Consider the following 72,089-nt stretch of genomic DNA (forward strand, 5'->3'; position numbering starts at 1 on the left):
ATTCTCATCGTATGAGGGCGTTTCACATAAACTTTATCTCTCCTTACTCAGGTTTAAGACAGGCCCGCAGGCACAGCGCAGTGTTTACATGGAGCACACAGAGCTCCAGCGCTGGCACCGGGCGGGGAGAGGGCTCCATGTCCCAAACTACAGCTTCTGTTCAGCCGCTCCCGCTGCTTTCTGTTGCTCACCTCCTGCTGCAAAGGCCTTTGTGCTAGAAATTACTCAGACCCAGCACCTTTTCCAGTCCCGCTCACACTCTACGATGAGAAACCCCACACCTCGACGCACTTCGCTATCTCCCACGCACACGGGCTACCCCGGGGCCGAGGCTGCCACCGCAGCCAGGTCTCTGAGCAGGGGCCCGCGACAGCAAAGCTGCTTTCTACGACACTCGCCCCAGGCGCGGCCGCTCCGAGCTCGAAGCCTCACAAGCGCCGGCCAAGCCCCATTCGCCCTCAGGCTCCCCGACCAGGCCCGGCCGGGGGTGGCAGCGCCGCGCCGCCACCACTGCGCATGCGCGGCTGCAGCACCGCCACAACCGCCTGGGAGGGGGAGCGCTCCCGGCCCGGGCGCGGCGGCATGGCGACTGTGGTCCCCGCCGCCGCCTCATCTCCCGCCGGCGCCGCATCCCGCAGCAAGAAGCGCCCGGCGAGCCCAGGCACCGGCGGCGGCCCCGCCAAGAAAAAGAAGGCGACGGCGCCGGGCGGTTCGCAGGTAATGGTGAGAGGCGGGCGGCCAGCGCGCATGCGCGGTAGCGACCTTCCTTTCCCCGCCCATTCCCGCCGTGGTGGAGCGTGGTCCACAGCCCCCTCCTGCTGGGATTGTCCCCGCTCCCGGTACCCGCGGGTATCCCGGGACACGCCGCCACTCCCAACCGCCTCCTCATCCTCTCCCGTCCCGCCCGCGGCCGCGCCAGAAGCTGCTGAGCCCGCTGTGGTGTCCCTCGGGCCGGCGGGGCCCTTCAGAGGTCGGGACGCCGACTCTCGGGCCTTCCTTCATCCCGCTGTAGCGTGGAGGTTGTGTCCCCTCCCCTCCATGTGCACAGCTGGACCGGTGCTGTCATTCTGCCCCCTTCCCCGGCCGGGTGTGCGGCCGGATGAGGCAGATCTTAACCGGGAAGTTGCATTTGTGATATCCAGATACCGTGTGTGGTGACACAGGTGTGTGGTGACATTTCCTGACCAAGCCGTCCCGCAGCTCACTGTTCCCTGCGCCCGCCTCCAGTAGCAGGTCTGTACTTGAGGTTGTGCCGCGCCTGAGCTCCCTGTGTACCCCCAGATTCACAAATCTGAGCCTGCGTGATGCTGATTTTAGTGTGAGGCAGCTGGGCTATGGAGGAGGAGGGGCTATTGCTGGACAGGTCACAATTCGGCAGCTGCTGGATCTGCTGTGTGCAGTGCACATGGCCTTCTCTCAGTTGGACTTGGTGGATAAAAGATTTACATGTGAAATGAAGATGTAACATCAGAGCCTGAGTTTTGGGGAACAGGTTCAATCAGGGAGGGAAAAGTGCTATTAATGTCACTTTATCCTGAACTCCAACCCTCAATCCCAGTGGGTTTTGCAGCCTCATTTTCTGCATTGTGTGACACCAGCACTCATCCCCAATTGATGTTATATGCCTCTTGATGATGAGGTATATATCACCATTATAGAAATAAGCAATCACTCAAACCATTCTGTTTTTCCTCTGCCTCTCAATGATGAGGTGGAATCTCATGCTTCAAAATTAAGTCCTAGAAGATGTTCAGAGTCAGTGTGTATATGACATCTGTATAGACTATAAGATGCTATTATGTCTTGGATTATTCTAGAAAGATTTTGGTAGCTACAGGGGTCAAAAAAGGGTTGGAAAAAATGGCGGGCTCCTTTCTTCCCTCTAGAAATTATTTTCCTCAATAATATTTAATGAGCTATTTCATGAGCCATAGCATACCTACGAAGTCTGCCCTACTGCCAGTTAGGTTGCTTGTTTTCACAGGAGCCACCAGATCAGGGGAGTGCTTATGCATTTTTCAGCAATCTTCTCTCCAGGCAAATAAAAGCCATTGTGCAAGCAGGAGAGCACAGACATAAAGTCTTCCTTGTTTGAATGATGCTCTTGTTTTCACCCCATGGCAGTTACATGGGGTTTTTTTTGGTGGGCCTATCCTAGGACAGGAACACACCATAGTGCTTAATGTCGCTAACACACACTGCTAACAAACTGCACCACTGTGAAAGATTACTGCCTGACGTGATCATATTTGACAACTTTTTCAAGTTGTGATAAAGATCATGATCTGAATTGTCTAGTGTGGAGCGATCTGCTGTGTGTGTCTGTGTATACAGATATAAAACATTATATATTGATATATAACTTAAATGTGTATAAAATAATTTATGCTTAAAAGACTTCCCTACACCTTTCAGCTTCTACAACTGTTTTCCAAAGTTCACACCAAACTTAAGCTTGTGGACAGCTTCCAGTGTTATGAGACAATCCATGATTTCTTACTCAAACAGGGTTTCAACAGTGTGTGATAAACAGTTTTTGTAGTTTATCTTACAAATCATTTCAGTGGAGAAAGAAGTAATTTCTCAACACTACATCTAAGTCATCATACACATTCATTGACTTCAACAGTGCAGATCAATCCCACAAGGAAAAGGAAAAAAATGCCTCAGAAAATGTGTAACCTCAGGAATGGGACAAGAAACAGCTCATTCTAGCAATCTCAATGTTGCTGGCTAGCTCTGGAGCAAGCCAGTTCAAAGAGAAATTAAATGGGGCCTCTGCGTGTTTTGAGTTAAAAATGTTGATTATGCCATGCCTCACCGAAACGTATCATGCCCATAGCTCAGCATTAAATAGTTTTAAGTAAATTGACATTATTTCCTTGGTTAACTAGCAAACTTCAGGTAAGAGAATCCCTGCTGGGAGGTTTAAAACTACCTGCAGGGTCAACTTAGATCTGGAGACCCCCCCTGTTGTATTAAGTAGTAACTTCTGCTGAGAGCCTTGTACTGGCCTATGTGAAAATACACCTCACATTATGCCAGCTGTGAACATCCCTACATCTCTTATTCCATCTTTGTGAAATTAAACAAAAAGGGATTTTTGTTAGTTCTGCAAATCTCATTCTTAGTTTTTCTCTTATGTCACAAGTAGCTCTCACAATGCTCTCCCTGAAAGACATGCTAATCTGGTAAAACTGTAAATTTCAAGAATGTGTTCATTTTTTTTATATAACGCATTTGCTTAAGCGTAGCAATGTAATCAACTAGTTTGAGTAACTGTGTATATCCTACAAGAAGGCACAATTATCACACAGCATATAGATTTTTATAAACCCCGTTTTGATTTTTCTTTCTCCAACATGTGAATTGTTACTTTCTCTAAAATACTCCTTGGGAACATTAGCAAAAACCATTCTTCATCTTTTCTTTAGAGCGTTGTGGTAATAACACCAAGGTCGTGGGTTTAATTCCCATATGGGCCATTCACTTGAGAGCTGGAATTGACGGATCCTTGTCGGTCCCTTCCAACTCAGAACATTCAGTGTGATTTGTGTGAGTTACTGACCCAAAGGTGTTGAGTCATACTTGTTTTGGAAGCACATTGCTCATAGGGCTTGTCAGTCATGTCTACAGAAAGAGACACATACTTTTTGGACATAATGCCTGTATTTACCAAATGTAATATTAAAAGTGAGTTTACAGGAAAGCATGATTACAAATTGATTACTTCACTTTCATCAGCATTACACAATTATTCCTCCCATGCTGTTGTGCCATTGCAAAATACCTCAGTATTTGCTGCAGCCATGTTTAGGATTATTATGTATATTAAATGGTAACATTAATGTGTCAAAACCAGTGCTGTGTAGTGATTTACACAGCACCATTCCCTTAGATATCCCTGCCCAATGGTTCCCAGTAGCTGCTGATTCAGCTCCATACTTGGCTTTTGTGCAGACTTGTTTCCAGGTCTCCTGTCTCATTAATTTCTATCACTTAACCTGGGATAGAATCTTTGGTACTGATCTTAAAATGCCACCAGTTGATCTATCTTAATGTTCACACCATTATTTTTATAAATTGTACTGCAACAGGAAGCTTTTAAAAGAATATATTCGAGACCAAGGTGTAAGTAATGAAGTAAAATGCATTTCTGTGACAGCTAACAATCTTTAAGGACAGAATTTGCAGTAAGATAGCAGAATGATTTGGAAAAAAAAGTTTCTGATTTTATAATGGGAAAAATTAAAGAGAGAAAATGTGCTAAATAATATAGTAAATCTAAATTTGCTTACATTATTTGTGAAATAACTTCAGACTTAAACTGGTGAAGTATTTATATTGATTTTATCTATAATTATTATTATTCCAGCTGTACTACTGGTATGTCTACTTAATGCTTTCTTTATTTCTTATTCTGTGCTTAAAAGCAAAAACTATACAACAGTGTTAGAAAATAAAATAAGAATGGTTTAGTTACTATCCTGTTAAATAAACTCCTGTAATGCACTGCACAAAAATAGATGGAGTGACTGATACAATGAGAACTCAGTTTTTATTTTAGATGTATCTGTATTGTCATGTTTTTATCTCATAAACTGAAGATCATCAGATATTACAGTTCTAATAGACAGCTGTAAGCTCAACAGGTGGACTTAAATATATACATATTAACATGGTTACTGTTATGTACTAAAAAGCTGCCCACTAAAGGCAGGGAGCTTATCCTAGTACATAAACAGCAACAGAATTGGACCCTAAACATCAGTAAATTTAATCAATTCTCTGGTTATGCTGTTTTATCAAGCCTAGCACTCTTAGTAGAAAACCATCAAATCAATTTAAAAATAACTTTTCTTTAAAGAGTCCATTTGATCTGGGTGTTAGTTCCTGAAAATCGAGGTTAGGGTGAAAGGGTTTAACTACACAAATGACATATACCGCTACAGCCACTGAGCTGAGCTGCTACTCAGTTCTGGGACAACCTCTTAGAGGACCTCCTTCAGCGTGGCACAGTATGACAACTTTATGAGTGAAAATTACCTACTTACCACTTCAGACTTTGTTTACTGCAATCAGTATCATACAAAACTTATTCTAATTTTTTTAGTATTACTCCATATTAGACTTTCTGCTACAGAAAAGCATGATTCTCCTTTGTAGTTGGAAATTTAATAAACAAGGAGTATTTCTCACCAATCCACCTGCCCCAAAAGACAGAAGGAATCTGGCACAGCATACTAGTAGGGAGATATAAGTACATACCTATGCCAATTTATTAAAAACCTATCATGTCATTATGCTTTACAGACTACACTTTTTATTTTAAAACCTCTCTCATCCTGTAAGATTATAATAGTAACCAAAAATACATTAATTTAACCAGTGAAGCAGTTCTGGTCTGAAGCTACTGCTTGCCTGGAATGATATCTTTAAAAGATATGTGTTCCCACGGGATGTTAATTCCAACCTAATTAAATTGATTTAAATGACACTTCCATTGGATAAAATACAGATACCATGATACATTGCAGGTGTTTGCTAGTTACTGATAAAAACTGCTAAGGGGAGCTCTTCAAGTTTATCCACTTGCACAATTATACCAAATCCTACCCAGGAGTTTTGGCTCTTACAAAACTAGCAGCCAGTTCAAAACAAATTGCCACGTCTTAACAAGAGTTTTAGCAGGTAGCATGTCAATTGGCAGAGCTATCCCACACATATTAATGTACTCTGGCATCACAGTGCATGTCACCAGACCACAGAGCACTGAAAATCCCCCAGACCTGCAGTTCTCAGAATGAAGCTCTCAGAGGGTCACCGCCTATGTCTAATCCTTTCAGACTCTGCACCACAAAGATACTTTCTGCAACAAAGCTGATAGTGAATAGCTGGAATACTTTTCCCAAAATACGTCTTATTTTCAGACAGTCCACTAAGGAGAAACAGGATTATCCCAAAGCACCAGTTTTTGTCACTTGCACATTTGAAGTTATATCTGTTAAAGAACCAGAATCCCTCCAGTCCCTGATGGGGAAAAATGGTAATTAAAAGACAAAAAGCAGATTTTCTACAGAAATCTGGCAAAATTTATGTGTGTTTTAAGCTCATCTTTATTATAAAAAGGGAATTGCTTTTATAGAGCAATCTAGGTTAAAATGGAAACTGTCAAAACAGAGCTAAGAATTAACTTTGCTTGACATTTATCAGATTTTGAAGGCTTCAGATGATCTGTAATCATAAAAGTATATGAATTTCTAAACCAGACTATGCCAATCTCAGAGAATTACCTCCCTCCCCCAACCAAATGTGAATAGATTTTAGAGTAAGTGCAGATGTGTTTATTTTTTTTATGGGCATCAGTGCGCTGGTGTCATGGGTTTTTTACCTTTCTTCACTTGCCCTAGCAGACAATTTTAATCTCTCCTTTAGTTAACAGAAAATGGAGTTTTACTATGATCACACCTAGTTTCAAGATTCATAATAAACCTACCAGAAATTTAGGAGACTTAATAAAGATGGTTCACCCCTTCTATCATAAGGAGATAAAGTAGGATAGGTTATTTTTTTGAAGGAGGAAGAACAATCTAAAACACCTCATATACGTACTTTACCATAAAATATTCTATAAAAGGTAGTACCCCTAAAAAGTGATCTCAGAATCCAGTTAATGCTGTAAAAGATCCAGATTAACGAAAGAAAATTTACAATAATTTAACTGTCTAGATATTGCAGATTTGAAGAGGTGTTAGACTGTTTTTCACATTTTTCTGAAGTCTAATAATTATGTTTGGAAGTAACTTCAATTCTTGCTGTAGCAAGGCATTGGTAGTTATATCAATTATATCCATTTATTCAAAGTGTTCATTTTGGTTTAGAAAGGCTAATATAAATATTAATTTATTAGCCAGGGAGGGTTGTGAACACACTTTTCAAACATTCCAAGAAAACAGAATGGAGAGATTGTCTGTTTATTTAAACCTGCAGGAAGCGATAAAAGCTGTGACACACTGTGTTGAGAAGTATCCCTGGCCCTGACACAAGAATTCATATCTATAAACAGTGTGCCTTGCCTCACTGTAAAGCACACCTGCAACTTTAAGAGGCTCAATTAGGCGAGTGAATTAGTTTCTCATTATTGAAGTCCCATGTCCTATCTTTTTCCTTCTTACCCACCTCCACAAGTCTCAGCTGCATGGTTCTACTGCCTGCATCATGCCAGCTTTGGCTCTCCCCAGACCTGTTCCCACTGATAGAGGTCAGCAATCAAGACTTGCCAAACATTCTTCCTCTCCTGGAAGCTGCATTGCCTCCTGCTGTACTGGTGAACTGGACTTACAGGGAGCTATAACAGCTGTGGGGTGTAGCACAAGGAAGAGGCACAACCAAGTGGCAAGGAAAACCACTTTTCCACTACAAGCAATCTACTTCATGAGCTTACATACTCTTAATTCCAGATTTCATTAGTTGACTGTAACTGACTAAATGAAATGCTCCAACCAGTATTCCTGCCTGCAGGAAGGTCTGGAAAGTAACAGCTTCAGCTGTCATATTGCTTGTCTGTCAGCCTCCAAGTCCCTCAGCTGATTCTACTAACTGTGAGATGCCACCTAAATAAGCTATCAAGAAATATGTACTAGTCCTAATTATACTTCTCCCTGAAGATTTAGGCAACTTGTTCTACTTGGGATTCAGAACCATGAACATCTGCCTTTTTGAAAGCAGGTATTAAATCCTTTCTTTCAAAAGTAGAAGCACACTTATGCACTGATACTTGCTTTTTATATCTGTCCTTACAGCTGCTTAATCTGTCCTCCACTTGAAGTTACCTTTTCCTGCCACTGCCTGGAGGGATTCAAACCCTCTTTTTCCCAAGCACACCCTAACCACTGAGCTAGAAACAGGTCTGGTGTGGGAGTGTGGAAAGGTGTTCTCTTCCACAGCCAGGGATGGAGTTTTCTCTCTGTTCCAAAGAGAACAAAGCCATAGTTTGGTAATGAACATGGTTATCAGAATGGTCTGCTTATGTGTTTTAGGTCTTTATTTTTGTTACATATTTTGTCTTATGATAATTTTAATACAAAAAACACAGTTGTGCAAACAGGGATCAGAAATAATTTATTTCCTAAATTCTAGACAAAAAGTGAAATAATGATGCCATCCATCTAATAAGAGGTGTTTATGTTGTAGTAAAAATGCAATACTGTTAATTCAAGAAGCAAATTTGAAATGGATTGGAGGAAACTCTTTTGTAATACATATTTACGCTGTAGCAGAGTGTCGCATCATTTTGGGAGGGGTGAATGGATATATGTGGGTACATGTCTTGTAATTATTGTCCTGCCCCAGGATGTAAGTACTGGCTGACTCAGGAAGAAAAAATGCCCTTGCTGTTTAAAAGACCCTGCTGTGGATAAGGAGCATTCTTGAGAATTAAAAGACAAAATTCCTTTTATAAAGCATTCTAGGCCATTGCTGGGATTTACCACATGAAAAGAGAGTCTTAGGTCATATTTGCCTTTTTGTCATTTATTTAACAGAGAAATATGATTTGTTGTATCATATGCCCCTAATTTTCAGTAAACACCTAAAATTCCATGCTTCTGTGTACAACCTACCCAATATGTGTACTACATAAAATCTGATGTAATTAAAAAACATAGCTCATTTTGTAAACATCCACAGGCCTAGAGTTGAAACCTTCTACACAGTTTTAAGCAATTTAGGTATTTGAGTTTTTGCCCTTGAAGTGTTGACATGCTTATAGCTTTACTTACCCTGGTGTTCATAAGGATGCAGTGTGCTTATCATGACAGCCTTATTTATTACTTCCTCAGATTTTTACTTTTCTGAGTTAATGAAAGAACAAGAAGAAAGGCAGGAAAGGCTAAGACACCTATGATAGTTTCTGCATAAATTAGATAAGGTTTATAGGTATGGCTAGTGTCACTTAAGTAGTACAGTTGGAAAACTCAAATCAAATTCCAGGATTTAAGTCTTTTTTCATATTTGAAAGTGAAACAGCAACTTGCCAAGCTAAATACAGAACTACTGCTTAGAGTTTGGTTAGATATGAATCAAGGAGAAAATGTTGGCATCTCAGAAGTATAGGGGATGTTCATCAGGCAAGGGGGAAAGTATTGTAAAACACTCATCATTTAGGATAAAGGTGGAGGGAGTTAAAACCCTCTAGGAAATTGTATGAAAGCTTTGTGGCGTACGAAGTCTTTCTGTTGAGTCTGTGGTGTATGCAGTCTATCCAGAAGCTTGTCTTAATATTTCAGATAAACAGGTACATTTAATAAAAGATGATTCCTCTGCCTGAAAACTTTGTTACATTTATGCCCTGAAACCATCAGGACTACAGCAAAATCCTGCTGAATTGGAATATGCAGAAATTAGGGCAGTAATTAATGTGAGTTATATGACTGGTTATGACCAAAAGAGCTTTTTTTTTTTTTTTTTTTTTACTAAAACCATTATTATCTATTTTATAAGATATTGATTTCTAGCCAGGGAGACAGAGAGCTCCGTGGAGAGTTGTGCAATCTCTGTGCTTGGAAGTGTTCGGGGGCTGCTGGGGAAAAGCCCAAAGAATCTAGTCTGAGGTCAGTTTTGACTCTGCTTTGAGCAGTTGCCTCCTGAGACCCCTTCCAGCCTCAGTGATTCAGTGTTACTGTGTCGACTTCCAGATGTTTGATTATGTGACTAAGATGGGTGTGTCCTCTCCCTAAACAAACAGTCCTACACTCCTGCCACAGGCAGGTGCAAACATGAAAATTACCACAAAAATCAACTACTGCATTTAGACAGTATTAAGTCTCCGTATACTGTAACAATGGTAGAGCTGCTTTTCCCTTGAAAGGAGAGGACAATGTTCTGACAGCAAAATTAACTGTTAAAGTCAACAAACTTGAATAGAAGAAGGCCATTTTTCCTTGGTGTATGCACAGTGTGTTCAGGCTCCTCAAACCAAAGTAGTAATCTGGAAAGGCCTTATTCTTTAAGTTGATTATCTTTATTTACATAGTCTAGGACTAGAAGTGCTAGTTTGAGTCTCATATTAATGACCTTGAATTTTCTCAAGTCAGAAATTCCACTTTCACCTGCATTTTTGTTAAACCTATTTGTTGCAGCCAGAATTGCCTTTTTTTACAGATACAGACTTGCCCTTCTTATCCTTGTCCTTTTTTTTATCTGCCCAAAAGGTATTTTTTTATTTGCTGAATATATATTGTGAGAAATGTCTTAAAATGGGATCCTGTTAAACCTACCACAAAATGTTAAGTACTGTGCTTCCCTCTCACCTGCAATTGTGGATGTGATACCAAAACTCCACTAATTCTAATGTAGTGGCAAGTCAAGCCTTTTAATAGTTCTGTTCTATTTCAAGCAAAAAAAAGCAGTTGGGATAGAAGTTTATTGGAAAACACTGAACTGTCTGGCACTTTTCAGATCTGCTGCAGTTCCTCAATTTCAGTATATGGTATCAGGGTGAAGTGCCACAGAACTTGCATAGCTGAGTAAACAACCACCTACTTGTACAAATGTTTCTGCAGAAATATGTCAGAAATTTGCTTTCAAATTAGCTCTACCATACAACTCTCTCTTCCCTTTTCCTCCTGAGCTGCCTCAAAATAGCCTACAAGAGATTCTTATATTACCTTATTTTCATCTAAATTAGAATTTTCCATATGTTTATTTTGGTTCAGTTGTCAGGGTTTTTTTGGGGGGTTTGTTTTTTTTTTTTTTTCATTATCCAGTTAAATGTAGGTATCCATAGGATAATGCACCTACAGTTTTGCTGAGTACAGGAGACTGGTGTACTATTCAAAGTTGGAATGGTTGGTGGTGAGTTTACTAGATAAAGGAAAGTGAATGAAGTATTCAGGGCATGTGCAATCAGGTTTTTTTTGTCCCATAACATGAGACAAACAATAAAGATCACCGATTTAGGTTGAAGAATTTTAAAATCTAAGGTACAGTTTCTTTTCTTGTCTTCTTTAAAAGACCTTTAGAGCATCTGATAAAATTACTGCTCTCTGATACATTATGCCTTTGATAACTTTTTGAAGGTTCAGAGAAATGATGTTTTTATTCTCAGTTTTTTATAGCATTGCAGTGTTTCATAGATCAGTGTACCCAACCTTTGTCTTTCTGACACAGTGTTTTAGTATGGCAGTCAGTCTTAAGTACCTCTGCATAAATGGAAAAACATTCTAAATAACTTTAGACTGCAATGGGCCATGGCAGAAGTAGTGTGGTTAGCAGAAATAAAATAAAACTACAATTTTTATATTTAAAGTGTATAAAAATTTTGGTTTTATTTCATTTAAAATCATAAAGAATCAAGTGCTAAAATGTGCAAAAAATAGAGAAAATGCAAAAGTAACAATTTGTTTTCTGTGTTGGTTTATCCAGTAGTCCATAACATTTTGAAGGTAAGATTTAAATCTTCTAATTCAGGTGTGGTTTTTACTAAGAAAAATGTATAGAGTAGGAGCTCTGAAAGATACACTCTGCTTTCAGATGAAACTATTTAATTGCCTTTCCTTGAAGAAATGTAGTTTTGTTTTTCTTTGTTACTCAATTGTTACTTCCCATCAGAATAGATAATGTTCTACAGAATAAACTACAATCAAGAAATTAAGGATTTTTTTGGGGTTTTTTTCAGAATGAAATTACTCTCCTATCAATCATAGGAGCCAATAACTTTTTGCTTTCCTTGTCCTTGATTCAGTCACGTGTAGATGAATGGACTTGGATCCTTCTCCTGCCTTGGCTGAAGGCAAGAGGATTCTTGCACAGGGATTCTGGTATGCTCCCTGAGCGCAGCTTTACAGTGTTAATGGCACATGAGCATATTGTAATCCTCCACACTTTTCTCAGAAGTACTTTGACCTTAACTGTTCTGTATCAAATGATGTATTTTAACTTTAAGCAGTTTAGCCAAAGTCCTTGACTGATTTTTTTCTGATAGAGAAAGGAACATACTGGCAGCTTTTTTATAAAAATTCAATTGTGATTTACTGTAGTCTTTTTTGCTAGTATGCTTCCATCTGTTTTCGGTCTTAAAGCCCATCAGTTTAGGAGACTTTTTTTATTTAGAGGAATCAAAATATTCTGTTAGCTGAGCTCACTTTTAGCCTTGATGGAAGTATGACCAAACATGTGCTTTTGGATTCTAAATATACTGAAAGTTTTAGCTCTGGGGCCACTTTGGCAATATCATTCAGCTTATGCTTATGAATTTGTTAAAGTTACAATTTTCTTAATAAAGAAAACTGTCAAACTTTATAAACAAGGAGTAGTCCCAATCCACCAAATGAAATCTAAAAGTTAGAGATCCCTTGCAATTATTTAAACCGAAGGGAGCTTTGTGGCAAATGCAAATTAAACCAAGCTTTTCTGGGATAGTGTGAAGCTATTCACAGTTGTGTCCCAATTACATTTTATTTGAGGCTTTTCCCCACAGGAAATACCAATTTTTTTTCCTTTAAATATCTGTAAGTTATAAAACTTTGCCTATCACAGTACTTAAAAGTCTTTAAATGGGAAAGCATGTTTGGCATTTGAAATCTCCTGAGAATAAATCCAAGCTTTTCACGAAACTCGTTCATCTTTTTCTTTGTTTGACTATTTAATAATTTTGAAGAGAAGAAAGTGAACTTGAGTTTTTCTTGCCTTTTATTTTTTTGTTTTGTTTTTGTGGTTTTTTTTTTAAGTAGGCATTACCATTATGAAAGGAGATCTTATGTAATGAAATTGCTATGTCTTTTCCCCCCAGGTTTTTAAGAAATACTTGAGAGGTGGGGAATGTAATTAAAATCTTAGACTCCCTTTGGTTGCATTTTTAATTTTGAATTCTAACCCTCACACATCATAATAGAGCTTTGCATTAGGGTGTTTTATACCACTACCAAAGTGACTAAAATAATTAGTATTTTATACATTTTGGTAAGTATTTTGTCACTGAAACCACCAGTGCAGGTGAATGATAATGGTTTGAAGCTCAGACACTGACAGGACCCTAAATGAGAATGTCGCCTTTTAATCAAGAGCACTTGGAGTCTATGGTATTGAAATGCCCTACAGAGAGCATAGAAAAGCCATCCATCACTTTGTGACAGTCCAATCTTTTAGTGCATGAGTAAAATTTTATTCAGCCTTTCTGAGGCAGTTGGAATGTGAGGTGTTTAACTCTCCTCAGAACAGCAGAAGTTCGAAAGCATAATGTCAAGATTGCTATCTGGGAAGTTTATGTGTCTTTATCTATTTATTTATTTAAATTGCAATTGAAGCGTTTTCCATGTCTTGCTTCAAACACCTTCCCCCATACTCATATATCCAACAGCAGAGATTATATCTAAATTTTAGTCATATGTTTGGAGTTAATTTGCACAGCTGGTTAACTCTTGATGCTTGGTGGAAATACTCAGCAAATCAAAGGGAAAGAACTGCTGCTTTAGGAAAGGCAGCTTTTGTAAGTCTCCTACAGGTAAGTAGTTTGACACATGACTCAGAAACCCTCTGGAGAATGGTTAGAAGAAGTGCATTTAGTGATACATATACTTGGAATTGTAAACTATTATTGTAATAGTCCAAAAATCTAATTTCAAGCTTTGTGTTGTTATGTTTGTTTTTAACAACCCTCTTTCATCTTTCTTTATAAGTCAAAACAGCAGTAGCATCTGAGGACAATGTGGTAATTTAAGCAAAAATATTTTTGTTGTCAGGCCTTTGGGATATTTACTTGTGATGTCAGTGGAAGCAGAAACCTATATGAGGACGCTTATCTTTTAAGATGAGTTGACAGTGAAACCCAATGACTTTGATAGATTTACTCCCAATTTAAACTGTATACACAAATGACTTGCCAACCCTTGTGGGTGCTTGAAATCAAGGACAATAATCTGCACTGTACTTAATAGCTGGGTACTACTCAAGATTTTGGGTTTTTTAAGTAAATTCAGTTTTTCAGTGCCCTGTGGAACAAAATGCTGTGAATGTGCAAGATTAGGTTTTTTTTGTTTTTTTTTTTTCTTCCTTGGTGTGTGAACATTTTCAAGCTGAATTCCAGATGAGGAAGACATATTTATACATCTTACTGAAAAAGTCTTTCCAACAAACCCTTCTGTCACAGACATGGGTAGAGTTAATTTTGTTCTAGACAGTGCTGTTTCTTCAGTCCTGCATTGTTACTGAGTATTCAGTAAGTTTGCTTTCAGAAATATACCATGGTTATAATGTTGGTGATGAGAAATTTTTTAACCATCATTTTAACTTGAGCTTAAGCACATCTAATTCTGACACCTTTCTCAGTGAATTATTTCCAGCAATGTAAAGAGCTGCATTTTTGTCTGCCAGAGGGTACATGTTCAAGTTTTAATGGCCCCTGTCATGTCATCATGCAAAGTTAAATGATTTAAATATTCAGAATGTGCAAGAGCCTGGGCCAGCCTTGTTATAGTGAGAGCTAATATATTAATCAAACAGCTTAATATATGTTCCAGTATGAGCAGTATTAGCTGGCACTCAGTTAAATAGCTGACATTCAGGATCTACTCCCAGTTTTAAAAAGTCTACTCATATCATCGCTGCTGTCATCTAGTGACATTTGTGCTCTGTTTCCACATGGCATTCTCACTCACTGTAATTGTCTGCTAGTGAAAATACAGGTATTATCCATCGATTTTATAAATTACCATTTTCTTCCCTGGCTGCATGCCACAGCTCTGTCAGGATTTCACAGAACTTACACACAACTAAAATCCAAGTAAGTTGCTACAAGTTGGATATTGCTGCTTTAAAAGTAACCCACTACAGGAATAATTAGACATGCACCATTATTGAAGCTGAGTTAAAGCAATGTTGTAGTAGTATTGTGATTATGAAAATCAGCTGCCAAAAGAAAGTAAAAGTAATTTAAATTATTTATTGAATTTCACATTGAGAGGTTGAAATCAAGTGGGTTCCTCAGTAAACTGGGTGCTTAGAGGGGCCAGACCCCTCTAATTACTTCTTTTTCTATAGTTACATACAACACCTTCATCATCACTATAAGACAAAACCAGCATTTCAAAAATACTGAATGCAGAAACAAAAGCAGAACAAAACCCAACATGTAAAATCATCATCTACGATTTCTGTACTCAATATATAGTCAAATATATATATATTGACTATATATAGTCAATATATAGTCAAAACTAACAAATTAATGGTTTGCAGAAAACAGAATCAATGTTTTCAGTATTGTTTTTGCATCCTTAAATGAGAAACTTCCTTTCCAATTCTCACAGAATTTATTTATGCATTTAAGTTTTGATTTACCAACACACTGTTCAGTTACCTTCTGGTTTTAAATTTTGTTTTAGCATGTAAAACTGTTAACACCTAGTGAAACTGGCCACCGATGTTCATAGTATACCTTCAGTGATGTGCAAATCTATTTTTTTTCTAAGCCATGGCATGCGTGGTGTGCAGTGATAGGATGCCAGAAAAGCATGTATTTACATCTTTGACTATATGTTTCATATTTTCATGGTTTTTTTGTATATATAGTAAAATCCCATTAGTCTAAAATAATAAAAAAAAGTTATATAATTGGAAAGTAAATAGGTAAGAAATTTTACTTCAGTATATATCTGCTATTCTGATATATCCTGAGGTGGCACAGTTTTAATCCTTGCTGGGGGAATTAAAAAAAAAAAAAAAAAAAAAAAAGAAATTATGAGTGAAACAAACACTTTTATAATAAGCTAATTTCACCTGGTATTTAGTGCCATTGCAGACACCCATCCCAAACCCCACCATGCTGATTCCACCTAGAAATAGCCAAAACAAAGAAATCAGTTTCCATGGTCTACAAGTTTTGCTTGTCCTCTCTAAATAAAACCAGATAGATGGCACAGTCTTTGGAAATCATATGAAAACATCTGCGGTAGGGAATTTGGAACAGAATATATACAAAAAATTAATAGATCTACCAAAACTTAATACAGAAAGTAGTATGTGAATAGGTAGCCTCCCAGTGTGTTTTTTCCCAGTACAGGCATTATATACAGCAGGGTCCAAACTAGGATCATTCCTGGGGTTTGGCTTTACTCAAAAGAAACCAGTGTAGAGGTAGCAAAGTTTAAGTCAGGTCTCTTCCCCAGACTTGGCTGCTCCTAAAACAAACTTATTAGGGCTCCCAAGTGTTTGCTGCAGGTTTTCAGTCTCTCTCAAATGTTTGCTACCAAGTCCTCTGCCATCTTCCTCCCTTGGGTGACTGTCACCCAGTCCTAGGACATAACAGGGAGAGCAGTGTTCCACCCAGCAGGGTTGCTCTGAATACTCGATAGATGATCTTGTGAAAAGAACTGCAAAATAGAAGCTCATCCCTTCACTATTTCTCTTGTCTGTCCCAGGAGGGATAGAGGTTGCCAACTTGCCATACTGTGGTTGTAGTTAAAATTCAGCTGAAGCACATAAACACAACTTTACAGAGGGAATAAAATTGCACAAGTGCTCCTGTAAGAAGTATCTGACCTGCTGCCTACGACTTTTAATATATGCCATTCCACGTCAAGGTTGCTCAATGCCATGGGGATACTGGGAGGAGGAGGAGAAGAACAGAGAGGGGTAACATGAGAGGAAGTGGCAACATGGACTTCAGTGGGGATTAATAGCCACAGAAAGAGGTGCTGGGAGAGGATGAGTTACTGATAGTTACTGATGGCTGAGCTGCAGTATTTACTGCAGTGTTTTTATCCTGATTTGAGGTACAACTAGCATAAGCATGTTCAGCTGTGCTGACGTCACATCTTCATTTTCCCATGTAGGAGTACCCTGTAAACGTAAAGCCACTCCAAAAGTCTTTGTTGCTATAATCTTCAACAGACTATGGAGAAAAACATACTGCTTAGTGACTAATGTAGCACAAATTCCCTGTAGCCCTAGTTACATAAACTACCATTTAAAAGACACAATTTAGTTATAAAGTGCACGTTAAAAGCTGCTCTCTCCTCCAAGTGTATATTGAATTCCCCATAAAGATTGTTTACAAGATCAGTTAAAAAGAAACTTTAAAGAAGCTTTTGAGCATTTCAGCCCATGGTTGCATCTTCTTTTTAGCCCCATGGCAAAGCATTTGGGATTATCCCAGAAGTCTGGGGGTGAGGGAGTTAGCTAAGAGAGCGGCTCGGTAGGGAAAATGTGCTGAGGCTGGGCTGTGGATTGGGCAGGAAGGGGAAGCTGCCCCACACGTGACTGGGGGTTACAGCACACATTGAGCAGAGCGTGTTCCCTGGTGACAGACATTTCCTCACTGTGCTCACGACACCGCTGTCACTTCACAGGACTACAAAGGGCATTTGAATTCTTCCTGTTTGTTTGTCCCAACACATGACAGTGAAGAATGAACCGTCCTCCAATCTAAACGACCAAGAAAACAAGCACATTTGGAAGAGATTTGTTCAGCTGATGTTAAAAGTTAAATATTACCTTTACTGAGCAGTAATTGTTCACTGAGGAATCTCTTTTCAGGCTGTAAATAATGATTTGTATTATCACTGTGTTATTCACTTTCAGGAAACATGTGTTTTGCAGAACAAAGGTAGATCCATATCCCCTGCCTTTCAGAAATGAACCTGAAAAATTAAATGATGTTTCCTATGCTTTAAATCCTGATGTTTAAAACCTAGGCCAGAGAGATTTGTAGATTCTGGAGGCACTTGCAGTTTGTGGCTATAAAGCTGCAGAGGATATCAGCTGAGACTTCTGCAGGCAGCACGGGAAGAGCTTTTCAAAGCTCTGTATTTCCAGAGTTCATGCCTTTGTGCAATAGCACATTATTTGGGAAGCAGTGCTTCTGCTCAACTCTTTAATGTTTTTCCAGAAACAAAAGCACATTAGCTGAGTGTCTCTCTGCTGTGGTCCCAATGCTAAAAATCAGAGTTTTCGTACAAGCAGTGCTGTGTGAGGGAACTGGCATGCCTCTATAGTAGGCTTTATCTCAGTTCCCAGCCTTTAACTGGAATCACGATACTCAGTCTTACTTGCTTCCCACTCTGTCACAGGGCTCTGAAATCATGGTATCAGCTGCATGCCTCAGTGGTATGAAAACTGCTTTACAGCCCTGCACCTTTTGCTTGGACAAGAAACTGCTGATCTCAAATTGCCCATGACAGATCCAGAGGCCAGTGCTGGCACTATGTGTCACTGGCACTGGAGGATGACTTGAATGATCCCATGAACCTGATGCCTTGATGGGCAACAAACCCAAAAAGCAGCAGTTGATGCTCTAGATCCTGCTGCCTCTGCCACCACGCAAGGGAAACTGGCACCAACAAAATCAACATCTGTCCTGTAATGAGAACTAACCCAACTCTTAGCAGCTCTAATACCTGAAATCCCTTAGGAGTCAATATGGAAATTACATGTAGCATTTACATTCAGAAATTGTCCTGCCAGGAACAATTCCTTACTTTCTTCCCTTCCCACTGCACAGCAAGATTAGCACTGAATCCACACATTAAAAAACCACTGAAGACAGTGAGGGTAGTATGTAAGTATATCCAGCTGCAGTAATTACAGACTATATGTATGAGGAAGTTTCTTTCCCTTTACTATTGAACTATTTTTATTTGCTGAATCTCAAAGTACTAGTTACTGTTTTGAAATATTGTTGAAATACTACTAAAAGCCTGTTTCATAGAAACCAGAATACTTAGGAGATCACTGAAGGGGCAAAAATGATAAAGTAATTATCTGTAGAACTAGATTTAAAACCAGCCAGATGGTACCAAAGAAAAGTCAAGAATGCTTTGAAGAATAAATCTGAGTCCTGATTCTTCCACTTAAGAGAATTTACACTGATAATGAGCAGTATCAGAGATAACGAATTAATGAAAAATAATCTTGTATCTCAAGCCTTGTCTTTCTCACAGCTGACTAATGTTTGCTGCTGAAATCGGAAGTGCTGGAAGCATGCATGTACAAGAATATACTTTGAAACCTAGGAGCTCAGTGTATAAAGCCACTTTACTCAGGATTGATGAAGATATTTTCTCTGCTCACTGCCTTATAATGTACGCGTTTCTAAACATCCATCTGCATTTGTTCCGTTTCTCTGACAGTCACTGCCTTTTAATGTTTTCTGTCCTCAGTGGAAGAATCAAATTTAAGCTACAGGCTTCAGAGTTGCTTCTGCTGATATTATTATTGCCTTATCCCCTGTAATATGAACTTATAGAGGACTGTGTTGTTTTTAAAACAGATTATTTCTATTTCATATTTTTATTTCTGTAAGGCACTAGAAACGTTGTTTTTTTACTTTATACTTCCATTATTTAAGACCTATCTTTGCTCTGTTGGAAACATACACTGTAGAATGACTGAAGTATTTCCCCTAAGAAGAGTTCAACTTTCTTAGTCCCTAATCCTGTAATGACTTTTGCATGTATTAGGAGTAAAAACACTTCCCTTGTAGTCACATGGAGAAGGATATGCTGAATCATGGCCTTTGTTATATAGTCCAGTTTGTAGAGGTACTCCAATAAGCCACAAATAATAATGGTCCTTTTTTCATACTTCAGTGAGTATTTTGTCAACACAAAGGGTTTTTGCAGTAAAACACTCTTTTTCCCTAAGTATTATCTCTCTAAATGTAACATAAAAGAACATTTTAACCATCCACTCAGTAAATACTGACTTAGCTTTTAGCCAAGCTTTTACTCCAAGTAAAAAAAAAATAAAAAATCAAGGTGTGAATTCCTATTGACTAAACTAACAAACTCAGTGGCAGAATTTGCACTGACTTCAGGGTAGATGAGGATTTCAAAGAAACATTTATGTATGTAGCATGGGCTACCTCTGGTAATGTGGAGACTTATACGTCATGTACAAATTAAAAAAAACCCCATAAACTCAGCCGTGCAGAATTATCAGAAATTGTTTGGATTGATACACAACTTTGTTAGCTTTCCAGTCACGCGCATCTTTTTTGATTGCTCTTCCTGCTAAATAAATAAACAAACCATAAAGAAAACCTAGAAAGCGCTAACTAGCACCCATATACATTTTGTGAAGCTTGCATATAAAAATAGTATAAAATAAAATATTTCTTCTCAGTCCTCACTCAAGGACAGCTGGAGCCAAGGATGAGGAATAAAATGATTAATCAATTTTTCTTTAGAAAGTTGAAAAGCCTTTTTACAAATTTTATATATTCCTGTTAATACTTTATACAGAGCATTCTAAAATGGATCCAATGTACATTTCTGCTGTGTTTGGTTGCACATGCTGTTTTGCACTTTATAAAGTGAGATGAGGTGGCTTTAATTAATACTGAAAAAAACCCTTTGCAGTTTGTGGGCTTTGGCCATCTATTCCCCTCCTCCCTTTTGTGTGTCAGTTGTAAATTGAGAAATACTCTGCTTCATGCTTCCTTACTCTTGGCATACATCTTTAAAGATTCAAAAGAGATAGGAAAGCTAAGAAAGCAACAGATAGGTAATACAGCAGATGGCTCCATCTCCAGTTAAACTTGCTCAGAGTAACAAGCAGTAAGACTGTATTTTTTCTGCAGAGTGCAGGTGGAGAGGCTGCAAGTGAAAATAAATTTCTGAATACAGACTCCAGCACAGGATCAGTGGAAACTACTGCCAAGCCATTACCATTTAAAGACCCAAACTTCATCGTAAGTATATTATTTTAACAATTTGAAATTTCAAACTTTTCCCATAAAAGGCTAACTAGGATTCTATTTAACCATGTTCCTAGTGTAACTATTAAGAAAATAACCTTAATAGCCAAATAAAAGTTGACAATTTTTAAGAAATTCACCTCAATCCATGTAACACCACGGTCTAAAGTGCACACTGTATTATGGCATGAAAATGGCACTGGTCCAGAGGCAGAACTGTTATACTAAATTCTGGAACAGAGTGAGGAAACCTGTTAGGTGCAGGTAAGTGTGGAACTTTTATGATACGGTATCTCACAAACTACCACAGCTGGAGAGGAGCAATTAATACTACAAATGTAGGACTCCTAGTCAAGACAGGCTGCAAAGCAGCTGAGCTAGAAATTAGCCAGTGTCATTAGTAAATGACATTTTGTTCCTCTTCTGGCCCCTGAAACTCTTAACAGATTTGTGGTGTCTTCTTCCAATCATTGCTAGATTTAGAAGCAAAATGCTCTGTGCTCCCTAGAAGTCTGGCCTGCCAGCATTCAGTCATGTAAACAGTGACAGCCGATGAAATGCAGGCTGCTAACACTTTGAGGGTTAAACTAGGAGAGAAGGTGAAGAAGATTAAGTTAGTAATGTTGGGTTTGGTTTTGATATCTTTTTACCTTGCTGTGCCAAGTCTAACTCATTGGCACACAGTACAAATGCTTTCTAGACAAGCAAACCTCTCAGACTGCTGGTCCTAAGCCAGTACTTAGACAGAAGGATTTTATCCCAGATTTCATTCTGCATGAACAAGATAGAATATCCCACAGCACATAACGAGTAATCGGGCAACGCACAGCTCACTAAGCACAGGTTTGGCAGGGGGTATGAAATTAATCTCTGACACGTGAGTTGCTCTACATCTGCTCTGCAGACAACTTCAGTCATGAGAGGGGCATTCAAACTACTATATACTTTGCTCAGTAATCCTCCAGCAAGCACCAGAATCTTTGAGAAATGGGGCTTATTGCAAAAGCTCCTTTTGTGCCCAGAGGCATCCCATGTAGCTTCCACATAGGATTTAAATATCCATGAGGCCCTGAGCTGATCCTTCAGTTCTTAGAGGGATGTCACCATTTCCAAAGAGGCAGTACTAATGTCTGCATGCTTGAAATAATAATGAATGTACAGGGTCTTTGGTGACTGCTGCAGAAATAGTAGGCAGTTATAATAAAACCCATGAAATTGTCCCCTCCAATACTGTAACTAATTTGAGAAGAAATGCATTGAGTGTTAATCAGCATTTCATTGGTATGACCTGGTAGTAACAATTTGGATGGATTTTTGCATCTTTCCAGCTTAATTTGCCTTAAAAGGAAGAAAAAAAATCAAATAGTGTCTATCTCTCGTACATATGCCCAGGTTTGAACCATTAGCTCACTGCAGAGGATAGACTTAAGAGAAGGAGGAAGAACTAACCTTTTCCTAAACTTTCTGATTGGAATTTACATCCCTTGGCAATGAGGAAGGGGAAAAAAACTTTCTGACGCTTGTGTAGAGCAATAGCTGCTGTAGAGCATTAGCTCCATCTGTCCTAGCTCTTGTTTTCTCTGAACTTTGCTTGGTTCATTTGTGCTTGAATGGCATTGCCTTTTCACTGTACATGTGTGAGGTGATGCTCAGCCCCATTTTTAGGAGGCATAAGTTCATTTAAAAACAGAGGTTGGTTTTGAGAATACTGAACAAAAAATCATGCGGTGATTTGGGAGAAAATTCACGCAATTAATTAGAATTAGTAGTGTGGAAGTACATGTAGTTTCATGTGATGCTGTAGCAGTCTCTATTATACAATGATCTTTAGATGACTAAGGTGTTACCCTAAGAGTAAATATTTCCTTCTGTGTTTTAAATCAGATATCCATCACCAAAACCCAGTATATCATCAGCTCGTGAGTGTCTTTTCTGAATATGTTTTATGTCTGCAAAGAAAAGCTATCTCATTGAATCCTTCCTTCGGTCATCCTCATCAATTTAACTGGTTAATTTATAAACATTCAAAGCAGAAGTGTGTTTACAGAACTTTTCTGAGTTTCAATGAGACTCACGGGGAAAGTAGTAATTATTAACAGAAATAGCAACTTCTCAATTGTAAGAACATTTTTTTTTTCTGAAGTTAAGCTGTAGATCTGTATCCTTTGATCATTTAGAAGTAGTACAGTATGTTGTGCAGCTTCTGTCTCTGGAGGGACATAAATAAATTACTCTGTAGCAATCACATTTGATAACTGCAACTGCCATTATAGCACCTGTGGCAAGCCTTCCATTAGTGTTCCTTTCAAAATGCAAAATTGTCTTGGCAGCCAACATTCTATTTATTATTCTTTTTCTATTATTCTGTCTGCTAGCCTTTGAAAGAAAAATAAAATTTCTAGAAAGTTTTCATAGTATTCATTACATTTTGCAAAATCCGTTGTGTTTTTTGCAGTCACGGGTAATTTGGAAAAGGGCTGCACCTGTAAGATGCCATAAAAAGGAGAGAAAATATTTAGCTGTATAATCACAATTTTAGAAACAACTTCACAGTAATAAGTTCTAATATGATAGGAAGTACATACAAAATCCTGTAATCTCAGCCTAAGCCTAACCACATTGATTTTCTATTTCCATGTAAAAAGCAGATTTTAATTTCCTTCAGTTAATCGGAAACATAGAAGCTTTGACACAGTCCAAAAAGCTCTGTTTTTGCTTGCAGCCAAGATTAAAGTGTACAGCATAGTAGCCTGCTGATGAAATAAGTGAGAATAACAAATGGTTCATGACAAGATGAGACATATCATCCTAAAGACTATGAAATAGAAGTGTCATGCTCTGAAATGGTATTCTTTATTTATTTTTTTCTCTAAAAACCATATTTTTAATTCTAGCACTCCGGCATTGGTGGAGCAGCAGCTGGCAAGAAGAACAGAACATGGAAGAACCTAAAACAAATTCTTGCTTCTGAAAGGGCATTGCCATGGCAACTAAATGATCCTAGCTGTAAGCTGCTTAGATGCTTTGCATGTATTTATAAATAATAGAATCCACACAAATAAGTTTCTTTAAAACTAACCTAAATTATTTCATCAGTGTATGCAGTATCCTGCTTGAACAGGGTCCAGTAGTACATTTAAGATTACTCTAATCACACTCATCAGCCTTAAGTGGAAAGTAGGGAGGAGCAAATAATTTGGAGTACCATGGCAAAGTTCAAATACATTTGAGGGGAGAGTTTAATAAGGAAAAAGTATTTATCCAAGCCAAGTCAGAAATCCTTATTCCCATGAGTTTTTTGTCACCTTTTCACTGGTTAGGCACCTTTTCCTCTGTGTACAGTCCAGAGGTCTTTTGGTGGGTAGCTGCTGCTTGGTTAGTTATATTTGAGCACTTTTCAAATAGTTTTGCTAAGCCACATACCTACAGTAGCTTAGGCCTCAGCCCAAGCTTCCTATCCAGCTCCTTATCCTAGATTCTTGGGAGATTTAAATCCTACATCCACTCTTTAGTGCAGCACAGCTGAAGCTACACTATTAGCAGTGCTGATTAGCAGTTCTAGCTGGTTACATCCACAGGAGCAGAGTTACAGCAGTGGTCTTAATCTAGATATTCTTCAAGTCTACTTGTAAAGTAGGATACTATTGAACGTAGCTGCTGGCAGAATGCAGTTCTCAGATTTTATTTAAGCAAGTGGAGGCATTTCAAAACTGAGCATATGCATATACTTTTTGTCAGACTTAGTACTTTATCCAAAAATAGCTTGCTGGTTTTTTGGAGTGTTTTAGATGCAACTGTTACAGAAAAATGCAGACTACTGTGTGTTCCTGGCCATTGTAACTGACAATCTGCTGATGTTGTTATTTCTACTATGCTCTGTTTGCAACCAGAAATTTGCAGGATTTTCTATAAGGAGGGAAAAGGAATTCAGTTTCATATATAAAACTAGCTGTCTGTGGCATTAGGGTCTTTTGAATTACGAGATGATGAGTTAAAAATTTGGTATGGATGGAGTGTTTGAATTGAACATAGCATCTGAATGACTTCCAAGGGAGATCAGGAAAGAGGAAAGAAATTAGTCAGGTATGAGGTATTTTTGTAAACTTCCAAAATTGAGGATTTAACTAATTAAGCATACCAACTGTATCTTAAAAAAATGTTTATGAGTGATAATTGCTATCTAAAGGGCACCGAAGAACAGCAGTTTTCAACCCTCAACCCTGAATGTTTAAACATTCAGACAATTTTCTAGGTCATTGACTGGGCTTAAAGTGGTACATGCTTAAAGATTTAACTGATTTAAAAGATTACTTTGCTTTTCTGGATTATAGTATTTCAGAGCTGCAATCTTGAGCAATGTTTCACGGTCTTAACATACAGTATGCATTTGATAATGGCTATTCTTTGCACATGACTGACTGCAAGGAAATTCATTAAGACTTGGAAGAAACGGACATTTCAAATGGCTCTGGCATTTTCCTTTTGGGGAGGGCAGTTCTGCTTGCCCTCTATAGGTGAGCAAGATCAGACTGTGATTTACAGTGCTAACAGGCTAAATGTTTTTAGAGGTGATTCTGCTTAATATTTCTTTGCCTTAGTGTTGCTAGTTAATAGAGACATAAGAGAGTAGGTATATGTTACAGAATATATATATAAAATACACTGAGTTTATGCCTTTGTTTCTCTCTAGATTTTAATATTGATGCTCCTCCTTCCTTTAGACCTGCTAAGAAATATTCAGACATCTCAGGACTTCCGGTAAGTATTTTTTTCCCCCCTCAAAATTGGCATCGCACCTTCCACAGTAAAATAGTTCTGGTGCCTTGTTTTGTAAATGATGTATATACTGAGGTTCCTATTCAGACTTGGGCTTAATAATTATCCAGTGATTTAGAATCAAACCCCAAATAGTTGTCACTACACCACAAAATCCTTAGATTGTTAATAGATGTCAGGACAGAATAAATACCTTGTCCTGCCAAGTAACTCCTATGACACCTCTTTCTAACCTGTAGAATCTACATTGGTGCCCATAATTTTTAAGTCTTAAGACAGCTACAGGGAAAGCTGATAGTCCACAGTCTCCATGAGTGTTAACTTTGTCAAGGTATACCCACACAGACCGAAACTTTACATACCGTTTGCTTGATTTGGATTTATTTCATTGTATCTTGCAGAGGAAGTTTTAAAAAGATGGCTCAGCAATTTTCAATAATGAGATTAGGCAAAATTTTATTGTTTGACCTCTTTTACACCAGGCTAGAAAAAAACAAAAACCCTTGTTATCATTGTTCTCAAACTTTGCCTCAAACAAATCAGCCTGAAATAGACACTTGGCATAGACTGTTGAGAATTTCAAATTCTGTGCTTCAGAGCTGAAAGTTGGAGTTTGGCAGATATATGCTCTGTGTGTCACAGATGGGGTCTTTTACATGTTTTTGTTAAAGAAAGAGGAGAAAGGGGAAAAAAAAAAAACAAACCACATTTGACTTAGATACAGTTTGCACATTCTCCAGAAAGTCTTGGTAGTTACAATTTGGTTCCTGAATTCCCCAAAGACTGTTGGCACAAAGCAGGAGTAAAGTCCTTGAATTCCACCCAACAAAAATTTTGTATCTCCTGTTGAAACTGTTCCTATGTTACATGAATAATTTTACTTAAAACAGAATAGGTATTAGTAACAGCGTGTCTTTTAACTTTTCACCTTCAAATACCAGTGATTTGTTTTGCAGAAGCCTGTGCATTTCTTACAGTTGAAGTGAATGGGAATGTTGTATTTTGGAGTAAAAAAATGCTTAAGTAATGGTTACACTAGTAGCTACAATAGTGAAAACTCTGTAGTGTCAAAGAGCCTTGCAGAGAATTTCTGTGTCACTTCTCCCTGTTTGATGTTTCTCACCCATAGGGCACTAGCTCACCTTCAAAGGTTTGGTATCACCTCCTGGAGATGCCCTTAAAAGTGCATGTTTGTTGTGCAGATGCAGGTTAGCATACCACATTGCATTCTGTGCACTGAATTAGGCAAAAAGTCCTCATTAGGACAGAAGATGGGTGAGCACTTGACTAAGGGCTGCTTTATAGTGGATATTTAGTGTAAAGTACCAAAGAATAGCTGTAGGATCAGCTGTAATCCTGCACATCCTAGCATTTGATCTTGACTTGGTAGCATATGTTTTCTTAGACTTTATTTTTTAAGTAACACGTTTAAATAAGGAACCTAGTAAGTGGCATGTGCCCAGCCTGTGCCTCTGAATGTGGTTTGAATAGGGAGTGAGTTGCGCAGATAAAGACTGGTAACCCTTTGTTTTCAAAAACAACTTCATTTTCAAAAAGCAACTTCAACCTCATAGATTAATTGGCAGACAGCAAATGGAAGAGACTGCTCACAAGCCCAGGAAAGATAATTCCCTGCAGCCAGGCAGAATCCTGCCCCATCTCCAAGGAACCAGATAATGCTTTCCAACACTAACCTTTGATGTATTTCAAAACTAATCAGTCATTGCACCTATAGTGAGCTGATGATGATGCAGGGTATAGATGGGAGTGGAGACCACATCCCTACGAGCTATGTGTCAGTTAAACCTTAGGAAATCTCTCAGTTCTCAGCTTTTCTTTACCAGCACCTCTTTTCCATCAGTGATTTTTGTACTATAACTACTCTAGCTTAGTGTAGGTGTTCCCTATACAAACCCATTCAGCGCTGCTTTTGTTTTCTTTTCTTCTCTTTCCACTTTTTTTTTCTTAATTTTCCATCCTCTAATTGCATTGTGAGTCAAGTTTCCTGTTTTACCTGGCCTGCAAGGTTTCTCCAGACGATGATAAAATTAACACATTTAAAAAAAACCCTTTTTATTAAAATAGCTGAGACAACGTGTCCTTTAAATTGCTAGGCTAGAAATGTTTCATAAGAAGCACTAAATATGCTTTCAAGATCATTTCCTAGTAGGAGGATATGTGGGACAATAGAATATTGTAAAAATGTAGTATTTGAAAAATGTCCCTGTATTTTCTGTGTAAAATCTAAAAGCATTTGTGTAAGAATATATTTTCTGTGGAAATGCTGGATTCCCCATGGGGGCAAAAAATTCCTCAGTATTACCCATTTAGGGAAGAATTAAATTGTCTACTAGGTACAAAAAGAGAAGTGTATTAAAACATTCTTAATCAGCATACTAGCTCTTATATTAGATGCCACAATTAAATTCTACTGATGCCCTTCTCTTTCTGTGTATAAAACAAATGAAATTAAATTTACCAATGGTCTCAGCAGAGCAGCCAATTTATATTTGTAAGGCAGCCTAGAATTCTAAAGCTATTATCTACTGTATTGACGCTGCAAAATAAACCTGTTATTTCCAAGCCTGCAAGATGAGTATTTAGATATTTTAACATGCAAAACAGAGTAATTAATTGTAAAGCAGATTTAAAAAAACACTCAAACCTTCACATGTTTATAGTTCTCTTCCTTTTCTGAAAATGGATCAGCCCTGTTTCTATAGAAACAGATTGAGACACCTAGTTTATTGTATTTTAAGAGCATGTGTCCATGGCCTTTGACTTAGTTTTTAAACATGACAGAGTTTTTTCTTTGCAAATTCATCTTAATTTAATATTCTAATCTCTAATTAATGCTGGAGTATTGGTAAAGTTGGTTTTCAGGCCGAAGTCATGGCATGAATAGCTGGTTACCATACATTAATGTTTGCCCAATACGTAATATCAGAACAGTGAAGAGCTGCCATAAAACTTTTAACCTAGATCAGTGCAAAATACAAATTGCAGATATTGCTTGGTTACTGTATTGCAGAATCATGCACATTTGAAAAGCAGTCTAATTGCCTAGCTTTTTCTTACATGAGGCCAGATGTAAAGAGTGAAATAAAAGTAAATTTATACCTGCTGTAATCATGAAGTTACCAGCAGGGATAAATTTATTCCTGATGTTCTGACTTTGCCATTTGTTTAAAGCTTAATTGATGGCTTGAACTGTTAGCTGACTACATTTAATTAACCTGGCAGCATTTCTTTGTAAAGAAAATCAAGCTACAAATAACACTAAATTTTCTAAGTCATATCAGACTAAATGATTGGCTGGATTGTTACCATGGTCAACAGGTGCTTTCCAACATAAAAATGTAGAGAGCTCTGCCCTATAACCGTACGGCATGGGGGACTACTCCAGCTCTTCCTGGCCTTTCCTGTTTTTAGTACCAATGTCTTGAGGGATCTCAGCTACCTGTGCCTTGCAGACCGCCACCATCTCGTGCTAAAGAAAGGCACAGAAGACACTTTTGGAGCCTTGGCAGGCACTTGGTAATCCAGTGCCGAAGAGGCAGAGATTGTCCTGGAGGCTGAGTGTGGAGAGGCAATGCTCTGATGCCTGTCTTCTTCCAGTGCAGCCTCCTGGCCTACCCCTGAGCTCAGCTGAGCTCCAGGTTTCTGTAGCAACAAGGAAGGGAAGAGGATAGAAGGAAACTGGCACCGCTCCCAGGCACTCAGGGTCCAAATATAGCAGAGGATACAAGCGTAGCCCAGGGTGAGCTGGCCAGGCTGCTATCCTGAAAGCAGGCATCTGGAGCAAACTGCAACACTGGGTTCAAATCTCTTATCAGTTCAGTCACAGAACCATAAGCTGAGACTCCCTAGCTTTAACAACCACTTTAAAGTAAATTAAAAGCTAAGTTGTGTGCAGCAGAGAAAGGCAGTCCAAAGCTATCAGAGCACCCATAATTCAGGCTCTTTGTGGGTAATTTATTGGCAGCAGCCTCACTCTTTGGAGAGCTGCCTTGAGAGAGACTGCACAAGGCACAGAGTTGCTAGGGTGAGTTTAGAGAGTTGAGGAATTTCTTTTGCGCTGTGTTTTATAGGAAACTTACTTCAGCCCTCTGTTAAGTTTAATGCATTTCTAATCTGATTTTATAGGGGTCTGTAAACTTCTCATAAGTTCTTCAATGAGGAGAAAGAAAAAAAGACTTGTGGCCACATGGTAGAACAGCAGTGTTGTTACTAGGAAGAGAAACTCACTGGTAGTCCTGTAATTAGGAGAATTCTTTTGCTATTATGGTCAGAAATTTTATTTTCTTCCTATCTCTACCATTGTTTCTTTTTCAGGCAAATTACACAGATCCACAGAGCAAGCTAAGATTTAGTACTATTGAAGAATTTGCCTATATTCGGATGCTCCCTTCAGATGTGGTTACAGGATACCTGGCTCTAAGGAAAGCAACAAGTATTGTTTCCTGAACAGACTAAATATTCCTGTATATTGCTTGTGAACAGTGCTGATTTGGAGTATCATGATGGAGACTGACTGTGGGACTGAGATTGTTTAAAACTATCCATGGATTTTTACATCTGGAAGTAGTTGATGATACATGCATTTGAAGAACATACGGATTTAGTTTTCATAAATGCTGATATTTGTTAGTTTTCCAATTTGTTAACAATTTTGTTTGGTGAACAGAATAACTTAGACCTTAAGGATATGTATCTATACTATAATGTCTCATTTATATTAATTTCTGTAAAGGTGGGATTTCATCTCCACCTTATATATTTTATGTACTACCCTGGCTCAGAAGAAGCTGTCATTTGAATTAAGGAAAAGGCAACAGGCTATCCAAATGTCTAAACCTGCCTTACCAGATGTGCTTGCCACTTGGCTATGAAGTTTGTCCCATCTGTAAAATGAAGCTAAAATTTCCAGCAAGTGCTGCCGTTGCGATGACTTTTCAGGGTTCTGTGGCACTGTGAAAATGAAGATACAAATGTTTGTATTGAATTAACTGCCAACATAAATAAAGTTGGTCTCAAACCTGCTTGTAAAATACATTGCCTGTTACATGTTCATCAGTGAACATGTGTAACAGGATCCAGTCAAATCACCGTGTAACTCTTAATCATGACACTTTGCAGTTTTTGAGTGCTTCATTTCACAACCTGACTATTCTTCTACTTTCCTAGTGATTACAGTATTTGTACTAATTAGTATGAAGAATGTACTAATTTCCCAGTCTTTTAAAAAAGATGCTAAAAAGCAGGAGTTCTTCTCTCCATTGGCATTCTGACATCTAGATGGCCTTCAGCAAGGCAAGACCTTCAACGTTAGAACACTGAAATTAGCACCATGAGACACCAAAAGAATACTTGAGAGCAAGTTTTGTCATGCTTTAGAAGAAGGAGACTGAAAGAGAGTTTGGACTCTTGCTGGAGGGATGGCCGACAGGCACATGCCAACATGCCAGCATAAGAATGACCATGACTTCCTGAAACTAAGTCTAGGGGCAAAGGGGCAGAGGGTTTTCTGCCCATTCTTTCTTTATGTCCTCTTTCTTATGACAAGCTAATGTCTTCCCATTTCTGAGTCTTTGTTCCAGCCTTAAGCTCTTGCTAGGTTGTAATCAGGACTCCCAAGTTCAGGCTCAGCTGTTCCTAGCCCCCAGTCACACAACCTTCACTCCCACACTCCATCAACAGTCCTGTTGTGGTGGCACTAGAATTGGCTGCTACACAAGTTACCACTTGCTGTGGGAATGCTCTTTTCCCGTGTGCAAAACTGCCAAGTGGAACCCTTGTGGCATAGTTTGTTAGTCTTGGACTCTGCGGGTCACTGGGGAGGTGAGGTATTGATCAGGAGACAGCATTCCTGACTCAGCAAGCTCTACCATGGACATCAGGATCTTATGCAAGGCATACTCTTCTCTTTGCCTACACAAGCAGTGGTGACTATTCAGTGTCTAAGCTGTGTTTTGAATGCATATTTCTATAGACATAATAATAATAATTAAGATAATTTTTTTCTGACTGAAAGAAAAAATGTGCAGAGTATTATTAATGCTAGTTTAATTTTTACTCCAAAACAGGAAAAACAATAATGGGATGCATTGTTTAATGAAAGTTGGTGGGACTCATTCCTCAGTTTTTGTGATCTAATATTGCCAAAAACAAATTCTAGAAGTCTTTGGCATGCTTACAATAGATCCTTCAAAGCCCTAGATATCTGATAATGCTACAACAGTACAAAAAAGAATAAGACAGGATATCTCTCGGCATGCCAGCAAAGCATCCAAGCCACATTCTCTTTGCACTGAGTTTTATAATGGATATTTTTAACTTATATTACATACTGAACATATGTTTATAAGATAAGCTTAACACTGATACGAAAAGAAAACACATAGAACTGCTGTAAGATCATTTTTGTTTTAAATAAGCAGACAACAGCTCAGAAAATTGATTTTACAAGCTTGTTCTCTCCCACAAATATTTTTAACATTCTTTGGGAATGACTGTGTAGGAGCTCAGGCTCCTCCACTGTCAGAAGTGTTCATGCACTCCTGCACTCTATATAAAGATGTTGCTTCTCAGCTAATTTCTCTTGTGCAGCGTTTATCCATTGTTTTCAAAATCTAAATGTCTCACAGAATAGATCAGGATCAGAAATGCAAATACAGCTTAAATTTGGCAAAAACATTAGTGACTCTTCTTTCAGTGCTCTGTATCCATATGATGGCTACGAGATTCCCTTTTTCTCGCTTCCATGTTTTTTCCCTTGTTGGCCTTTTGTTCGTAGTCAGTAGTACCTCCCTTTTACTGATAAGGTTGTGCAGTGGTCAAGCCAAGAGTGATGAATCAGCCACCAGCACCATTCAGCATTACATCAATCAACAACAGTTTACTATGTGGAACAATCTAACCAGGTTTCATTTAGCAGGAAGATGAGGGCAGAACAGATCTAGTGGCCAACATGTGCGATGGCATTCAGCCCTGCTGGGTTCCTTTTCAAAACAGCACATGAACCTGCTGCTCTTATCAGTGCCTTCTATGAGAGAACTGAGCAGTACCTCCCTTGCTTTACTTAAGAGAAAATATGGATGAGTGAAAAGCTTATCTGTGCCACAGAGAAGTTTTAAAATGTTTTATTGACAGGTTTAGAAGGAGTGAAAATTGAGAAGTACATTTGTATGTAAAAGTACTTACAGGATATTACCTAGATAAACATACATAAGTTGAATTTAAATTGAAAAGAGGAGAAAAGAAAAGCTTTTGAAAAGAGAAGCAGCAATGGATACCATTTCAGACATGGAGAGAATGTGTTTTGGCTAATAGCAGTGCCATATCTCAAAAGCAGAAAGCCAGCAGTCAGGATGAGGAATAATCTGTTAGAGTACAACCATTACTGTATGGGAAGTATCACCTGAGTGCCTTACTTCACAGAGACCATGGATGGCTTCAGCCTCACACACATTTGCTTTGGGATGTTCCCCAGCATCCTCTTATAGGGCTTTCAGCACACACCAGTTGCTAAGTGCCCACAGAAATCCCACTGACATTAATGAGAAATGAGCTTGTCCAGCAGCTCTCAAGGTGCAGTCCAACTGGCAAAGCTTTAACCTCAGTTTTTTTGGCAGGTGGAAAGCGTGTTTTCCATGCCTCATTTGCCCTATCCCAGAAGCCAAGCTTCTGTTTTCCTGTGCAGTTTCCTGCCCAACACACGCCACTGGTCCAGTAAGCACTGGAGATGGGCAATTGTCTCCAGCCTACTGTGGGATTTTCTGTTTTTGTTTAAGCCTGCAGTAGCTTTGGGTGGATCTGCTTGCCCCCAAAGGCCAGGATAAAGCAGGCAACAGTTGCCTCAGGGCAGCAGAACCACTGTAGATGAACTGCCTGGTGTGGCCTAAGCCCTGGTGCTGCAAGGGCGCTGTGCTGAGCTGGGGCAGGGGCTGGGCCACATGGGGTCAGGGACTGTAGAGACAGCTGCTCCCAAGGAAAGGGATCTGCTGGGAGCCAAGAGGAATGAAGCAATCAACAGCCACAGCTGCCGTCTCTACACTCTTTAAAGGAAGGGAAAACAGGGTGCTGGAGCTCCAGGACTCTTCCCTTGATTATTCACTGCTGTTTCAAATAGCAGGTGTGTGCCCATGGAAACTTCCTTCCCCAGCCCTTCCCTCTGCTGCATCTGAGGTAGGAATGACCTTGGCCCCACATCCTAGAAAGCTGCAAAATTCAATTGAGGGAGGCCTTGGGCCAGCTCATTTTGGAGCCCCTCCATTTCAATGTCCTGTATTTCTTGGCTTTCTCCCATCACAGTGTTCTAGATCCGTATGGAATTGCAATATATGGGCTTCTGTGGAGGGCAGGAGTAGCAGTCATAGTCAAGGAGATGTGCCTTAATCTCCTTTGACACAGAAAAATGAAAGTAAGCAAAGGGGAGGGCTTTTTATTGGTGCAAAATATCAAAGTAAAAATTATCCAGTATAAGAAAAAGGTTTTTCTAAGTCGACCCTGTTGAGAAAAGCTTGAAAAGCCTGATTACAATCATTTTCCTGAAGGGCTAAGTAATTTTTAATTCATGAAACAATAATTTATAACTACAAAACTAACCAATGGATTTTAAGGTCTCTTATAATATCTAACAATGTGTGTGGCTTACATTCTCAAATAGCACATAGTTTTTCTTCCTGAATCACTTCAAGAAAGGAGAGTTTCACAGACTTGATGTCATGTTTCAGGAGGAAAACCCTGACTTAGTGCTCTTTTAAACAAGAGTCAGGTGGTATCTATATTGTTACTGAACATTCAGTCACACTATGATGGTCATACCACTAATATTACAAGTCACAGGAATTCCTTCATAATTCATAATTCTCATTTTTTAGTAGGTGTTCCCCAATGAAAGACCACTTTGTCTGTTGGCAAGTGGATGGGTGGAACATGATAAAATAATACATCTTCAGGCAAGAAAAACATTTTAAGTCCATTTGGTATCTGTAAGTATTGCTTGACTTGTTTTTTTATTACCTGAGAAGCTTAAGAAACCCAGTATTTTCAGGTGATTACACTACAGTAAATCACAGCCTACAGACAGCAATAGCACTAAGCTCTTGAGAGAGGTAATAACAACAACTAACAAGCACTGTTTAAACTAATGTAGTAGTTTAGTAGTGCCTGTGTAATTGCACATGGTTTATGACTTATGAGGTCACTTGTACAGACCATTGCTGTCTCCTGATGCTGTAGTGTAAAATCAATAATCTTGACACAAAAGCATAGAACTAGTGGACTAGACAGTAAGCTGGGGGTGGCTGTGGTTAGTGTTTACCAGTGTGTTCTCCTCTGAGCAAGAGCTTCCCTCAGGTATTGCATGCTGACTGCTGTGGCTCTGCTACTTGACTCCAGCACACCCAGCATGGCATCACAGAAAACTCATCTGGCTCGTGGACTGCCTGAGGCCTTCCCCAGTGTCCCTCATCTGGGATGTAAAAACTACTCATCTCTCAAGTAAAGAAATAATTTACAAGTCACAGCTCATGTGAATAGTGTCCCTTTCCTCAGCAAGTCTTGAATCTAAAGCACAGTTTATGGTAGAGAATAGGTGCCCCTTGTGTGGATACTTCTGTTTCAGTGCAGATCATACACAAGCAAGTTCTCAGCATCAAGTTTTGGAATTTCTCAAGACAGCTGCCTACATGTGCATGGGAAGAAAGTGTTTCCTGCCTCGTCATATTGAAATAAATGGGGTGTGTGTGCATTCAGTGCCGCGGCATTGAGCTGATAAATGTACAGCAATAAACCCTTGTGAGCAGAGAGGCAGGCCTGGTCTGCTTGGCTGATACCCTGGTGTGTGTTGGACACTGAGCAAGCAAGGGTAATAGGGAGTTTTTGAATTTTTGCTGTGATCCCACTTGTATCCTGGGGGACAGCAGCTTCTCTTGATGCTCTTCTCCCAGGAGAAAGAAACGCCTTTAAAAGGACATCATAAACACACGTACATTGCCTACATATTGTGTGTCTAGCCACTAGTTCCATGACATGAAGACAATGCAAAGGGGACAGAATTAAGGATGTTTTAATAAACTGTCTGTGGGCCCAAATCTTGTTCTTTCAACAAAGGCAGTATGGGATCTGATAATAAGCTTAATAAAGAAGAATCTCAAGAATTACAGGAAGAGCTGGACATAGACTAAGGTGGAGGGACTGGAAGTAGAACTGTAGAAGCAATTGCCCTGACAATATATAATGCCCTGACAGTATATTTTCTCTTCTATGTTGAAGAGAAATAATTTATAAAACACTGTGTTGTGATCCATAATCCTCTGAAGTAATACATACAGCATTAAGGTGGCCTTAATATTTGAAATAAAGACTATAAATGGAGCTTAAATGGCCACTTCAAACTGTGCCTTTCAAGAAGGTGTATATATGTCATAGCTGGTGATGTGAAGTCAATGGCTGACATCAGTCTCGTGCGCAAGTGGCAGCAGCTAATAGGCACAAACCTCATTCTCCTCCAAATAAAGTAGCTTATGTTACTGAAACTGGTGGTAAAGCACAATCAACCAAACATTTCTGGCCTCTAACAACCAAGAATTTGTTTGTTATGCTTCATCTCTTCTACCAGGCTGTACAAAATCAGAGTGCTAAGAAATAAATGCCAGCAACTCTTTTCCACTGTTATGTGAGGCCTTCCCATGAGCTATGTAAACCGAGAATTACTATCACCGTTTTAGTGAGGTACAAGGTGTTCTGTGTTCATGGGTTTGGCCCATGCCTCCTGAACCCTTGGGAAACAGCACATTGACCCCACTGGGAAACACAGACCTGAAACATATAGGTATAATTTACCTAATAATGAATTGGAAGCCAAATTCTCTGTGAACCTTGAAATGTCCTTCTGAAGCATCACACTGGGACATAGAGTGCAAATGCCATTCTTCCTTTACATTTCCTGTATACAATGCCACTGGGACACACAGACCTCTCCAGAGCCTTTAAGCAGTAGCTGTCACCCCAAGGCCTGTTTATATATTTCATAAAATGTAGGCACAAGCCACTGCGATGATTCCTGGCAGAAGCAGTGGAATCCTGCTCTTCCACCTTCCACACACGTGCCTTGCTCACTGCACTTAACAGATTCTTGATTAGTCCCTCCAGCTCTATGAACCAGGATTGCACTCGCTGCAAAACAGTTATACACAACCCTGGAAGTTCATGTGTGCCCCAGAGAATGGAAGAGCTTCTTTGAATCTGTTAGCTGAAAGAAGAGACTGAGCCTGTACGAGAGGACCAGGCTGGGTGCAGGGAAGCATCCTTACCCTGGGTGGCAGGATAAGGAGAACAGGAACTGCAGCAGCTGCAGCAGTATCCCTGCTGTACTTCAAACAAAGGCAGTAGCCTACAACAGCCTTTTTTGCTGATGCAATCTGGAAGAGCTGCGTCTGCTGCTGGGGGACAGACCTGGCACTGAGCTGCTCAGTTCTGCTAAGGATGACATGCCTCTGGGCATGCTCAAAGACAAGAGCTTCAGATAGTGTGGTAACCACCCAGGATCCAGTCAGCAGCTGTGTGAGGATAAGGAATGCAGGTTTGGGCATAGGCTGTCTAAACTCCAGCCCAGATTCTATTGGGGATTGCAACTTTCTGAAGATTTGGGAAGAAGTCTTAAAAATTCAGTGGATTTTAGACTCAGCATCTTTATCATCTGACCAATTCACACAACACACACTTCTTGTGACCAGAGGGCACCAGGTATTGCTCCCAGCACTGGATCTGAAGTGGTGAAATATGAGCATTAGAGGAGTAAAGAGGTCAGGCAGGGGTCCTCTTATCGTTCTCACAGAACTTCTTTGCCTGTGAGGCCATTATCTTCATGATCTGTGCTGCACTACCTTCTACATCCAGCTTTTGCCAGTTTGACATGGATAAGACATGGAAAAGGTTAAAAATCCTGTCCTACAACATACAGTTCTAAGGAGGTCTCAAAAGACAACCAGAATCCAGCAGTAAGAAATGTCCTAAAAGTACTCCTTTGCACCTCCGTATTGCTATAGGTGGCAAAGTTTTGGTAAGAGGAGGGCTGCAGGCATGGCAGCTGTTGGAAGGAGTTCAGGGGCTGTTAGGACTCATAAGAATTAGATGCAGTTCCCTGAACCCCTACAAATGAATGTTTGAAGTAACAGCTGGCTTTTTGGGTCATACAGAAAGAGAGGCTTTCTTTTGTCCTAAATAGCATCTATGAGTTTGATCAAGTAAGTACTAATTATATCTGAGCCATGAAGTAATAATCTCCAAGGCATAGTTAGTAACAGCACCTTCCCTGGGAGATGTGATTCCCTCTATCTCTCACTTCCCCTCCCTGCTCCAACAAACCCAATAAGTACCCAACCAAAACCCTTCAAAAACCACCACAACTCTGTGATGTTCACCTTAAGAATGTGAACTGAAAAATACATGACCAATTTAATAAAAGGAAGTGGTTTATACAGAATTACTAGAATTTACCTGCAGATTTGCAGAAATTGCTTTCTGAAAAGAGAAAAGAGCCATTAGAAGAAGAAAACTCCCAAGTGAAAACCAAGAAGAAAAACTGAAACCACAAGAGGAAAGCTAATGGGCTATGTTGCCAAAAAGGACAGACTTCTACAGAGGATAAACAATATGCCAGGGTGGGCCAAAGCCAGAAGCTTCACCTGAAAGTAAAAAATGGCCTGCCATGGGACCAGCCAGCTGTCCTAATACAGGACAAGTGTGGAGGGAGGCCAGTTGTCTGAAAGGCTTCCTCCTAGGAGGTCTGTGCCCTAAGATAAAAAAAAACTACTTAGTCATGGTGACTAAGCTGTGGACCCCTTCCTGCTTTGGGACCCCATGTTATCTTCCTGTAAACTACTGGTCATTTTACCCTGGTCTTAAACCATTGGGCCTTTTCCCAGTTCTCCCCTTCCCTATAAAAACCTTGGCTTTTTCCCAGTTCAGGGGAAGTTGGTCACTGGCCCCCGGTGCCAAAGCCTGCCAATAAAGAACTCTGTGGAATGCTACATGGCCTCCTGTCTCTCATCTGTGTGATGGCTGGGGTAACCCATGAGTGAGCTGAGCTGAGCTGATCACAGAGCTGAAGTCACACCTAAAAGAGCCGATCACTTGAAGCCTCAGACTGTGCTCATAAGGGTTACCCCTGGCTGGAAACTGCCTGAGAGCCCTGGACAGCCGTTCCTTGTGGGATCCCTATCCAGGATAGTCAGTAGCAGTGCGGGGGGTTGGACTGACCCCTGGATCAGCTGCAACAGGCAAACATACTTCAGCAAGTGTATTTTTGCTGCCCAAGGCTTGCAGTTACCACTTGAGACACTTAAACCATCTTAAGTAAATAAAAATAGAGACACATGCACACACTGAAACCCTCCAAACCTCAGTCAAGAAGGCACATGGACATTTACTATGTTCTTTTACTATTCTTGTACTTATTCTGTTCTTTTCCTGCCAACTTGTCTAGATAGGGATATTTGTCACACCACAACTATATCTATAAACCCCAAGTGTAAATGTATGTACAAATCCTGAGTGTAAATATATACATTGTAAAGATTTTGCCAGGCACCTAATAGTGCATGACCACTTCAGGCTTATATCTAGGTAAGGACTTCCATTTGATTCTGCTAAAACTAATTCTCATCTAGCCCAGCCCACATCCGGAGCCGTGCAGCCTGCATATACCAACCTCCAGCCTTGGCCTCAGGCTCCTGTTGGAAGCCGTGCTGGGGATGGCACAGTGAACATAGACACAACAGTGACAGCATTTACTGGGAGATTTAGTTTTCTTTTCTCTGACTTCATGCACATCTTCATACAGAACTCCCCCGAGATGACATTTTTAATGGTGCCTGTTATATAAACAACATGACTGGAAAAAGCATCTGCATGACATAGGGTTGCACCTTATAAATAATTTATTGTACTTAAGCAAAAGCTAGGAGATAAACTTTGATTTTGTTTGCTAATATATAATACCTGAAGTTGCTAAAAAGCCACTAAGAGCTATTCAAGAGACTGTCTATTACAAGAAATCTTGCCAGGACCAGGACACTCAAGCAGTTTATGGCCATCTCAGCTATCTGGGAAAAGGTGAAATGGGTCTAATGTTTTTGAAGTTTTGCGGGGTTTTGAGAAATCCAGACATGTATTTTAATATTTGGAAAATCCTGAGATCAGCAAGACTATCGTCTGCAGATTTAACCACAGCTTGGACCTACCTCTTAGCAAGTCTAAAAGTCTTAAAATTGCTATAAAAACAACAACAAAAATCCCCCACGAAATAACCCAAACGAAGCAAACTAAAAAACTCTAAACAAAACACAATATTTCTTTTTTAATATGCACACATAATAATGGGATTTGTGCTTTATCTTTAAATGACAGAGTAGAATACTGTTATTCTCTTGCTCTCTTCATATGCAAGCTAACTGGAAGTGTCTCAGTGACTGATTTAAATAACTTGCAGCTTTATGCCTTCTTGTCTGCAGTGTGTGAGAGGCGTAAGAGTATCTCAAGGGCTCTGCAAGACTCATGGGCTCACAAAGCTTTCCTCCTGCCCTCTGGATGGTCCTGTCACCCAGCTACCATCACATCTACGTTTAATGATGGGATATTTTTTAAACACGATTTATGTGATTCAATGAAGAGGTGCTGCATGTACACATCAGTGCTTTTTGCTGGCAGGCACAGTTTTCAAAGTTTAACATTTCCTCTTTTGTTACTTGTCCTTCCATATTTGAAATTCAGGAAAAATGGGAACGCAGGCCCAACTCTTCACAATATTTGAGATTTTTAATTGAGTGGGACATTGAAACAACTCTAACACTCTCTGCAGGGACTTTCAACTAAAAACATAACACAATGACTTCCTTTTTGATGTAAGAATCAATCATGTCAAGCACTCAGATTTATGCATCCCTTCATAGGTACTAATCTATGCCACCATAACTGCTTTACACATTTCTAGTATTTACTTTGGCTTCCTACATCCTCTATTAATCAAGTCTTATTTTTCCACGACACAAGCAGCTATCTTGGACTTTTCTAGAAGCTGATATGACACACTCTCCTTTGGAAACTAATAAATCATGGATGCACAGCTAATGCAATAGCTACAGTAGAGTCAGTGCTCGTTAAAAAGTGTTAATAGGTGGTCTGTACTGTGTGATGCAGCAGAGCTGTGGCAGCAATACAACACTGGTCCAAAATGAGATGAAAATCTGAAAATGTTAAAGCCATTTATGGCACTTATCTCCAACAAAGACACTTATTTCAGGTATTTGGAACAAAGAACACAGTGTACTTCACTCTTTTTTCATCTTTCTACTTCTAGTCTGGGAAAATTAACATTATTTTCTTACCACAAACCTCTGGAGATTTCATGGTTTAAGAATGTTTTTCTGAACTCTCACGCTAAAAAGCAATCAAGCAGCTACTGAGCTTTGCAAGAAGGGGGTGGCATCTCTGTTCATAAATCCACCTTAAAACAAGTTATCCTGCAGGGAGCCAGGCTGGGTGAACTGAGGCTAGGCAGAAGCACTGCAAAATCCTTTCCATTCCATCCAGAGTCAGCGTAGCTCACTAAAACAAATATTTCACACACACCATACTGATGATCCTAGATTAAAAGACACGTACACTTCTTCAGTGTGCCTTATCATTATCTAAACCACCAGCTATATGCTGACAAGAAAAGTAGAGAGGCTTGTTGTCCCTCTCTCCTCCCTCTCGGTGCCGGGGAATGCCCAGAAAGCTGGCCTGCTGCCTGCTCTGCTAGCACAGTCCCAGTACAGCAACGCATGATGGAAGTCGCCTAAACTTCAGTGATGGGAAATGTACGTACATTGCTAAGCGGGAGAAAAACAGAAAATGGAAAGAAACCTGTCTGTCATCCAATCTGCAACATATTTCTCTCGAGAAAAGGCGTTTATATATATATATATATATTTATTAGTTTTTTTTTTTCTTCACAGAGGCCAAGTTTTGGTAGTGCAAAGCTTTAGTTTCTGAGAAAGGAACCATAGGTTTGCTGCAGTGCTTCCACTTTCCCTTGGCAGGGATAGTGGAAGGGGGAAGAACTGAGAAAATACCCTTTGAACTTTTCCAGTAGGCTCACGCAGGACTATCTGCCAAACGCACCCCAAGCCAAGCAGCTGGGGAGCCCAGGGGCTGATTTAGTGCGGTAAGACGTCTATCTGAACCTCGCAGAGCACGAGGATGCTGAGCTTGCTATCTGCCAGACCGACAGTTTTCCGGGGAAAAGCCGTCCCTTCCCGCTCCCCCGGCTCGGCTCTGCCATGGGGTGCAGGAGGAGCCCTGTGCACTGCCGAGCCCCCCGCAGCCCGGCCGGGCACAGCGGGATCTCTCGCAGCATCAGCCGCTTTCCGCTCCAGGCGCTGACGCAGCGCTCCATCCCCTGCCGGCCGGGCGCTCCAGGAAGCGAGAGCTGTTTGGCTTGGACACGGCCACCGTGACACACACGCACAGGTGGCTCCAGCTCCTGCGACACAGGGTCAGGCTTGCTGCAAAGGCTCCTGCTTTCCGCAGTTGTTTCTCTAGGGGTCAGGAAACAGGGCGAAAAGCAGACCCCTTGTTGGAATTACATTCTAGTGAAGTTCAGTCTGTGAGTGCAGGTCCCTGGCAATTCTGGATAAAGCAGTCCAGGCCCCCAACAGCATTTTTTTTGCAGCAAAATCTCATTTCTGTACTACATTTGGGGAACATTACAACCCAGGCTTGGAAGCCACTTTGTGGCTGACATGTATTTCCACTGCTGGTTTGGCCAAAATCCCACTTCCTGCTGACTCCCATTGCAGGACATTTGGGTCTGGCACAGAGTAGCTGTGCCCTGAGGTAGGAACTCCCTGACTGAAAGATACACTTGCTAAGATGTGGGACAGCTCTAGATGTGTGCAGTTTTGACTTTGAACTGTCTCTCAGCTGTTTTTCACCTCTTCTTGATTTTTGGTGTAGCACCAATTTTAATGTGCTAGCTGCTATCTACCTGGTGGTATTTTCCTCCCATGGGAGAAAGTGTTAATGTTTTAAATGTATTTGAGGGGAAAATATAAACTGAGAGTTAGGCTCTCTCTCAGGAACAGGGGCTCTTTCATTTTCTGGATGGTCTACACATGCTTCATTGCTGTTAATAATTTTATTCTGAGTAAAATTAAATGGAGACCCCTATCTGCCAGGCCTGAGGCAAGCAATTCATGGCTTGAATTGGCCAGCACGTCAGACATTGCTTTTAATACTGATTCTTCTTTGCCAGCACTGTTTGATTAGGATGCAGGAGGGAGATGCTCCAATTAATGATGGCAAATGCTGTACGAAAAGTCATATTTCAGAAAGGGAAACAAAGCACAGGTCATCCAAGTGTCCAAGTGGGGAGAGGGTAAAGTGAGGTTCCAGAGCTCAGCCTCAGTGGTCTCTTTCCTCCTATTTCTATCTGCAGGCTCTTCAGCCAACACGAAGGGTGAGTCACAACTTGGAACTTGTGTCCCCCTCACCCCCTGTCTCTTTTTCATCACTGGTCTGGCAGAGGAAAGGCTTCCCACATGATCCTTGAGCCAAATCCTGCTGGAACTGCAGTTGTCTCATGGTGGTCTCATCCCAAATATCTTAGCTGCTGTTGCTGCCTTCTGTAGTTAGGAACTGCTCATATTTTCTGTTTTCTTAATAGCATGCATCTCTTGATGATACAAGTGAAGGCACAGTGAATCTGGGACTGGGAGCAAGACTGTGGCCTGAGGAGCAAAAAGTCCAGTATTGCACAATTGGTTCACATCTCTTCTAAGGATTTCATTTGTAATGCTGTCTTGGAGTTAAAGCAAATTCACTGCCAAGTACAATAACTGAAGTATTCAGTAAGTTTAATTTGTTGTACTTGATACTTCTGACCACAAATAGGTAACATGCTTTACAGTCTTTTCCTATAACCATGTGGTGAAGAGGTTCAAAAAAATAATTTTTTTGCCTGTGGGTTGCTGAATGGTACCAATATCTCCAAGCATTTTTGTTCAAACCTCAAATATTTTGTTGCAAAAGGGGAAAACAGGTGATTTTGCTGCTTTGAAATATAAATGCCAACTTGAAGGTTCACAGAAATGCTTATTTTCATATGGCACATACTTCGTACTGCTTTACATATTTACTGGTTCTCTGGGGTTGTCTGCTTTATATCATGGTGTGGCTGGCTAACTACAGCACTTCAGGTGTGTAAGGGGCATAAGAGGGTCCAGGATCTCAAGGGCTTTCTTGGTTGCTGGGATTTTCAGACCTCACTAGCTCAAAGTTCTCTTCTCTCATCGCCTTTTTGACACCACAAAGAACAGTGATGAGCTGGAAGCAATTGAGGCCCTTTGATGTGGTGTCCAGAGAGAAGTCTCCAAATTAGTGAGAAAGTCAAACTCTTGTCTCCTGAGATTTCTGTGTTTTTCTGCTAAAGAATGTGTGTTTAATGTCTGAAAGAGAGGAGACATACCATGTGCTTGTAGGCAGAGGACCTCTCTTTCTCCTTTATCTCTTTATCCTGCTTTTGTGCATCCTTGTAGTCAGGCTAATGAGTTTTAAAACACATCCTAAGATGTATCCATTAGATAACAAGATTTACACCCAAATTCAAGCAAGAGCAAAGTCAGTGAACTAAACTGTCAGCCTGTCCCAAAAACCTTATCAAAACAAACTGTTTGGTGTCTAGGGCTGGAAGCAACTTTATATTTCATCTTGTTTTAAAAGCTCTGTGACTTTTCCTTCTAGAGACTGCCTAGGATACACAGCTTCCATTAGGGTGTTATTTCTAAATCTACCAGTCAACTTAACAAAAGCAAAAAAAAAAAGCAAAACTGAACAAAAAACCAAAATAAAACAAAAGCTCAAACAAACAAAAAACCTAAAAACCAAACAAACTCAGAACAAAACAAAAAGTCGCCTATATTTTGATTATTGAGGCGTGTAGTCTGCATGTATGACTGGTGAATATGTTGTTTATTAGCCTCAAAGCAGTAACTACTTCACTTTCAAGAAATTTAATGGAATCAGAGAATCATTAAGATTGGAAAAGGTTTATAAAGTCCATAAAAGATCATAAAGTCCAACCTCTGACTGAACACCACATGCCCTCTAAACTGTATCACAAAGTGCCACATCTACTTGTTTACTGAAAACCTTCAGGGACTCCACCATTTCCCTGGGGACCCTGTTCCAATACTTAACCACTCTTTCAGTGAGGAAATTTTTTCCAACGGGAACATTGCCTGCTATAAGAAAATTTGAAAATTTCTGCAGTGTGTATGCAGGCAGCCAGCACTGTTGTATAGGATAGTTTCCCATAGCTTCACAGGAGCATTTCATTTTGATAAAACCTCTAGAAACACAGTATTGTTGTTATTGGTCTTTAAATGGCAGCTAGCTCTGAGTTCTGACTATCTATAGTAACACTGCATCAAGCTCAGTGAATATGGATAAAGTTTAAAAGTCTGTGTTTCATTTATCTAAACTTGCATAAGCATACTTAAAATATAAGCCACCCTTAGCTTTGTATTTTTTATCATAAAAATATATTTATGCTTCAAATAAATATTTTCCTCAAAATATACAGGCTGCTGCAGAAATTCAGCTGTAAGGATGATACATATTAGCCCTCAAAAAGTGAGGCAAATAACAAATGAGAAACATGCAGTGCCGAGAGTCAAGCACTGAAAAATGTAACCTCAATAAACCTTACTTTACATAACCAGCTGTTGGAAAAGCATTTCATATGTTGAAAAGTGATTGAATAACAAAAGCTGAATACTGTCTGCCTTTGCTACTTATACAGGTAATCTTCTGGGGGCTCAGACAACTTAAATATTGTGTTATATAAATGAAACTGGAAGTTTAAACACCCTACATGGGTTTCACAACCTCTACAATATTCTAAATGCTTTCTCAGATAAATCATTTGGTCAACCTAGACTATAATATCATCAAAAATTACATATTTCAAATGCAGATTTGGTTAAAAACCCAAACAAAATCTCTTCTGCATATCAGGAAATAGAATACATAAATTAAACTCTTTGAAAATTGTGCAAGAAGGAGAAACTAGTAAGCATGCATATTATCTGTGCCATAAATTCAGTGACAATACAATGTGTGGTATGAATGGAATCTATTATCAAAATGCATTTCCTGGGCACCAAAGCAGAAAACACGTTATCATTTGCTGGAAGCAGCGTAAATAAGTATCTTCCAAAGTTTAAAACAATCTACAAGGGGACTTTCCTGCCCCATGAAGATCCCAGCAACACAATGGAATTGTGTTTAACAATTTTTCTTTCTTCATATTAGTGTTTGAACTGGGTCCCATACATTCCTCTTTAGGTGACAGTTTAAAACCTATCTATAGACACTTATCCTGTCTACAATATCTTGTTTCAATTAAAATTTGTTCTTGAAACAGACAGAAGGATGGGAGTGGGGGGACACTGTTGTACCAGCTACTGATGATCTATTAAAAGTCCTTTCTGTCTTTTGAATGGAAGGGGAAGCTTACAGGAAAAGATCAGCACAGAAACAGTGCCCTGGAAACCTGCAAAGCCTCCCTCTGTGGCAGGAGAAGGACAGTCCCAGACACCTCCTCCTCTTCCGCTGGCACCACATGCTGCCCTGAGCCTTTTTTGAAGTAGGTTTTTGCTCTGCAGGCCCTGTTGTTCACATGCCTTTTTATGCAGTGCTTTTTGCCCCACTTCTCTGGGTTTTTCAGTGTGAGACCACTGTCTAGTTTAGAGCAAGCTTCTGAATTTCAGGTTTTTATTTATCTAAGGTCTTTGTGGATTTCTGTTTCCAATGTCCTTCTGGGACACAGGTAGGCTCTTCTGAGTGTCCCTGATCTCAGGAATCCCAGCTAGTTTGAGATATTTCATGTATTCCTGCATCCCTGCATTCTACCCCAGAATTGCAGTTCATGTCTCCCAGTCACAGTGAACTCAGCCTTCTCAATAATACTGCCACTTCTTTCCACGGGTCTCCTCCCTGATATGTTACCTCCGACTCCCAAGTCCCCTGGGTCCCCCTTGAGGAGGACTGAGATCTCCACATTTCTGTCTGGCTAAGACTGGCACATGTGGACGTGAGCAGGGTCAGCGATGAGGTAACACAGGAGGAGGAAAAATTGATAGAAACATCAAAGGGCCTAAAAAGATAATCTGCACATTTACTGCTATAGCACCCCCTTTGCAAGAGAAAACACCTTACTTCAGGCTACATATGGTGCAGTTCACGCTTTAAAATAGTTGTGCTCTTTTGAAAAAGGCAGGGAGATCTGCCTTGGGGCATCTGGAAACTCCCTCTGATTGAACTCCAGTTCCACACAAGCAGACAGTACTTTAATATCTAGTGACCCTCTGCCCTCTCAAGTGAGGCTGCAATCAGCCAGCTGGTCCAAAACCCACTGGAGAAATGGTGGAGAAAACTTGCACAGTACAAATGTAAAATAAAACCCTCAACACTGCTGCTGTCAGTGCCTTCACCAAGCATTGTTGGTGGGAAGCAAGGGGATTTGGGAGCACTGCCCTGAGCTGTGGTCTCAAAACCACAGCTGCACCTCATGACAGCAGGCGCTCAGTTGCCTAAACACAAAAAGCACATTCTATACTCAGCCTGAAAACTGTGAGACACTTGGGCATCTCTACCCTCACTCCTGGGGCTCCTGCTGCCCCCAGCCCCACACTTCTCCTTGCCTTGTGCTGCCCTCCAAGGTCACAGCAGCCCCCAGCTGACCTCACAGCTCCTGAATCCCACAGGTGTGGGGTCCCACCATCCCAACCCTCCTTGGCAATTACACCCTTCCTATGCTGACCCAAGTGTTCTTGTCTCCTCCTTCTGCCTCTTACATTACCCCAGACTGTGGTATTCCCTCCTGCATGCACGCACACAAACACACTCTCACATTTCCTTCCTCCATTTTTCTGTCTCTGAAGTTGGACAATTTTAATGTTTTTATGTTAATTGCTTTTGAATAACAGTCTTTCTGGAAAACAAAAGGTTTCCCAGAGTACTGGTTTCTTTGGAAATGTTCCCATGGCCAACTACAAGCTGAAATAATAGCATTAATAGGAAAATTTCCACATAAGTATATAAGACTTTTTCAACAAATGGTGAAAAAAGTTGTGGAGTTCTTTTTGGTTGTTTGGGGTTTGGGACTGGTTTGTTTTTTGGCATTTTCAAGCCGGTTTTCCCCTCCAGCCTCCAAATTCCCCTCCTCCTGCCAGGAGAAGGGCACAAAGTGGAGTCTTGTTGCAGTTTGCTTCAAGAGAGGGAGAGGCAGTGACCTTGTTTACCGAGAGCAACCTCAGTGTGTATGAGCAAAGAGCCGTGTGGAGAGGCTGCCTGTGCAATGGCTGGCATTTCTCTCTCATTAAAGACCACAGGAAATGATGGACATTTCTAAACCGGAAAAATTTGCAAGCAAGCTTGGGCTAACCACAAGAAAATAAAGCACACAGTAAGAATCACAAGGCTCCTGGCAGAGGAGGAAAAACTGACAACTTTTGATTCATGCGCTGTTAAAGGTTATGATGCTGCCATCTAACATTATGGAAATAAAGCCACTGTTTTGAACACTAAGCAGGTAGCTGCTTCAGCAAAAAAATGCAGGGTTTGCACTTTTTCACATATTTGTGCATGAGCTGTTGGTGAAGTTGGGCTGGTCTCAAAGAGACAGTGACACACGGTTGGAGAGGGCCAACTCATATGCAGAGCGCTACAAGCCCTCACTTGCTTTCCTGGAGCCAAACTGTTTGGAGTACAAGCCTGCTAAAATCTGCCTTAGTCTGGTTTCCATCTCCCTGAACTTCTGGAGTCTTTTAATGTCCCCTTCCGCCTTTAAAAAGGGAGGGTCCAAGAGGCAGGGGCACAGAGCCAGCAGTCCTATTAGAATTAATGTGAGTGGGTGAAAGATGAACAACCACATGGATGCAAGCCTACCTTTTTGCCTTTTGCTCTGATAGCCACACACTGATTTTCCTTTCAGTTGGTTCTTCTCAGCTTATCCTGTCTTTCTCTGTTATGCTTCAGTTCCACAGACTTCTTAAAAATAAAAACAAAAAGAAAAATCATTTAAAAGGTGTGTAAAGGAGGGCGTACATTACCCACCATCTCATTTCCATGTAGGATTTTCCTTGCAGCACGCACATGTTTGTTAACTACTAAAATAATACAAAGAGTACAACCGTCTCATATGGTGTGTTGGCAGAAAGAGAGGAAAAGCATTTCAAATCTTAGCTTCCACTAGTGACTGGCACACTTTTGGGCTTGGCAAGGAAAGGAACTGCTGAACAACCTTCTGCCAGTGCAGAGATTTCCCCTGAGCTGGCACTGGCATGGCTGTGCTGGGGGTTGTCTACACATGGGGCTGCCAGGAAAGAGGGGAGAAATCATAGAAGGAAAGGACCCTCAAGATTATCTAGTTCCATCCCTCTGCCATGGGCAGGCACCTTCCACTAGACCAAGTCTCTCAAAGTGAAGCAGGTTTTGCTCATGGGCTCTCCTTCATACTAGTGATCCCATGGCATGCATGGAGTGGAGGAAGATAAAAGCAGAGAAGCATAGTGCTATATAAACCTTCACTTTCTGACAGGGCTGAAGGGCTTCACAAAGGTTTCCCAGCACACTGCCACATTTGGCTGCTGGAAAGAAAGTACCTGCATCCTCCACCACCCTTTTCTCATGACCAATTATCTTACATCACAAGGGCATTAAAATGAAAAGAGAAAGGAGCACAGAGGGGGGGAAAAAAAAGGACAGGAATACTTGCAAGATGAGAGAGAGAGCACACTGGCAAGCAACAGCTGTTACCAAATAAGCCCAAAAGGCTTCAGCTGCTTTTTTTTCTCTAGATTTAAAGCAACAGCTTGCAGGAAGGCTGCTGGAGCTTTGCAGGGGGGCAAAGAGCCAGACAGGGACCACCAGCTATTTTCAGTGTGGAATATCAGCACAGCACAAAACCCAGAAGATATCATAGAATGGTTTGGGTCAGAAAGGACCTTAAATATCATCTAGCTCCAACTTCCTAACCATGGGCAGAAACACCTTCCACTAGATCAGGTTGTTCAGGGCTTCATCAGCCTGGCCCTGAACACTTCCAGAGATGGGGCATCTACAGGTTCTCTGGGCAGCCTGTTGTAGTGCCTTGCCTTGCAGTGTTTTTACTCCTTTCCAAAAGTATTTTCTGTGTTTGGTGATAGCCTTGGTTTACCTGCTAAGTAAAACTTTCATGCAGTTTGTGAAGCTGCCTATCTTGACTCCATCTACAGTGAAAATGCAGCAAACTTCCCTGTGACTCAGGTGAAAATATGGTTTCTAAAATGGGGATCCATACAAACAGTATTTTGAGACTAAGCCAGTTGTTAGAGAGTAGTTTCCATTTCCTTAGACATACAGTGTTTGCACCATGTTAAAAAAGAGAAAAACAGCTTGCTGTGAGGCCACAATGGTTGTTTGAACTCCACTGCCTGTGTGTGCATCCAGACTTGAGTGCTGACAGAATGGTAAGGCACAGGAGGATCCCCTGTGTCTTAGCAGCACCTGCTGCAGGGAATTGTCTTAGAACAGCATCCAAAAAGCCCTCAGTAAAAAATTTCTCTCCCTTAACTACTGAGCTATGTTGTTTCTGCTAATCTGGTAGAAACTGGCTATGGATAGACAGAGATGCTGCAAACACTGGTACTGTTTTTACAGCAGACTATTTACACAGACATCAGGGTCTATACTCCCAAAGGTACTCTGGCATCTTCTACACATTGCAGTCACAGGGGTCAGCTTCCCATCTGCTACAGGTCCCTATTCCTGCAGTGGCTTTCTCCTTTCAGATCCCAAAAACCAGGGGGGTGATATCAGTGTATATCTTACATTTTATGTCTCTGAGTATCATTTTCAGTAAAAGTAGATCCTCAAGATATGAAACAACTAGGTAAAAGTTGAAGGGAAGAGTCAACTGAAATGACAAATATTTGGGAGCCTGAGGTTATGAACATACAGCTGCTGAGTAAAAAAGCTTTATTCATTTAGAGATGGAAAAAAATAAACAGAAAAATCAATACATTGTCCCTCTATGATGCACATACCCAGATTAAAATAATTAAATAATTAATAATCTCTCTGCCTCCTGTGGGAATTTAACAAAGCATAAATGGATTATGCTCTTCTACTATTCTAGAGGCATGGAAGAGGGATGAATTAGTGTCAGACACCAAAATAGGTGAAGTAGCCACTTCAGCTCTGCAAGGTAGCACAAAGCAGTGTGAGACAACCACCAGCCATGCATAAGCACCAGGCTGCCTTCTGTCTGAGTCAAATTCCAGCATGCAGAGAGCACAGAGGGACAGACTGCTGCTGCAGAGGGATCTGCACAATAGAGGTGCACACTCACTGGAAGGCAGGGAAATGCTGGTTGGGCCTGGAGACATAGAGAGATAGAGAGCAGAGAGGGACTTCAGCATAATGATCTTCATCATTGTAAGATTTTGCCCTTAATCTCTCCCACTTGCCAAGAGAAGCTACAGCCAATTCAAGTTATTTAAGTTGGGGCTGTCTACGTGCTGTCAGAAAACTGTTTGAAGTTCTTACTGTTGAGGGATAAGCAGCTTTTATGCAGAAAAACCTGGCACTTCAAGAATTTTAAAAATTCAGACATCACACAAGGAAATGTTTAAAAGCTGCCACTGATAGAGATTTTGTGTAAAGAACAATTGCTTTTCCCTCAAACAGCAGGGAGGTAAAGAGATGGCACTTTCCTCTCCTAATGTGCTGAAAGCAGCTATGGGCTAAACCTGTAAATTTAAAACAGAAACTGAATGTAAATGCAAAAATCCAAAAAAGTGTCTGATGACATAGATATTAAAAAAAGGTTGTCAATGATTTCTACTAATTATTATCATTATTATTGTACATGGAAAGTAATGAGTGCTCAGCCCTCTGAGACTGAGTCACTGAAGTGTCTCAGCTTTGGAGACACACACAACAGGGTGTTATTAACTATTGGTTACAGGCAGCTTGAAGAGTGCTGCAGGACAGATAACCCTGACCAGCTCCCCTGCACACTCTCAAACATGTGGGGGTGTAAGCAGCATCTACTCTCTGCCCTTACCTTACTAGAAATCAGTCCTTTATTAGTCTGGGGAAAGCCCAAATCTTTTCAAGGACACACATGAATCATGTTCCACCTGTGGGCTATCAATTCTGCTGTTTAATTTACTGCCCTTTCGCTTGATATCAACAGTGTTCACATATTGCAAACAGGAAAACTGAGTCAGGAAGTTTGGGAACTTATTTTATGTCACAGATTAAAAAAATACTTAAAACAGCACATCAGTTACTGTATTGAACAATAGACTAATAAATTCTAGTATTGCATATGCTATATAGTAAAATTTAACAATCCCTTATTCTTTTAGATTAAGTGTCTCCTCACACAAAGTACACCCTGAAGCACTCAGCAACAATATTTTTATCATCTATCCAGGTTCTTATATGGCTCCCATCACTGCAGCACCTGCTTTTATGGTAGCTGTGAAATACAGAGCCATAGAATCTAATATGGAATCAGAACCAGGAAACATTGTTTGTCCTACTACTATATAAGTCAACACAGGAAACTAAACTAGAATTCCAATGAGCTCCGAGCTGTTTTTATGATGCTGGATCAGTTGACTTTTACTTCATTGATCACAAATTGCTATTGTTAAGATTAAGTATAAGAATCATCTGGAAGAAAGTTACCATTTCGTGAGAGATTTCATTTTGCAGAGAAGGAGGGAAGAGTGTGATTCCCATTTCTTCTCTTATAAACCCCTCAAAACAGAATATTTGTCTTGCTGTCAACCATCAATTGGTATGAGTCACTCCTAACTTTGCTTCTGAAAAAAAAACAGGAAAGGAGAAATGAGAAGTGCACAAGAAAGTAAGTGCACGTACATCCCATCTGTTATGACCTGCCTCTCAGAACAAAATGGTATTATCTCCTCAGGGAAGGACCACTTCATTTCGCTCCCACAGTCATTAACATCTTCACAAAGTAAATACAAGAGACAGCATTGGGCATTGTTTTGTACTCTGCAGGGATATGATTGATGGTACAAGACTGTGGAGGAATCAAGACCGTGAGAACATAAAGCCCCATTCTCATGTGAATGTGGTGCATTTTAGTAATGAACATGCTCAGGTATTCTAATCTCAGACAAAACCAGGAGTTTTACTTCTGAGCAATCATTCATGTGAACAGGATGAAGCAGCCAGTCTGTGGGGCTGAGGTGCAGCTCTGACTGCAGTTGCAGCTCAGCAGACAGGGACCTGCTACAGAGAGTGCAGGTGCACAGGGATTGTGTGGAAAGTACCCTCAGAGCTAAGAACAAAGTGGATGAGAGGTAAAGTGGGGTAGTGGGTGTTCCTTTGGCAACAGGGAGGTGTAGGGAGCAGTATGTGCCAGAGGGGAGGGAGGTTGGGAGTAAAATGGACATAATAGAACATCAGCCTGGGAGCACTGATCGCCTAGAGAAGAACAGCTGCTGTTCGTGTGGAGATGCATTAAGACTTCCCCTAGGAAAAGTTCTCCAGGAACCTCCTGGAGACAGGCTGCAGCAGTCAACCATCTGATCAGTAGGTCAATGGAAACACAGAAAGTTCCCCTCCCAGATTCACCTCACTCAGCCATGGATAATTCCCACAAGCAACATTACTTTGTCAAGGATCAGTCTCGGCTTTCACAAATGTCTCAAACAAGCTCTTAGTCTGAAAAACACAGGAAGTCTAGGCAGCAAGACAGAGAAAAAACCACCCACCAGAGCACATGTGGGGTCTAGGCCAGGAGTTGTTTATCAGGGAACATTATGACAGGTCAGAAAACATGCTGAAGCAAACGCAGGGTTTGAGACAGAAACAGTGTTTGTGCTGTAAGTGCTGGATTTAGGTCTGTGTTTCAAACAAGAAATCTCTCTCATCTCATATGCTGTAGTGAGCTCTAGGGCAACCAGCCTGTACATTAAATGGGTCTTACTTGATTAAAACAGAGGCCAGAATCTTCTTAGTTCGTCCACTGAAATGTCAAGGAACAAGTGGAAAAGGAGATGTTCCTTCATAGGAGAGACATCTCTCTGACAGTATCACTTCACAATGATGTCAAAATGAGACAGGGAAAACACCTGCAGTGGTGTCTCTTCTCTGTTTCAGAGGGAGGGGAGAGAGGAGAAGGAAGAGCTGACAGATGACATTTGGAAGCAGCTTTTCTGTGTCTGAGTTACCGCCTGTGGCCACCCATGGATGTAGGTGGTGCCCATACTGACAGACATTGCTGAAGGGTGAAGCCAGGGAAGGAGCCACAGATTCGGCAGCACCCAGGATCACCCAGAATCAAACTCTCAGGCTGGGAGAGCATAACACAAGTCCAGACCCACTGTGGATGTCAGATTTCCCTTGTCTAGGGAATTAGGTCCCACCTCTGCCCCAGGGCTGTGGAGGGTTACACTTAGAAACATCCCTGCACAGGCAAGGGAGCAATCCACACAGTTTGCATAGGCCCAAAAATTAACACTTGCTATTCCTTAGCATGTTTGTGAGGCTTTATTGTGGCACCCTAAGTGGCTGGAGGGGTGACTTCCTCTGAGGCCCTGGTGCTCACCCTGTTTATCCCCAGCTCTGTTGTGGCAGCTTCTGGGTGGGTGCTTTGGGGAGGGAGAAGCTGGGGAATTCCATCTCCAGGTGCTAAGTGACTGCACAGTGGAAAGAAGTACATGGGGGTGAGGGTCATGGGACTTCAGTGACTCTGATACTTCTATGGTTTGGGTCATTGCTTCTAGACAGGAGCCTGTGTCAGCGGCACTGACACAACCTCCCTCCCACCCTTCACTGGGTCCTATCACTCTCTCTCAGCCACACCAACTGGGAACCTGGTCTTTTTCTGACCTCAGGTCTCAGCCTGTGTGACAGAGGGGACATCAAGTGACAGAAGCTCCTACTTCTTCCAGAGGTCGGCTCAGAAGGTAAAAAAATTAGAATCCCTGGGTCTCACTCCTGTCCTCTGATGGTGGCACTTCTCCTCCCTGGAGAATTCAGGGAGGGAAAAAAAAGATCAAAATAGTCTGGCTAAGCCTGTATGTCTTTTTACTGCAAACACCTTCTGTTCTGGCTTATGCCGTTGCTTTCACAGCTGGAAAGGGAATATTTTTTTACCTTAAATAAAAGGGAAAAAATGGCTGGACTATTTTCAGTGTGCTCTAGGGAGCTTCAGGAAGCCACATGAAACTAAAATGCTCTCCATCACACCTCTGGCACCTCTCCACAGCTTCCCAGGTGTCACTGTGAATTAAGTTATGTTGGCTACACTTACAATTTTTTGCAGGACATAAGTCTTCGAAGGTAAACACATGGAAAACCTCTGGCTTTGGTAGTAATTAACGGAGACATTTTGATGGCAAAACTGCATGTTCTCTCAGGCCTGGCCCAAGGCATTCTGCCTTAGTCTGCCTGCACCATGCTCCAAATTTTGAGGTGACCCTCAAAGGACACTTTCTACTGCCTGCCTCAAAGGCTGGATGAGAAGGTCTAAGGGGAAGCTGAAACCTGTTACAGCAGAGATTCTGCTTTCAGAGCAGATCTCAGGTTCAGAGCCCAGCAAGGACACAGGCAGGAGGGAACAGAAAGCATGTGCCCACTCTCTATAAAACACTTCTCAGCTATCAAGCATTTCCTGTGGTGTTCTCCCAGCAGAACAGCCAATCCCTCCAGTAAGATGGGTGACCAGTGTGGTCCTTCCAGCCAGTTTATCCTCACTGGCTCTTCCCATGCAGAGCCCAGATCCTTCGTCTGCCTTCCTCCAGAGGCACTGTACAATGTCCGGAGAAGTTCTTTGGGTTCTGCTTTCTTTCCTCTCTGGTGTCCCCACGTGGCAGCGACTCAGGCTGTGAGCCATCCCAGCCCAGCCAGCACGGGAGCACAGACAGGACTCTTCTACAAGGACTAAACACTGCAACCAAGGGCTCTGATGAATTCATGTGGCTTATTCCTAAGGAAAGGGGAGGCAGGGAGAGATGTGACCATGGCTGCTCTCTTTCCATGTGGATATCCAGAGAAAGTTTCCTTCCCTGTGCAGGTGTGTGGACAGGGTGGTTAACATGGCCTTCATTAAGACAGGGCTGGGGGACTGAGTGCTTTACATTTTCTCCCTCTTTTCTTTACATTATTTTTAAGAGACAAGTGTTTAATATACTGGGACTGACCCCGACCTTATACCAGTACAACCTGGATTTCACTGACATGTATTTCTGTTTATACTGGAAGAAGAAAAATCACAATCACTTTCTACTCATAGCAGCACTAAGAAGATGAGAAGAAAAAGGACTGTGAGTGCTCTAAGACTAAGTTGTCATAGCAGCATAATTACATTTGAGTCTACTTTGTACAAAAGCAGACTGCCAGAACCTCATTTTGGAGGGAGAATTGCTGTCAGGAGAAAAGGGGAGGGCTGTGCTGCTCTGACTAAATTGTGTTAGACAGCAAACAGCAAACTGGATCTGCATCTCCCTACAAATGAACCTCCTTGTATGAAACCTAGCAGGCCATTTTCATCTGTTGTGAATTCAAAAAGAGATCACATGAAACATTTCTTCATGGAGTTTGAGGGAAATATATCAAATTTTAAACTACAGAGCATAACAATCTATTAATTATAGATGCAAGCAGTGTTTTCCAGAGGTTACATTGTCACTGAATTAAAATTTAAACAATGATGAATTGGTGAGATAAGTAACTGTTGAATAAGTAATTTCAGTAATCATGTAAATTACAGCTTCCTGACCATCAGCATACAATCTCTTTTTAGATGTTCTGATTGTGCAAAAAAGCCCCAAGCAGAATATCCAAAAAAAGACAAATCAAACCCTAATTGCTTATTCTCTGGTATGCATATAGGCTGGCTGCTCAGTGCAGGTTTTCATGGTGTACCTCAAAGCGAGATTTCTCATGGATTCCAGCCCTGGCAATTTTGTACACCTCTTTGCATCTTGGCAAACTATCCTAAGGATAGACATTTTCCCACTGTAACATGGCCATATTCACACCACATGTACAGTGTTTCTTGGAGGTTAAGAGACTAACTTTGTTCCACACACCTAAAATAAGCATCATAAAATCCTCTGGCAGTTGCTGCTGGTGTGCAGGCAGCGTCCCCTTTCCTTCTGAGAGCCTCATGCCCTCCTGCACAGGTAACCCTGAGTCACCAGGGCAGGACAATGGATACTTAGTGCTGCCTGGGAAATTTCTTTCAACTTCACAATCATAGAGTCACAGAATGAGAATCGTAGAATGGTAGGAAGGGACCTTAAAGAGAACTGGTTCCAATCCCGAGGGTAGGGGTGTCACCCACTAGACCAGGTTGCTCAAAGTCCCATCCAACTTGGCTTTGAATACTTTCAAGGATGGTGCATCCACAGCTTCTCGAGGAAAACTGTTCTGGTGTCTAGCCATGCTCATAGTCAAAAATTTCTTCCTGATATCCAATCTAAAACAACTCTCTTTCAGTTTGAAGCCATTCCCCCTTGTCCTAGCACTGCATGACCTTGCTAAAAATTCCTCTCCATCTTTCTTTATACCCCCTTTAGTTACTGGAAGATGCTATATGGTCTCAACTGAGCCTTCTTTTCTCCAGCCTGAACAACTCCAATTTTCTCGGGCTGTCTGCACAGGAGAAGTGCTCCTGCCCCATGTTGATCATCTCAGCCTTCTTCTGCACTCACTCAGAGTTTATATTTTGTATTATGAACTTGAATATTGTCTTTTTTATAAAGAAACAGACAATAAGAGACATAAAAAATAAAACATGCTCCAGATGGCACAGGATTACTAACCAGAAATAATCAGACACACAATTTCTGCAACAACCTGGAGCAGAAGAAACCAAAACCATACAAAGTCTGAAGTCGAAGGTCAGAGAAGTAAAATAGTGGAGGCAGTGTCAGCAGTAAAGCAGAAAGAGTATATTTGCAAGCAAAAAAATTATTATAGCTAACCAAAACTTTCATCCAGAGTAAAATAAAATTCCTCAGTAAACTTTTTTTTTCTTTCATTTGACACCATTATTTCTTTTTCAGATCACAAAGACATTTTTTTGGTTGATGGTTTGTATAACCTTTCTGTTTTGCTTGTGAGGAAAATCTTTATCATGAAAAAGGTGTAATTGATGTGGTGTCTGAAAACAGCACCTATCATATGCAGAAATAATATTTCTGAATCATAAGCAGCTTCATTCATCTCCAGAAGACATTTGTGCTGAAGCTTCACTGTGACCATCTGAATGTCAACATCATTAAAAATTTTGCAGCCACCTAAAGTTTACTTTCAAGAGAGGAGAAGTGTCCTACCAATCTTTCTTCCTATATTGAGGGCTGCATCTGTATTTCTGAACAGTCAATATTGTCTGTGCTATATATTTTATTTTTGCAGTAAATATGAGATAAAATGAAAATGCTATTAATTTTCTCTTGAATTTACTAGTATGGGAAAATACCCTTACTCACTTTCCAGATAAACATTCACATTAAAATACATCTTATGGGCTCCTACATTTTTATTATTGTCATGTTACTGTCACTAACATTATCTAACTCTGAGTTAAAATTCTTCTTTTTCTTAGGAGTAACATTAAAAAAAACTTTAAAATTTTTGGTTGGTTGGTTGGTTGATTTGTATTTACTAAACATGGAGCTGGACCTTCCTGATTGTTAGGTTGGATATTGTGCTGGGGTGGAGCAGGCTGATATTAAGAGGATAAGACTAGCACCCAGCACAGCTGTCAAAAGAAGCCATTTGCTTCCTTTTTCAAAAATGCTGCAAGCCCAAGTTCTTTGCAAAGGTTGATGGAAACCTTGGTATGTCCTTGAGGAACCAAGACTTTGAGGACACCCACACCTGCTGCCCCGTGCTGCCCCACAGAGCCCTGGGGGCAGGAGGGAGGTTGTGGAACCTCCTCAATGCCAGATATAAACTCCTCTTTCAGTCTAAGCCTTTGCTCCTATCTGTAGTAAAGATTGTTCCATTAGGTTCCTTATGTGTTCTAAACCTTTATCTGATCCCCTTCTCTCTCTCCCCCATCTGTTTCACGAGTAGAAAAAGCACACTGTAACCAACAGCTGTGTGCCCAAGCAAGAAACAGCAGCTCCCCACCACTTCCTGGGGACAGCAGAAAAGCCACAGCATGGTCTGAACACAGCTGGGAGCCACGTCATGGCCTCCCCCTTTTAGGAACCCTAATACACCCAATTCCCCAATCCCACAGCTGTGATTCCCAGGCCAAGATAGGGAGACAAGGAGAGGTTATTTAGAGCTTTTAATTGACATCACCACCTCTCTGTTTTTATCCAAAGCTGTTCTGAAGACCTGGTGTGTGAGCATGTAACTATTTATTATTGGATCTCAAAGAGATCTGTGTCTGCTCACAGAGCTGCTGCAGGAGAGTCCCCTCCTGTCCCAGGGTGAGCCAGAGCTGTCACAATGCCCTGCTTTCCCCTGCAGCCTAGATCTGCCTATAGCTCCAAGGACACAGCTCAACCCACATGTCTTCAGGTTCATCTTGTCCTCTTCTCTAATGATCTCATTCTTGCCCCTGTCCTGTGTTTTGCCTCTAACTGTACTTTCTCAACAGCTCAGCATATCAAATTAGGAATCTGGTTCACCTGGGAGAAAAATGCATTATGTTTCCCTGTTTCCTCTTCAGCTGGCTCCCAATGTTTCTTCAGTTCTTCAATCAATGGATCTTCAGTTTCCCAATGTGGTCCACTGGAAGGACACAGAAATACTTCTAGCCGGAGCATAGGGCTACTCTGGGGTCAGGAACAAGCAGCTGGGGGACAGGGATATGTTTTGAGACAGATCAGCTCCTTGAACCAGATCTCAACATGTCTATCCCTGCATCTCTGGCTGCCCAGTGGAAGAAGCAGGAATAAGGGGTAGGGGAAGAGGGGTCTGTCCAGTAGCTTGGTCTTGACTTAATTAACCAGCTTCAATTACTAAGGGAAAAGAAAAAGAAGAGACTTACCAGCTGCTTACATTTATTCTGTTTTCCAGGAAAATCACTTAAAAAGATTGGGTAGCTGGACATCCTCCAAAGATCATGACCTTATAAATCTTTGGGGCTTTTTTCACTGTTGCTTTGTCAGACTTGGTAAACATCCCAAGGCTTGTCTATCTTTCCCTTTTATGTTACTGGATGTCACAGAAGAGGCTATACCTATGCAAAGCTGGTCTCTGTGTTACTATTCACACTGATCAAGAACACAGTGAGCCCACTTATTCCTGCAGGTAGAGGGGCAATTCCTGGCTTAAGGAATTCAGGACCTAAATAGACTCTGAGGACGAGGTCACAAAAATTATTTTGAATATCAAACTCCAGAGAGCAGCAACAGCAATTGAAATCATAGCTCAAAAATGGCCAGACTATCATCCAAAACTGTAATTTCTCATCTTTTGACCAATTTAATGACAGCGGTTTGACAGACAGATTGCTGTCAGGGTGTGCTAAGGTGTGCTACTGCTGCAGCAACCCATTGCATGGGACTGGCAGAGAGAAAGCACCCTAAACCTAATGAAAGCAGCCTCCCCAACACTGATCAGTAATGGGTCTCAAACAGGGAGAAATGAATGGAGTAATGGCCAGAGCTTTCTTAGAGACCCAGAGTAAACTGATCCTTGTTTGTTGCAACCTTGAATTGGACCTTGAAGCAGTTAAAATACACCCAGTTTACCAAATGACCTCAATTAGTGTAGCTAATTCTAAGCCTCATGGGTTTTTTCCAAGTCAAGCACTCTCCAACATCTGCTTGCAATAAAATCAGATGCCAGTGCTTCTACACATACAGCGGAAGCTCCCTCCCCCTTAAAATAGGAGCCCTCCCATCCATTAAATAGAGTGAAACTTCTGACTTGCTTCCTCCAGATATCAGTGGATGTAACTTAGAGGGTGTGAGATCTGAAACAAAAGAGGCTAAAGATGATCTTTTAATATCCCATTCTGTTAAAAGTGGGGATCTTGGCTTCAATGTCTGAGTACTCAGGTGGGTAAAATGTGGGTAAAAGTGCATGGAAAAACGTGCCCTGCTCCACAGCAGACAAACCCACCCACACAGTGGTGAGAAAGGGTTTGAGTGCTGTGAGGGGAGCATGGTTATTACCAATCAGCTTCAGCCTGATGCTGAGTTAACATGCCATTTTCCCTGTGCTGTCAAAGCCTTTGTCACGGTAATAGCCTGTTTCCTCTTTTTGTTAATATCTCTGTCAAGAGAATGAAGCAGCAGAATTGAAAGTGCCATGGTGTGCGATAGCACCGTTCTGCTCAGGCTGTGCTGGCAGCCTGCTGTGTTTTGATTAACTGGATGTTCCTCTAAAATTTGTAGGAAATTATTTTTCCATGGAAGAACAGGGCGATGAAAGGAAGGAGTGGAGGGAGCTGTAGACTGGTTATCTGGTCACTCAGGAGCAGGCAGGGCTGATCAGGCTGTGTCTCCCTGCATCTGCTCCTGTGCCTTGCCTGTGACCTGAGGTCTGGTGAGGAGAAACTATTCTTATCCTCACAAGTCACCTCCAGTTTCTACTCAGTCTCCCAAGAAGTGTGTCAATAAATGCAAATTGTGACCTGAGATATATGGATGGTAATTTGGAATGAAAGCCTTGAAGTACAAGATCTTTAGATATCTGGCAAGCATACTCATTATATCAGCCTGTACGTACAGACACTGTCATCCCCGCCACACATAAACACCACAGTACAGGGGGGAGGATGTGCTGACTTTCAGTTCTGCAAATTTCTCAGTGACCCCAGGTCTTACTGAGGCCCTACAGAACAATGCTGTTGGCATGGCATGCCTCTCCTCTGCCTCTCCTGCAAGTAAAACCAGCAAGGATTTTGCTAGTGCGGGGCTTTGGTTTCCTTCCATATCTAGTTGGGCTTTGCAGTACACACCAAAAGAAACCAAACTCATGTTGGAGTCTGGAATACAGAGTGTGTGCCCTTGTTTCTGATACTTAGTTATAAGATCTAGAAAAACACTGAATTTCATATAATATGAAATTCATGAGCATGTTTTCATGGTGATACATGAAAACAAATGTTAAAGTTAAATGAAAAAAGCTAAAAGTGTAAGTGTGTAGATTAGAAATTTTTTTTAAATCACTGGGTGAAAAAGTTAGTTTAGAGAACAGGAGACAAAATGGAGGATTTAGAGTGTTGTCCCTTGTCCCTTTTTCTTTCTTCTTCATGTTCTTCTCCTAGAGGTTTTTGGGTAATAGTAAGTGATTGGGTAGAAAATGCCGCAGTGCATCACAGAGGTGATGGGTCATTGGGTCATTAAGAAAAATAATATACGTGTCTATTGTTAATTGGGTAAAAATAGGTATAAAGATAAAAGAACTGCGTAGTTCGGGGCCATTTTGTGCATCAGACACGAAGTGTGCCACAAGGCCTTGTTTGTACCATCAGAAGAAAGAAATGTACCAAATTGCAAAGATTAACCTTGCGTAACCAGCCTGGAGAGACCTGTTAAGTTTTGTGATCACCAGTTAATAAACACAAGAAACAAGATTCTAACAAGCTTGGGAGTTTTCTTCGAATCATAAGAACTGAGATAAGCAGGGCTCCCCATGAGGGAGGATCCCAAAAGGATTCAGTCCAAAGGAGGCTGAAAAATCCAAGAATAAAAAGAAAAATACAGAAGAGATGCAGCAGAAACAGAGAAACAGAAAAAGGACTTTTTAGAAAAAAGTTACAAACTCACTTTGCCTTCTCTTGGCCTCTGTAACTGAATGGGAAAAAACTAATGAACAGAGAGTTCTAATTTTTATTTCCTAGGGCATTTCACCACTCTGGAAACAAGGATCCAGAATCCAGGATGCCATTTCTTAGATTAAGCACAATTCACAGGAAAGGTGCTATGAATCTGAAACCCTGGTGTAGAAAATGCTGGTGTATAAGACCTTGCTTGTGTTACTTGCTGCAGCTCAGAAAAGTGGACAGAATAATCCAAACTGACACATTTTCATTCTGATTTAGCACCAGTGCAAATGACACAGAATGTAAGATAGGACTCAGGCATTCCTGTCATTGATCTCTGGTTTTACTGCCTAACTGAAGTTGTGGAGGGTTTGTGTGTTACAATCTGATCTGTTTTCTGCTCAGAATTCATGACTAAAACAGTTCTGACCTGTGCAATGTCCATATTGTTGTCCATATCCAAGCTGTTTTTTTACTCTCATCTGCAGGCTTTGTAACACCATTTTTCTGCAATCAACTGAAAATTGGTATGAAATTAACTTTCCCACCACTTACAAACTCAATCTCATGTTTCACAAAATATTTCCGTTTTATTAATGAGTTGGTTTGACTTTTCAATCTGCATGCTTATTATAATTTTTCAGAATATTTTATGCATTTTATGTATTAATAAAAATAATATTGCAAATGCAAATTTGGAATGTATTTTGGATTACGCCTCTCTCACTCTTTTCCCCCTCTCCCCTTAGTTATTACACATGCTTGATATACTCTCTCTACTCCAGCAGCTTGAAGTTCAAGACCTGAACGGTTTTGTTTTGGTAACTTAAAGAAGTATATAAAAAAAGAAAAATTAAAATTGAGAGGATTTGGGAAACATGAGTGCAACCTGATGTCTGACTACCTCAAGAAACTGTGCCACTGTGCCACTGTGTGCTTGTGTGGACAAGCAACTTTCAGCTCTCCTGTCTATGGCCAGTCTTCCCACACCCCTGCCCATGCAGGGGACTGAGCATGCCTTAGACCTCTGCAACCCACCATAACAGGACAAATTAATTTAGCCACCAATTCCCATTCCATTGCCTAACTCAATTCAAAGGAGAGCACACCTGAAAAAACTTGATATCCTACTTATAACAAAAATGACAAATTGTTGCTCTGTATGAGGTTTGACTACTGCTAACTTGCAATAAGAAAGCACTGACAGCTGGTTTTGATTTTCTTATTTTTTGTTTTTTGGGGTTTTTTTTTTTGTGTTGTTATTTTAATTTTGTTTTTTGGTTTTTTGGTTTTTTGGTGGGTTTTTTTTTTGTTTTTTGGGGTTTTTTTGTTTGTTTTTTGTTTTGTTTTTTGTTTTTTGTTTTGTTTTGTATTTATAATGGTCAACAAATATTGGCATGGGATGAAAAAGCAGAATGCCATTATATGATGCTTTGTACTATAATGACCTTTACCAGAATATTGGGACATACATCCTGATGAAAGAACATACCTGGAAATCCAACCATTTCCAAGTCAGATAATACTGTGCACAATCATTTAAGCACAATCATTACTGTAATGCTTTCAAACCACTGTTTCTTATGAAAGACCAAGTGGGCAAAGATAAAAATGAAAAAAAGTATTCAACAGAGCTGCAATGCAATAATAGCACATATAGCTCAAGGCTCTGGAAGACACAGGAACTACAGGTGTGTCAGAAATTAAGTATGATAAATAAAATGTAGGAAAAGAGGAGTTATAAATATCAAATCCAACAAGGTGTACCAGAAGAGAAAAAGAAAGAAACGTTCATAAGCAATGGGCTGGTTTTGCATTTCAAAACACCAGATAATTGCACTGGATAAGAGGAAACCAAAAAAAAAAAGTATGGGAAAGATGTGGGAAAATGAGAAAGGAAGTTTTGCAAGAGGAAACTGCCTTGGCAGGGAATGTGAATAGGATAATGTGTGTCTATGGAATATAGTAGTTAACTGCCATAAAGTATTCACTGCTCATAGCCAAAAGCAGCAAACCTACATGGCTAGGCTAGTGCACGAGTGGGTATTTTGGGTCACAGCAGGAAACACTACACACTGTATTTTGTTAGGCTGCTGCAGTGTTTTGCAAACATGGAGAGGAGGGGGGATTGTAGATATGAAAAGGCAAGGCAGGTTGTTTCATTTGTTTAAATTAAAAATAAATAGCTTTTGAAAATATGATTGAGTCAGTGAAGAGCATGAAACACAATCCTCTATTTGTTATGATTTAGCAAGGAGGAAACAGAGAGGTAAAATCCATGCAACAAATGCACACAATAGCTTTCAAAATCCCCCTCAGTCCACAGAAATTCTTTCAAGAGATCATGCCAGTATTGTTCTAAGACCAACTTCCTTCAAAGCCCAGCAAAAATAGGCAGGTTTTTATAAAAGAAACAACAGCTCCTGCCCAAGACCAGGCACAGCACACATCTCAGGAAGAAACACTGCATAGCATGATGCCAAAGGAGTTCACTGCTAGAAAGCTTCTGGCAGTGCATTGTGTCCCTAAATGAAACCAGAGCACCCTGGGGGACTGCAAAGCCCTGTCAACTACCCACTCCCTGGCCTTAAGCTTTGTGTTGGTTTAAGAACATAATTCTCAGTTTTTTTCTTCTGATATCACTGTAGTTTTGCCTAATCTCAAAAAGTTACTCTGTCTGACCTCCAAGTGGCAGGGTTGTGATAATCTCAGGATATAAGCAAGGTAAAACTCATAGAGAGAGATAATATCTTTTATTAGTCTAATCAGCAGAGTTGAAGAAACCTGCCAAGTGTGGACAGAGCCTACATTCATTGGAAGCAGATACAGTGATTTCCAGCTTTGTGTGCTTCAGGAATGCTGAGGCTGCAGTTTTTATGGGTCACAGGCAAGCAGGCCAGCTCAAGCATCACACCCAACCTAGCTAATTCCTTGTGGAGCCTCTGCAGCCAAAGTTTGAATGGCTAGATTGCTGGAGATCCTAGGCTGGGTAGGTTAAGCCTAAGCTGTGTGCTCTGCATTCTGTAAATGGATACTTGGGCACTTTTGCCATGGAAGAGCAGCAGCAGATTTATGCAGTGATGGGGTCCTGTCCAGACTCCCCTTGCTCCTGACCAAACTATCAGCAGGACTGAACCAAGACTGGGGCAGGGGTTTATTTCAGTGGGGCTGTTTCTCTGAACTCATTCCTCTACTTCATTTATTTCTTCATTTCATTTGCACACCCTTCAAAAGCTCTGTAAATGTACTCATTGCATTTCACAACACTCAGCATATAGGAACAGGATGAGGCTGGAAGCTCAGGTTGCAGTGATCTCTTTTCCCAGAGGAGTATAGTAGAGCCTCTCTAATAGTTACCTCTTAAGATAAACCATGAAGAAATTAGAATTTACTAGATTAATAAAATGCTGGAAGCAGTTTTTATTAATAGAAGCTTTTGAAAAAACGACAGAGCTACATTTTAAGTCAAGATCAAGAGACATTAGCAACATTTTGCTTTGTTTTCTTTTAGATATTTTTAACTTTGAGGTGATGGTAATATGACTGCTGGCTGATCTGTTCTCTTTACAGTTCCATTATCTGAAATCCATAGACTTTCATCCTTTTCAACATCTTTTGTTTCAAATATATGTATACAAACTTGCATATATTTATACATATAAAGTAAAGCATATTTCAAGAATAAACACATAGTAACACACAAAGGGATGCGACCTGTGAGACTTTTAACACTAAAGGTTTCACCCTGTCCTTTGAAACACCAGCTTTAAGAGGTGAATTGCCATCAATTGCCTTCTTTCTTTATCTTTAAATTAGAAAATGCAGGTAAGCTTTAAGGTATGGCTGCCTAGAACTGCCTGTGGTACTCCAAGGAAAATTATTTCCTTCAGGCACACAAATTATATAGCTGAAATTGTATCCCTCATATATTAACTTGATGATAGGCCAGGATCTTTGTACTATGATCACATAAAAAGGGATGAAGAATTTCCCCCAAAAAAGCACTTGAGCAGTAATCATACATTTGAAAGCAGAAAATGAAAGTGCTCAGTGTTACCAAGCTTCAAGAAAAGACTGAATCCTCTGTTTAAGATCCATTACACCAGTAAATTATTAAATTGTCTTCAGACTAGGGGAAGCATAGTAGCTGCAGTTTACAACAGATGAGTTTCACCCACATAATTGCAATGAAATAGAAGCAAAAGAGGGGCACACTATACTCAGAACTATGTGATCATTTTAATTTTCCTTTATAAAAATTTAGTTTTACAGATGTCAGCCTAAGGAGTAGATGTGTTGGTTATGGCTCTCACTCTGACCATGAAATTGAGAGCACCCTCCAGATTGTGAGAGCAAAAAAAGACACTGTAGGGTCTTCTCCCAGCTCATGGAGCTTTTTGTCTAGCAGGTACATGGAACTTGTGTCTTGCTATTGATTACTTTTGCTCCTCAGTGCAGGCAGTCAGCTGCAGTCAGTCAGAAACTTGTAGTTTTGATTTTTGGAAATCATGGCCTTTGGGGGATATCAGGATGAGCAAATTTTAAAATAAAAAGTAGAATTAAGGTCAACCCACTGCAAACATACATATATATATATATATATATATATATATATATATATATATATATATACACACATATGTATAACCCTGGGACAGAAAAGGCTGGTATGACTCTTTTTTAATTGCTTTCCTATTTTATTGTTACTAACACTGTAACTCTACCTGTGTTACTTTAATGAAAGCTAACACTAAAATAAAAATAATTATGAACTTCCCTCCTCTCATTTAATATTTTTCTTTGAATACCTGGGGTTTAGAATAAATAATGCAAACTATTTACTGGCCATAAATTGCAGGCCATGCTTACTTTTAAGACCAAAGAATTGTGGAAGATAAAATGGGTAGTTTTAGATCCACATAGGAATGAGTTCTTCTTTTAAACACAAGAATATTATATAAATTTCCTCACCAGTCTACTAGGTAGGTGCTTCTATCAACACTTCATCCTCAGGGAGCAACACGTCACCATTTGTGTTGTTTTGCAAAAAAAGAAACCAAACAGTTTTGTCTCATACAAAAACTGTGTGATTATCACTGAGGGTCACAGAGTTCACAAATGAGGTCAGTTCTTCCCTTGAAGACTTTTTCAGAACAACACACTGAATATTTTGCAAACCAAGGGCTAACCAAAACAACTGTGGACTTGCTTTTTCCTGTCTTATCATCCCTCTTCTTCCTTTCTTTACATTTTAATGAACTATCAGATGTTCCCTGATTCCCAGTCTGTAGGCTTAGTGGCAGCATTCAGAAACACTTCATGTTTTAAAAGCATGATTATTTTATTAATTTAAACAAGTTAATTCCTTGACCATTTGAATGAATTCCAGTGTCCTTACAATAGAGATTTGGTGCCATACCTATCAGAACAGAAAGTGATCTGTAGTCAAGAGGAGGTTGCTTACAGTATACTCCAGTCCCTATCATTCAATAGGTTTAATTATTACTCAGATCCAGCTGAGAAATGGCTTATCTAGTGTCCAGGTATAAGCATGTACACATGTGCTTCTTCTAGACACTGTGTTTCTCAGCCTAAAAAATTCTAGAAAATCAATTCCATTGCATTCTTCCCTTGAGTTACATAGGCATTGAAGAAACATGTTGAAATAAAAAAAAGCCCTAAATCAAGTCTCGTAAAACAGCTGTTAACTGATAATGCCTAGCTTTGAATTAAGTAAAAAAATCCCAAACCACCAAACTCTTACTAAATGTCTGTTTCTATTATAACATGCTTAGAAAGAAGTCCTACTGTTTCTGGTCTCCCTCTGGGAGCAGATACATGGCTTTATGATCAGATTCATCTGCTTTCATTCACCACAGTGCCATCATACATGTCACTTAAGGTGTTTGCTGCAATCTGGAATTGACAGTAACATGGTGTCTGGAAAGAGTTAAAACTCTGTCCAGGACTTCCCACCCTTGTTGCCCTTATCTGCTACCATGTCTTTGCAATGAGGTTCTGCAGCTGCTATTCTCTCCGTGCTCCTGACTATTTAAAATTAGTTTGTGCTAGAAGAACCCCTAACAAACAGAAGAGTTTTTAAGTTGTCAAGGTGTTGTCATCCTGATAGCCGTCATAATAAAAACATAGTTTTTACCTCCAGGAAGCACTGTTAAAAGTAATGGCAACACTAATCTGTTAGGAATATAAAATTAAAAGAAAATTTCAAGAAGGTGCCAGAACCAAAGAGGTCCCAGAACAGTGTTATTCATAATACCCTGACAGAAGTGCACAAACAGCACTGAGGTTCTAGAGGATCCTGAAGCAGAAGCTGTGAGAATGCAGACAGGCACCCCAAGATGTAGTTAAGCTGTGTTTGAGCACTGTGCCATAAAATGAGGGCAAACTTCACTTTAATCCATCTGTATAATTTATCATTTGTGCTGCTTTCAACTCCAGCTGTGCTGAAACTGTTGCTGTATCTGTTGAAGGGACTTCACCTGCATGGAAGCCATCAGCACAAAGTGATGCAAGAGGGACTATTCGTGGTAAAGTGACTGAGCCAAGACACTGAGAGACCAACACCTACTTTTCAGTTTTATATTATGGGCAACATCTTAATGTATTGCAGAAAAACATTATGGATCCAGGGCACTGATACCTGATTATCAGATCTAGGATGGTTTTTTTGACATATGTGAAAGGATCCAGATTTTCTGAAGGACCATAGCATAATCTGCCCAGCACACTGAGAGAAAGTGCAGAAGGTAGGAGCTCTAGCAGGTGAGTGTCACTACCCAGGTAGCCTTGGTGTCTCTGTGAGATACCTTCCATAGGGAATTCTAATGGAAAAGCTTTGAAATTTTGAGGATAAAATCCACTAGAACAACTTGGGTCTAACAGAACTAAAAGACAAAGGATTTTGATGAGAGCCACCTATTCTTGATCAAACAATCCCACCTTGCATCCCCTTCCCTTGCTTACCCCAAGGTCCCCCATTGCCACCACCTCTATGCTCACCTGCATCCTCCCTCTCCCACCATCACAAAACACACTGCTTTTCCCTTTCAGTCCATTCACTACTCTCCCTCATGAAAGGCCAACATTCATGGTGCTGACCAGTGCTCTCTCTTGACCTCTTGCTGTCTGTAGTCTGTTCTGGTGACACATGGGCTACCTGGTCAGAACCTCTGTCCCCATAGCAATCCTCCTCATTGTGCTCCTCCAAGTCACAGAAATGATTTGGCCTTCCACAAACTCAGGTGCTTTGGTGCCCGTGAGCATTACTTTCCTCTGCCTTCTCAAAACAAACCAAAGGAAGCCAAGATGATTAGTAATAAATAAGAAAATAAGCAAGAGCTCTCACTCAGACAACTGCTGACATCTCTCCAGCATTAACAGCAATAGGGTTTTATAGGGTAAAAGAGTGGATCAAAAGTGTTTCTGAAAATCCTAAATTGCTGAAGTTTAGTTTAGGTGTGGTTCTAATCTTATGAGATACATGTAACAAGAAGGGGCCTCCAGAGGAGCCCTTTTGCAGATATTGGTTGGCCAATACTAGCTGCTGCACTCTGCCAGGGTCAGGCAAAGTGTCAGTGTCTGCTCTTGGGTTTCAGTCCGTCCTTTTCTAAGGCCAGTTGCCAGCTCAGTGTGATACCCTTTTGGGATATGAAGTACTGGAAAAGCTCCGTACAGCTTTGTTGACTGTCTGGGCTGAAAATGAATTAATTTTCAGATCCAGTACATTACACACGGGCTTCCAAAGCTGTCTGACAAGAATTTATATTCTTTTGATTGGCAAAAGAAATAATCTAATACTGTCTTTGAAGGCTGTTAAATGTACAACTGGAATAATCATGTTTTAAATGCTGTGGTATTAGCTGTTACTGTGATCACTGTCAGCAAAATACACAGACAAAAGTATCCCCTTTCACCTCTCAAAAGCGCATTTTGGAGAACAGATGGAAGCAGCAAAGTCGGGAATGGTGGAGAAAAGCCAGTAATAGAGCTAGCAGCCTCAGAGGGCTGCCTAGGAAGTATTTTCCCCTCATGACAAAAGGATGTTTTCACTGAGACCCTCTTAGTAACTGTGAAATCCACCTTACTAGGGAACATGCCCCAAAAAAGGCTTGAAACTGTCCAAGGTACCTGATTGTCCAGAAGGCCTCCAGAGAGGTCAGTTAACTTGTGCAGTCAACTCTGTAAATGGGGAGAAATCTCAAAGTATATAAAGTACATAAAAATGTGAACTCCTATTGACTCTAACTATAAACCAAATAGTTTGCCCTCACATCTCTACGCCCTTTTTTGTGTTGGGGGGCGAATATTTGACCTTTCAGCCTTCGCTATCCAGGAAGATGTGCTTTTCTAGCACGCTTCTGTGCCGTCTTCCTCCAGCAGACTGTAAAAACACAGAAAAACAGGCTGGGAGGACATATCTTTTAAAGGGGTTGTGTAGGTTACAGGAAGAGGCACCTAATTGTTGGCAGGTGGAAAACCTGACTGTGGGTGATCCAGCCCTGATGACAGTGCAGGAAAAATACAGGGTGATAGCTGGTTTGCTCCATAGCACATTTCTATTTGCTATTTCTTTAAGGATAAATAACTAGGATTTAAATGAAATAAGTCCAATCAATATTTCTTCACAAGAGGAAGATTTTGGTACTCTACAACTATGACCCATGTTGCTTTTATCTCATATAAACTAACCAGATGCAATTGCTTCTTTCCAGTAAGATTTGAGAATCTATCCACATCTCATCATTCCTACCAGCTCACTTGGTATGATTTAAGCTAAAAGCAAACCCCTTGTAGACGAACCCTCTTCTTTAATTGGAAATATTTCTCCTTTCTTTCTTTAATGTGTTTATTTTCTAAACAAGCCTTAATTGGTCCAAAACACCTTAAAACACATGCTCTGAATTCACATTTGGGAAAGTATGCCACTGTCCATGTTTAAAACCAAACTTAAAAATACTTTTAAGACTCTAAAAGAATGTACAGCAGTGTAATTGATTCCAGCCACATTAACAGTCACAAAAATCTGTGGTGCTTTACTAGGGAAGTAATGGGTTGTGAATAATTTATTTTTTATTCCTCACTTGCAGGTGATGGGGATTAACCTGGCTATTTCAAATGAGTTTTAGATTATTTCAGAGTGCTGAATAATATCCTGTTTGAAGGCAGCTATTATACGTCAACAACCCAATGTTTGTGCAGCAGGTCATTCAGAAGTGAGAGGAAATTCTGACCACATACTCAGAGTTCAAGTGCTGAATATTTTATGAACTTTGCCTGTAATACAGGGAATAAACTCAAAGTGTTTTCCTTCATTCCTGTTCTTTCTTCTCCTAATTCCCCTATTTTCCATGCCTTTTAACACTCTAGTGTCACACTAGGTGCTCCTCTCTGGAAACATAATACATGTTATCACCTCTGTTCTAGTAAGCACCACAGTACTTCCAGCTCTGAAGCAATCCTATGTAAAATTAAACATTGCTGTCACTAAGTAAATTTCAGTGCCTTGTGGTTACGGCTACGAAATTGCTCACTAATGACCAGGTGTGGCTGATTGCAGAAGCAGCTGTCCTAGCTCACAGAGGACTTCCATGTCACAGCTGGACCCGTGCCACGGAGCTGATGCAAGCAGGTGTGCCTCCAACATAGCGCCTAGCAAGGTAAACACCCAACGGAGCGTGAGTACGGGAATACTTATCAAAACTCTAAATAGTCACAAAAACAATTTTCCTGGTGTTTTATCTGCTAGTGCTGTTCATCATCCTGCTTAGCTCTTGTCAGGAA

The 72,089-nt window shown here is 40.5% G+C and overlaps 1 protein-coding gene across 1 annotated transcript; it reads left to right on the plus strand.

Annotated features, from left to right (window-relative positions):
* Positions 1–551: 551 nt before the first annotated feature.
* On the plus strand, positions 552–30,506 carry INO80C (INO80 complex subunit C). Its single transcript, XM_058830913.1, has 5 exons — positions 552–717; positions 20,576–20,686; positions 23,587–23,698; positions 25,383–25,450; positions 29,804–30,506. The coding sequence occupies exons 1-5, from the start codon at positions 583–585 to the stop codon at positions 29,933–29,935; spliced, it is 558 nt and encodes a 185-aa protein (XP_058686896.1). The 5' UTR covers positions 552–582; the 3' UTR covers positions 29,936–30,506.
* Positions 30,507–72,089: the final 41,583 nt, after the last annotated feature.

Source organism: Poecile atricapillus, chromosome 2 (genome assembly GCF_030490865.1).
Source record: "Poecile atricapillus isolate bPoeAtr1 chromosome 2, bPoeAtr1.hap1, whole genome shotgun sequence".
Taxonomy (NCBI): domain Eukaryota; kingdom Metazoa; phylum Chordata; class Aves; order Passeriformes; family Paridae; genus Poecile; species Poecile atricapillus.

Bases quoted from the DNA above. Each gene is read 5' to 3' on its own strand.
- INO80C (XM_058830913.1), top strand. From the start codon at position 583: ATGGCGACTGTGGTCCCCGCCGCCGCCTCATCTCCCGCCGGCGCCGCA. The intron at 718-20,575 runs GTAATGGTGAGA...TTTTTTCTGCAG, and splicing joins CGGCGCCGGGCGGTTCGCAG to AGTGCAGGTGGAGAGGCTGC. The intron at 20,687-23,586 runs GTAAGTATATTA...TTTTAATTCTAG, and splicing joins TTAAAGACCCAAACTTCATC to CACTCCGGCATTGGTGGAGC.